Below are 72,089 nucleotides of genomic sequence, written 5' to 3'. Positions count from 1 at the left end.
GTGTGAGTGTGGGCATCAGGGTGTGTCGCATAATGTGTAATGGGCATTAGAATGTGTGTGATGTAATGGGCATCATGTGAGGCGTAGCAATGGGCATTACAGTGTTTGGGATACCGTGTAATGGGCATTATGGTGTTTAATATAATGTGTAATGGGCATTACGGTGTTTGGTATAACGTGTAATGGGCATTATGGTGTTTAGTATAATGTGTAATGGGCATTACGGTGTTTGGTGTAATGGGCATTATGGTGTTTGGTATAACATGTAATGGGCATTATGGCATGTGGTATACTATGTAATGGGTGTGTGATATGTAATCGGCATTACGGTGTCCGTGTTGTCCCTAATTTAGAAAAAAATTGAGTCCTGGCATAACAAGTAATAAGCATAATGTGTAATGGGCATTACGGTGTTTGGTGTAATGGGCATTATGGTGTGTGGCATAACATGTAATGGGCATTATGGCATGTGGTATACTATGTAATGGGTGTGTGATATGTAATCGGCATTACGGTGTCCGTGTTGTCCCTAATTTAGAAAAAAATTGAGTCCTGGCATAACAAGTAATAAGCATAATGTGTAATGGGCATCACGTTGTGTGGCATAACATGTAATGGGCATTATGGCATGTGGTATACTATGGCATTTTGTATACTATGTAATGGGTGTGTGACGTGTAATCGGCACTATGTTGAAATATTATCCCCACTTTACAAAAAAATTTTTGAGTCCTGGCATAACATGTAATGGGCATTGCGGTGTATGGTGTAACATGTAATGGGCATCACGGTGTGTGGCATAACATGTAATGGGCATTACTGCGTGTGATGTAACATGTAACTGGCATTATGGTATGCAAAATCAATTGAAGCAAAGCTTAAAAAAATCTCAACATAAGGCGGGTCAAAGGGGCGGGGCAGTGGGTGTGTCAAGGGGCGGGTCACTGTCCGGGAATCTCTCAACAAAAAGGTGGTAACCCTATCTCTCCCTGATTAGTCTAGCAATCTCCCTCATGGCACCTAGCCCACATTATACTGTTACATTTTTTAGGGAAAAAGGAATGAGAGACAGATACATTTACATTGAATCATCAGCACCATTTCCCAGCACTTTACCAAGTATAGTAGCTCTTACTAACTGCTTTGGGGCTCATCTACATTTAAATACAAGCCATTTTAAAAGATTCCTCTCAGATGTAGCAGTGCACACCCATGCTTCTAGGTGCCATGTTCACAATCTCTTTTCACAATCCCTCCATATATGGAACTAGACACACCCTTCAATGGAGTGCCGTGCAAAATTCTACTACCAACTATAATCTCCCTGACACTAGTTTTAAAAAGTAGGCAAGTATGCATTAGGTGCTGCTTACGGTTTGAAGGGCTAATTCTGACTAGATCGCTTAGAAATTACTAAAGAGGAAAAATTCTCAGTAATGCGCACAATACAGCAGCCAGATAGGGAGAACCCTAAAGCTGTGTACACACGGGGGCGATAGGGGCTGAAATCGCTGGAAATATGGTCGCTGGCGACCATATTACCAGTGATTGGGAGTGTGCCCCGGCGATAAATCGCCGGGTGCGCGCTCCCGTCTTCAGCCCCTTTCTAATCGCTGGTCGCAGGAGCTTGCCAGCTGATTACCTCTGCAGCACCGCCAGCAGAGGTTCCTTTTCATCATCTCTGGTCGCTGATGCAAAGGAGACACTGAGCAATATATCTCCCCCCCCCCCCCCCCCCCCCGTGTGTACGGGGCTTTTTAGGCTTTTACAAAAACAAAAGTGTGCAATGATCAGAAATACCAACTTCCTAGAATATACAATTTCATCAAATCTGATTTAAATCTCTTCACCATAGAAGATAATTTAGTACAGAAAATATATAGTGTAATCCATTTTAATAAACTAACAATAATGCATAAAAACATAAATCCAATAAAATGACATATAGAAATAACACACTGATCGCTCCATGTGTATACCCCCCCCCCCCCCCCCCAGCAACGGTGATGTGTGGTCCTGTGCGTCGCCATCACCTGACTAGATTTTCACTGCATGCAGTCAAATAGTTATATCGCCAAGAACACCGGTCTGCACAGATCGCTCAGCACACATCGCTGGTGCATAGTATGTGTGCTGAGCGATCTGTGCTTAAGCACATCACTCAACACGGGGCTCCCATTGCCCCGTGTGTACGGGCTATACTGTGGCAAATTTCACCACATGCCAGGTAAACAGCTACACATTTCCTATGAATCACCTGTATATCATCACACATCCTTTGGCGCAGAGCTCATAAAGCAAACAACATGCTGGAAAGTGGAGGCCATTTTCTTGCAGCACACATCCGCCTTCCTACTTCTCCCCAGTGTTTCCTCCCCTGGTGGGCAGAAGATTATAAAGCTGGCCATACACTAGTGGGATCTGGTCACTTTTCACCCAATTCCGATGGATCGGCCTGAGTAATTGGGTGAAAATTGGCCAATTCGCATATGTAAGACATCCGGTCCAATGCAAGGCCCTGTGCACATTGGATCGGTTGTGTTAAGGTGCTCATAAACGGTGCGATGAACTCTGTGCTTTTAGTACTATATATGATGCAATCTATTACTAAAAGCATGGGCTTAACAGACTTTATGTGCGGTGCGATGGTATGTGCACGGGAGCGCGCATCACATTGCACTGCTCTGTCGCACCGTGTATAGGCACCTTTACACGTCTGATCTCCAAACAGGACAGCATCCCAAGCTGTGGTGAATGGGAAAGCATACTGTATATTGTATAAAAAGGACCGCATATGCTATGTAATCTGTGATCCAGCAATAGGGCACCGCATCTTTTTCTGGATGTTGCTAGAACGTGATCACTAGAGATAGGATTATATGCATTTGCATATTTGCATAAGTATTTGCATATTTTGCACATTCTTACTGGTTATTGCATATTTTACCTAAAATCTAGTGATGGTGCATATTTTTCCAAAAGGGGCACTTCACGTATTAGGCCCCACCCCCTTTCCTCCCGTGAATCACAGCAATGCTTTGCCCTGGTGCTGCTGGCCAGGTAGTGTTAGAGTGTACAGGCTGGGACAATATGTGCGCAGTGTGTGGGACCATAGATGTACTCTACGTCTGACACAAAAATCAGTTGGGGCGGATGCCGTCACAAAGCTCCTGAACCTTTGCCTGCTCCTGGCCTGGGACTTTGCGCCAAGAGAGAGACTTCTACAGCAGAGGAGGTGGACTAAAGGATTGTGACATCACACTGCGCAGAGGAAACGCCGGGCCACAGTGAGTATGCGGCACAGGGAGGAAGCCTTCCACTGCGCCGCCTTCACATGCTATGCTGATCCATCGGCGCTGGAGATGAGGGTCCATGTAGTTGATGCCAGAAGAGCATAGGACGCTGCTGAGTGCTAACATAGCACCCAAATTCAAATACGGCCCAGTTACCTGAGTGAATGTGGAATGGTCCTTTTCCACTTACTGTATAATAATATTTTGAGTGATCAAAGAAGACACAATCTTACTACCGAAAATTCGGAACAGTACCTGATTGTTTACGTTTTCAAGAGTAACAAAATGTAAAATAATTGTTAATGATCAATGTTATTCTACTGCTTACTAATTGTATGCTAATTTTTAAAGAAATAAGTTAAAAATTAATTTTTTTAATTATTTAATGTAGCATATTTTAACACTTCATGCATATTTTAAGTATTTTTCATGCATATTTCAATCTTCATATAATCCTGTCTCTAGTGATAATTATCGGGGGACAGTTATTTTAATTACAATCCCCATATACTTTATCAAGCCAGCAGACATATAAGAGGTCCTGTTGATGAAGTCGCAGAGGCATGATGTCACAATGTAAGCTCTTTGGCTTGAGGCTCATTTCTTCACTGGAACTGGATGAAGGAAGAAGTTCTAAGTGAAGATGGGCTGCTGTATAGGCAAATGCTGTGACAGTGACTTACCTGCGAGTACCCGGGTTTCATTGGACTATGAGGAGGCAGAATTTGTTGCGGATGTCCACATGAGCCGACCGGTGTTTAGCCGCAGAAGAAACCGACGCCTCAAGGCTTGTAGATTTACACCAACCCTCTTCCCCATTGATGAAGAGGAGGAGCCTGAGGAGGCCGCTGAGGAGCTCGGTGGCAGTGGAGATGGAGGCAGAATTTGCCCAGGGAGCTGTGACATGGCATCTGGCACTGGGCATGCAGAATAGGAGTCTGAGTCTTTAGACATGGACCCTAATGACTTTTATATGTGCTATTCGTCATTGTGGCCTTTATTGTCATCAGGCTGCAGATCTACTGCTGGTCGGTAGTGAGGACGACGGCACATTCATGTATATATGTATATTTGTATATTTGTAAATATTGTACATATTAGATAGATATCTATCTATCTATCTATCTATCTATCTATCTATCGATATCACTCTCCGTGTATCTATGTATAACCAATGTACAATAAAACCCTGTATAATAACAGAACATGCGTGTGTGTGTGATGTGTGACACAACCCTATCTCTCACACTGCTGTTGCACACCTACACACATATCACAGGTTTTGCTCATTTGCATACGCCAACAATGCTGTTGGTTCAGTTGATGCGTTTTACAGCTGCAAAATGTGACGCAGCTGCTCAGGCTCAGCCGCATAGTGTAATATAGTTATTGGTACCGATAACCACGACGCCATAAGATGCTGCTTACACACTGTTATGTAATGTTGTGTAACATAAGGTGTAATATATCCCGTTCTGTACATTACTGTGGATATAAGAAGTCCCCACGGAGGTCTGTGACCTATGTAATAACCAAGGCTACTGACCTGTACATGGTCTCATCTCCCCGGTCACTTCTAATATCCGTATAAATTATAGAAGGGTGAGCACTACCCCAAATAGTGGTGCAGATACATGAAGCCTGGTGATGGGATAAAGTGGCACCAGACAAACAGCTCCCAACTGTCAAGTTACAGGCTGGGTTAGGAAAATTACCATTATGAGCTGATTGGCTGGTGCGTTATCACCTCACCAGGCTTAATAAATCTGCCCCTTATCCTTATATCACATTTGACCAGTGGAAGCAGCCCTTCCTCGACAACACTGTGGTTGCCATGGGCAACTTCTCCACTTTATCTACAGTATAACGCATTGATGGCTAACCTTGACACTCCAGCTGTTGTTAAACTACACCTCCCAGCATGCCCTGCATCAGTTTTAGCATGGCCAAATTGTAAAGCTTTAGCAGGGCATGCTGGGATGTGTAGTTCAACAGCTGGGGTGTCAAGGTTAGCCATCACTGTTATAATGACTACAGGGTGTGTAGTTCACAGAGGGAACCACGCCGCACACCCTGCATCCCTGTAGTATACCTAAAGACTTGCTCATGCGCAGTACAAAAACCACCAGGAAACCTGCACATGCTCAGTAGGATTTGGCTGAGTCAGTGCGCTCAGCTGTGCCACCAAAGAGAGAGAGGAGGCAGACTGCATGGATCCTGCACATGGGACACCTACTCTCTGAGCTCTGTAGCTGCTGCCTGATCAGTATTACATGGTGTCGTTTATCCCAGCTCAGCTAATGTGTAAGAAATTAATGCTGGGCAAATATGCATCCACTCATACGCACTACAGGTGGTGCTGCTGTGGGCACAGCTGTCCTGGGCCCGGCCTCTGACACCCCACACTGCCTCCACTGAGCTGCCCCGCTGAAGCCCACTTCTCCCAGAGCACTCAGCGCAGGCTCCTCCTTCACCTCCAGATGCTGGAGGCTATTTGAAATGAGGCACAATCTGGTGAGCCATTACAATCTAACATGCAAGTCAATGCCAATGACTTATACAACAAATATAGATGTATACAGTGGCGCCGGAACGGGGGGGGGGGCGAGGGGGCAGCTTGCCCCCCCCAAAATTCATGAGGCGCCAAAGCAGACGCCAGTGCGGAAGCCAGGGGAAGGAGACGTGACGTCTCCTTCCCCTGACTAGTGACCGTCCCATCGCGGCTCACGTGGGCGGGGGCTGACGATGCGGCCAGCGCGCGCCAAGCCCGTCCGCCCTCCCTCCCGCCCGGCGCTGCCCGGCCGTCCTCTCTGCTGCCCGGCCGCCCTCCCTCCCGCCCGGCGCTGCCCGGCTGCCCTCCCTCCCGCCCGGCGCTGCCCAGCCGCCCTCCCGCCCGCAGAATCAAGGAGCCGCCCGACCACCCACCAAAGAGGTGAGCAAAATTAAGGAGCTGCCCAGCCTTCATTGGCCCTGTATTATTAGCATTGTCCCTGTATTCATTACAGGGACAATGCTGGCAATACAGGGACAATGCTGGCCTGTATTGCCAGCATTGTCCCTGTATTGCCAGCATTGACCCTGTATTGCCAGCATTGTCCCTGTATTGCCAGCATTGACCCTGTATTGCCAGCATTGACCCTGTATTGCCAGCATTGTCCCTGTATTGGCAGCATTGTGCCCGTATTGCCAGCATTGTGCCTGTATTGCCAGCAGTGTCCCCGTATTGCCAGTAGTGTCCCCGTATTGCCAGCAGTGTCCCCGTATTGCCAACATTGTGCCCGTATTGCCCGTATTGCCAGCAGTGTGCCCGTATTGCCAGCATTGTCCCTGTATTGGCAGCATTGTGCCCGTATTGGCAGCATTGTGCCCGTATTGCCAGCAGTGTCCCCGTATTGCCAGCAGTGTCCCCGTATTGCCAGCATTGTGCCCGTATTGCCAGCATTGTGCCCGTATTGCCCGTATTGCCAGCAGTGTGCCCGTATTGCCAGCATTGTGCCCGTAGTGCCAGCATTGTGCCCGTATTGCCAGCATTGTGCCTGTATTGCCCGTATTGCCAGCAGTGTCCCCGTATTGCCAGCATTGTCCCTGTATTGGCAGCATTGTCCCCGTATTGGCAGCATTGACCCTGTATTGCCAGCATTGACCCTGTATTGCCAGCATTGTCCCTGTATTGCCAGCATTGTCCCCGTATTGCCAGCAGTGTCCCCGTATTGCCAGCAGTGTGCCCGTATTGCCAGCAGTGTGCCCTTATTGCCAGCAGTGTGCCCTTATTGCCAGCAGTGTGCCCTTATTGCCAGCATTGTGCTCTTATTGCCAGCAGTGTCCCCGTATTGCCAGCAGTGTCCCCGTATTGCCAGCAGTGTCCCCGTATTGCCAGCAGTGTCCCCGTATTGCCAGCAGTGTCCCCGTATTGCCAGCAGTGTGCCCTTATTGCCAGCATTGTGCCTGTATTGCCAGCAGTGTCCCAGTATTGCCAGCAGTGTCCCCGTATTGCCAGCATTGTGCCCGTATTGCCCTGTGTATAATGCCCATGCATATATGCCGCTGCCCTGTGTATAATGCCCACGTGTATATGCCGCTGCCAGTGTGTATAGTGCCTGGGGGTAACATATAGCAATTTAGGGGGCGCCAAAATGAGATTATATCTTGCCCCCCCCCAACCTAAAAACGTTCCAGCGCCCCTGGATGTATATAGTACATACTTAGTCACTGTATATATCATAGTTGCCTACCCTCATTCATTCTGCAGGAGACTCCCATTTCAGTGTGTAATCTCCTACCAATGACCTTGTAGCCCCAACCATCCCCCCCGTTGTTTGCCACTGCCGACATCGATGCTGGCCCCCCCCCCCCCCCCCCCCCCAGGTCCTCACCACGGCCGGTATAATGCTGGGTACATATCAACTGATCTGATCGCATCGGGACTCGCATCAGACGGCATGAAAGAGAGAAGAGGAGAGGACAGTACCGATACCTGTCACCAGGTGCCGGGCAGGGGCACAGATGGCAGGGTGCTGCGACACCCGGGGCTGCGGCACAGCAACAGCTTCCCCCTGCCGCCCCCCATGCATACATCAGAGGCCACACCCCCCGCCCTCCTCTATACGGCGGACTTCCGGGTCACTGCGCATCAGCCCTGCAGCCCCAGGAGAAGCCCCTCTGGCCGCCGGAGCCATGTGAGTATAAGGCACAAAGACTATATAGTACAGATCTGCACTATATAGTGTTGCCTGCCCTCACTATGTCGCTGCCGATTTGCGCTCACACGGGAGCGCGCTTTGGCAGCGCATCGGGCTCGCAAGCCCTAAAAAGTACACAATCGGCATGCAATATGGCTTCCGATGTTCACTATATCGGCAACATCGGAAGCCATATCGCACCGTATGTACACACCATTAGACGTCAACATGTGGGGAAAAAAACGGGAATACCTCATGTTGACCTTTTTTTACTGTCAACCTTCCCAGTGTCGACCTAATGATTGTGTCGACCTTCCAATCCTGTCGACCTTCAGTGGTTGACCTAATGCAAGTCGATCTTTATGCAGTCGACCCTTTGAGCCATACCCCTCAAGTGAAAGTGTGGAAGAGGCTTAGAAGTTGCATTATGTATATAATATAAGTGTAATATATTTATCGTCCTACATGGATACGTTCAACATCATTGTGTATCGGCTTCTGTTAATTCTATCCATGGGGGGGCAGATTGGTAAGTGACTATGGACCTGAGTAATGGTGGTGATCCAGTCACTGGTCAGCGTTGGGTGATAATTAGAGACAGGATTAAATGCATTTGCATATTTTCCCAAAGGGGGGCATGTCACATATTAGGCCCGCCCATTTTCCCACCCGCGAATCATGGCACTGCTTTGCCCTGCTGCTGCTGGCCAGGTAGTGGTAGAGTGTGCAGGCCAGGTGAATATGTGCGCAGTGTGGGGAACCTTGAATGTACGCTACGTCTGACACTGCTCTAGGCTGCCAATCTATTTTAACCCCTTCCCGACGGGGCGTTTTTTGTTAACTTTTTTTTTTTTTTTTCTCCTCGCGTTCAAATAAGCGTAACTTTTTTAATTTTCCAGCTATATAGACACGAGGGCTTTTTTTTTGCGGGACAAGTTGTACTTTTTAATGGTACCATTTACTATACCGTATAATATTCTGGGGAAATAATTCAATGTGGGGTAAAAAGAAAAAAAAACGCAATTCCACAATTTTGCGCTGGTTACGGTTTTTTTGGAGTTCATAGTTCGTTTAAAATGATGGGTTATCTTTATTCTATGGGTCGTTACGATTCCGGTGATACCAAACTTATATAGTTTTCGTTACGTTTTACCACTAAAAAAAAAAATAGAAAATTTTACAGTTTTTCTAATTTGCGTCGCCATGTTCTGCGGCTTATAACTTTTTTATTTTTCCACCTACGGACCTGGGTGAGGGCTCATTTTTTGCGGGCTGAAGTGTACTTTTTAATTAATACCATTATGGGATATGTGCGACTTTCTGATCTCTTTTAGTTAAATTTTTTTGGGTAGGCGATGCGACCAAAAAAGGGGTGTCTGTAGATAGGGGTGTCCCTGCTCCCCTTCACCAACGCGTTTCGCTATAAGCTTTATCAAGGTGATACCTGTGATGTTCACTAGTAGGGTTTATATACCCTCAATAGGATCATCTTCATCCTGAAACCGGACCAACCTCCAGAACTGTCTCCTTCCTTGTATCAAGCGGCAATACCATCAGGCCCACCAGGTTGAGCACCACTCCCCATCAGGAGCTCCCTGGTTAGGAGATCAACATCACTCCCATCAAGGAAATCAAGTGGCAACAACATCAAGCCCACCGGGTAGAGCACCCCCCAATATCGGGAGCTCCCTGGTTTGGAGACCAACAGTTCTTCCTTATCCTCATTGCAATTGGCATTCTATAAGATAATTACCTGGAGGTATTATAGGAACGGACACAGGACATTACCACCATTGGACTGTGGGTGAATATCCCTGCTCTTATTACTATACTTGTGTTACCCCCCAATCTTTTTATTGCATTTTATTGTATATTTTTTTATATTTACATATACCCATTTTCAAAATAAATGTTTTAAGTACACCTGTTGCACACCTCTTTTAGCTAGCGCGGTCTTAAATCCCCTTTTCTTCCACGTAACTCTTTTGGGCTAGACTTCCCAATTCCAGAGACCGCAGCTCCAGCAAAACAACTCTACTCAGGCGCCCTTTGGGTCACTTTTTGTGACGAACAACCTTTACTCTGATCCCAAAGCCTGACTTACATACAGATGCCTCCTGCAGTATTATCATATTGGTTGAATTGTCATAATGGTTGTACAGTATTGCACAGCCACTTCCCTGGGGCTGTGCAACTATGGATCTCTAGCACCATGCATGATAGAAGGACCCTAATAACAAAATGATGAAGTCTATATCCCTGTACAGTTATGTAGGGTACACACCAGGACCACCCGCTCACGATGCATATCGTGAGCGGGTCGTCAGTGTCTCGTCCGACCCGCTCACGGTGACGCGGGGGGGGGCACGACCCGCTCACGATGTGCACCGTGAGCGGGTCCGATCCGATGGTGACCCGCACCCGGCTGTATGGTCGTCATTGAGATCCTACCTGCAGCAGGTAGGATCTCAATAACGACCGACCCGCGGGACCGCGCATCGGATCGGTATCGGTCCACACCAGGTCAGAAAAGGGCCCAATCAGCACACAATCTACATCCAATTGATCGGAATTGGATCTACTGTAGATTGTGGGGATCGGGCCCTAGTCGTCCTGGTGTGTACCCAGCATAAGAGTATGCAGTATGTGTGCTGTGTGCTTTTATTTAATATAAGAATTCTTTATAGCTCGTTCTGTTCTTGTATAATTTCTCTTATTTATAGAACCTTAGCTGAGGTTCCCGACTTTGCTCAGGTTTGGTTGAGCAATTAACATTACTTGAACTTTATCCATCTTTTGTTTTAAGCTGGACTGCTCACCATGCCCATGGTGGGACCGGCTTACACCCGTCTGTGGTGGGATCCCAGATCTGACCACAGTTTGTTTTCTTAAACCCCATGTCCTTTATCCCTTTATGTTATGCAACTCTGCCATATCTTGCACCCCTGTGCAGACTAATCCCAAAATCCTGGCAATTTTGGGGCCAAATCCCGAGATACGGCCGATCCCAATTCCAGGATTGGCCATTTTAGATACTGCAACAATGTGAGAAGCACACGACCGCTTTGGACTAATGTGTAACTTCCTTCTTGCACACACCTTGTCACCATGCCATGTTGTTGAAAGATGACAGCTGTCTTTTCATATGTCTGATAACGAAAAACCACGCTGTTCATTTCATGCGATTTGTAAGAGCTATTTTATATGTTTCGAAATCAGAAAATACCAAGGTGAAATACTGCTCGGTCTATGTAATAGAGTGCAAGTTTGCTGAATGTGTGGGAGGTGGCTGTATTTATAAATCAGCAATCATTTCAGAGGCAGAACTACAATTGGTGCAGCAGGTGCATTGCACTGGGGCCCCTGAAGACTAAGGGGCTCACTGCTGCCACCCACTACTATGCGGCATATTGTGAACTTGGGTTGGAGTGGAGGAAGGGGGCTGAAATTCTATTTTTGCACCTGAATAAACCACTCACAAGTTCCGCCACTGAATCATTTACATAGCAAGACCCACCTGGTTATACCTTGTAAATAAATGCCATTTTTAAAAATACAGCTATTATTGTCCAACATTCCACACTTAAGGCAAAGTCAGGCCCTATTACATGGGTCTTCAAACTGTGGCCCTCCAGATGTTGTGAAACTACAAATCCCAGCATGCCTTGCCACAGTTTTAACACTCCCTTATAGCAAAACTGTGGCAAGGCATGCTGGGATTTGTAGTTTCACAACATCTGGGGAGCCACAGTTTGAAGACCCATGCCTATTATATATACTCCTGGGTGCAAATAATAACCATTGCATACATTTTCCCAGCTATATGCAAAATGAACAATCCCCCAATAAATGTATTAATCCAAAAGAAATGAACACCTGTGTTTCTTTTAGGTAGGATGATCGCTCAGTCAAGGATTCCATTAAAAATAACTTATACAGTATAGAATCCAAATATGTATATCTCCCTGAATAAATGTTGTGCACTACGTCTTATACTTAAATCTTTGAATATTTTTTTTTGACAAATTCCATGATTACAATAAATGCTTGTTGCAGCACTGACAGATAATCTATGAATCCGATGTGCAAGCGACCATGCATCAGATCGGTATCGTAAGTAAATGACATACCATTTGACACTTTTCATGAGATTTAATCGTCCCGATTCATCCAAATTAAGGGCCTTATTTTGGTTAATTCTTTCTGACAAAATCCTTCTGAGATGGACAAAACCATGTGCACTGCAGGGGGGGCAGATGTAACATGTGCAGAGAGAATTAGATTTGGGTGAGTAATTTTGTTTCTGTGCAGGGAAAATACTGACTGCTTTATTTTTACACTGCAATATAGATCTCACTTTGAAGTAAAACCCCTCCCAAATCTAATTATCTCTGCACAAGTAACACCTGCCCCACCTGCAGTGCACATAGTTTTGCCCATCTAAGAAGGATTTTGTCAGAAAGAATGAACCAAAATAAGGCCCTAAGTGATGAAGGCCCAAATCGCACTATTGTATGGGGGTCAGAAATGATCCATGGAATAACACCAGTGTTTAACGGCTTATGTGAATCTTCATATTAAAAGAAGAGAGAAGCATTTTGTCTGCTGGTGAAGTCTCTAGATGTCTATGCACTTTAAATGATGTAGTTGTATTCATCCAATGTTGGGACTTGTTTGGTGGAAAAAAATACCATAGGATAAAAAAAATGAGTATACAGAGAGACTTGGGGGAGTGTGTGGTACCTGCTGTTCATTTGCAGACAGCAGAGTATATAATTTCTGCTTTATTTTAGGAATGAGCCCCCCATACGTCACAATCCGAGGCTGGATCCCAAGCCTGGCTTGTGTTTTCGCGACAGACTCTGATTCCAGAATGAGGCAAAACGTCATCTTCTGACTGTCGGATTCTGGCAGGTTTTGGATCTTATATAAGTCCCCACCAAACTGCTCCATCTTCACTCCAGCATAGGAGAGTGTGGGAGACAGACATCTGTCTGTCTGTGGGTGGGTGGGTGGTGGCGTTGGGTGGGTCCTTGCTGTGTGTGCTGTCTTACTCCAGGGTGCCCTGTCTGCTTTGTTCTATTAGTCCAGGGGTGCCTGGTCTGCCCTACAACTGGGTGCTGTCACTCTCTGCCCTATAACTGGTTGCTGCCACTTTCTGAGTGTGAAATGGAGGATAAAGATATGGAGGGAAAATTAGTGAAAGATCAAGAACCACTTCCTAGTGATGAAGCTGCTGCCACTAGACATGACATTGACAATGTAATTCTATCAATGTTGTCTGCTAAGGCCGATGCCCAATGTCATAGAGGGCATGTAAGAAGTTAAATTAATAACCAAAAATAGATTTTTAATTACGGTATCTAATGAGAAACATAAAATTGGCAATATGCTATTCACAACACACAGTGGCAAGGAAAAGCTTAAGGCCTTGACCTATGTTCATAACTAGTGGTTTAGCTTCTCAGGCAGATGGAAGCCCTGAGATATCACAAAACGGTACTTGTGTAGTTTCACGGCAGCAGCCTATGCTACGTTTGAAGCTAAGTTATTAGCTTAGCCCAACGGCTGCCTTACTTGTGTAGTTTCCCGGCGGCACCCTAAGCTACGTTGTCTGCGTAGCCCAACGGCTGCCTAGCGTAGTGTCTCCGCGGCAGCCCTGCCTAGTCACCGTACTGTCCATGAGAGCTGCGTCCACGGCAAGCCTACTGAGCGCCTCTCATACAGCGCCAGCATAATCCCCTCTCTGCCGGCGGAGAGGGGGGTCATGCGGGTGCCGGCGAGTGTGTCGGCAGTTCCGATGTCTAGGCCGGACCTTCCCAACTCAGTGCTATTGCCCTGCAGTGCGCCATGATTTACACCTGACCCTGAAAGTGTTAGTGATGGAACAATCAGTGGATTGCCACAGGCGAGCTTTACTTTATAGGTACAAGACAGAGTAAAACTTGATGCTGAATATCAGGATTACATCGCAAACTTATCAAACAGAAATGATTAATAAATTTTTTTAACCTCACATGTGTTATGTCTTTTACATTGTCCAAATAGTCTGGCTATGGATTGTGATTCCTCTCTGAATAATGATGTTCTCAGTCAATGACATCTATTATGTATGCTGTGGCTGAGGTAAGTTGTAGAACTGCTGGAGAGTGGGCGGCTGCATAAGGCTTCAAAAGAGAAGGGATGTTGCCATCTTTAATCCGCACCGTCAGTAAAGGTGGCCCCATACACGGTACAATTATTGTATACAATTTGGACTAGATCTCATCGCATACGTTTTACAATGCAATGAGATGCAATTTAGTCCAAAAACTATGTGCAGCACATAGTGAAAATGAAGGAATGCAGGGACATTACAATGTATAACTAGTCTGTAGCGCTTCCTAACAATGGCCTATTCAAAAACAAAACACCACTTTTTCTTTTTTTTAATCAACAGTTTTTTTTTAAGGTTTAATTTCGTTTCCATGGAAAGGGTAAGGATACAGAAAAAGAAAAGGGTAGGGGCAGGGAAGGGAATGGATGTTAGCTGTTACCAACCAACATTGTACAATAAGATATACATAGACCCAATAACCATCTCAAATATTCGAACAATTTACATGGAGACATAATAAGCTTGCCGTCAGTATGTACAGATTCTCTATACCAACTCAGTCATCTGATACAAGTAATACATTGGTGCCCTCTCCAGTATTAGAATAATCCTGCCAACTATAACCACTTTCGGAAATCGAAAAAGCCTGATGAGTTTTATGAATATTTTGAACCAACACTGGAGACGTTGGGTTTTTCCAGTTTTGAGCTATCGCGGCTCTCGCAGCTATTAAAATGTGTCCCAATACATAGCAATCAGGGGTAAGGTCTTTGGGGGAAACGTGGAAAAGAGTACCACCCTATTGAGTACCATAGAACAGTGGTTCTCAACCTTGGTCCACAAGGCACACCAACAGTCCAAGTTTTAGCACCATTCAGGCATATGCACAGGTGACTTATAATGCTGACTATGGTACAAATTTTTACCATCTGTGAATAAGCAGGGATAGCCATAAAACCTATTGGTATGCCTTGAGGATGGAGAGAGCCCTGAATACTTCCAATAAACAGACAGCCCTTCTCTTCTAGAAACCTTATTCTCAAAGCCCATACACACTAGAAGATTCTCTTTCTAATCTGGCTGGTTGGAATGAAAATTTGGAAATTTTGGGGAGCAAATGACAATTGACCATTTGCTCCTAATCATGGAAAACAGACAAAAATTGGTCCTACAGACAAATTGGTTAAATCAATTTATGCAGATGACTGCTTTTGTCCATTTTCCAGCAATCGGGAGCAAACGGTTGATTGAAATTTGTTCCCAGATATTCCTCGATTTTCATTTCAACCAGCCAGATTGGAAAGATAATCTTCTAGTGTGTATCACACTATCCTTATTAACATGAGACCTGGAGGCCACTTATGTTGAATAGAAGGCCTGGAAGAACAGCAATTTAAAGAATAGCTCTTAAGAATATACTTTTTGCTACTTATCTTACAATAATTATTTCAAGTTGGTGCCCAGGAAAGTTGAATCATACCATATTCTGTATATACACAATCATATTTTTTCACCCAGTGACTTCAAGATTTCAGTTGCCTCCTTGTGGACCTAGAATAACAATGCCATAGATAATTTGCAGTTTGACATGATAATTGTTCTGTTGCAAAAATAACTGAATGATCACTTCCCAAGACACCAGCCGCATCGCTGAGATTAGGTGGCATTATTAGAAAGATCAATAACACAATAAATAGCGCCTTGTGCCATCACCCTTTATATGGGGCTAATGTGAGGCCGCAAGGAGAGGTACAGAAAACCCCATAACCAGCTCCCTCATATTCCTACTCTGTAGTAATTATAGTACAAAAATACAGATGCAGCCAAGTCATTCGGCACGGGCGTGTGTGATGCGTTTGTGCCACCCATTTACGGGAATGGACGTGCGAGCGTGTTAGACTCTCGCGCGTCCCAGTCTCGGCGAACAGCACGCAGAGATGGGTCCCTCCATGAGCGCAGAAGTAACAATTACATTAAACACAATATAACGAGCCACTCATTAGGAATATGGGGTGCACTAGAGCATAAGAAAATACTGGCATTACCTCCTTTTCTTCCTCTGTGTGGACGGGATAATCTCTTGCTTTGTGCAGCCAGGTTAAGGCCAAATCCTTGTTCTTCAGTTTTAAGAAACTCTTCCCCAAGTACAGAAGGTTTTTACTGTAGAAATTTGGATCAACTGTCATATAAGGAAATATAAGGAAACCAATGGCCTTAGGTCAGGTTCTTTTGTGTCCACAATACGTCTTACTATGCAAAGGAGAAGACATTGGAACACTTCAGTCTGTAGTGCTGCAGCAGTGGTATTATGACAGAAAGGAGGGTCTGTCAAAAGAGTAACATCTTGTTTTGGATATAGGGTGGCTACATGGTCTACAAGATTTACATTATTGCCAGCTACAGAAGTGTCTGATTAGAAGGTTTCAGCAGAAAACATATTGAGAAATCTTTGCATGCAATAAGCATTTCCTTTCTTGTTTTGTACTGGCTTGTACATACATTCAGTGACGTGGCGCACTACTGGTACCAGGGACACCTTAGGTGGTTACTCTTTTGTTCATTGTGATTTGCTATATTTACAGGAAAACCAGATAGTCAGCATTGCTGTAGTGCACATACAGGTGTGTGGGGCTAATGTTTCTAGTATCCAATCTTGAGGATCTGCTATTAGTACATTTTCATGATCTTTTACTTGGAACACAAGTGTGTTAATTCCAAAGTTACATTTTAAAGCGCTACAGTACAGCCGGTGCCAATTACTGTACTTTGCTTATGATTCGCTTAGAAGATCTGGAACGCATGCAGCGCTAGTGATACACATCTGCATCTGACACCGCAATCTTCCATAACCAGTTTGCATAGGAGCCTCACACATCAGTACTCATGGATGAAGGACCCTGATCCTTCCATAACTCCGGCTGTGGCTTCTCACTTGCCTTAATACACAGTATTCTGCCTTTTCTAACACACACGCACACACACACACACACAGGTCACTGCCCATATCAAGACTAGAACACACTGTGTGTTGCTGTGAGCATTCTGCTGATATGACTGGTCAGGCAATAAAGATTGATAACAAAGCATACTCTGACCCGATCAATCTCCACCAAAGAAATTAGAACTACGCATTGTGTTCATGAATCCACATATTCACACTGTATGGAAGATCTGGACAGGAAAGTATTAATATCCCTTCCCACATAGAAGTGCTGCCTGACTTCTCCTAAGTGTAGTACAGCTGAAGAGAGCTGGGAACACTAAGTGATATATTTGAACCCTTGAAGCAATCTCATGCGATACATGGACCTTCCACCTTCAGTATAGGCGAGCCTTAATACTGCTGCAGGTAATTGGATTACTAACTACCAGTGCTGGCTTGCACAAGGCTCACCTGAGTGATGTAACCACCCATTTACAGCCAGATCAGTGATACAGAATATTACTCCTGCCTGAATATGGACATCTGACCAAGGTCTGGAGTGATTAAACACATGGCGCACATACAGTCATTTGAGAAGTTTTAGGTGAAAGAATGGGGCAGATACAAGTCTTAATGGGAAGCCTTATTGCCCAAATCTTATTCATTTTCTGTGTGTCTGTGTGTAGTGGCCAGGAGAAGGACATTATTATACATTTGTAAATTACCTTCTTCGGCTTGTTCAAAGTATATTAAAGCCTGAAAGCAAAAGAAAAGAATGAAGGTGTTACTATCAAGTATCTAAAGCTCATCCTGGTACACTGCCAACACTGGGAAATATCCCCTGAGAAAGGTCTGTTCTAAGATTCCACCATCAGAAATCACATCACACTGCTGCTGTAGGGTCTCATATACTACATAGACCAGTGCAGGCAGCCTCTATTATGGCTCAGAAGTACCATGATCCCATGAAGAGTTGGTCTATGGCAGCAGCCCGAGTCCTGGCCCAGCTCTGCCTCCAGCAGTCACTGGATGCTCAGAGGACAGAGGAGCAAATGTATTAAGCCTGGTGATGTGATTAAGTGACCGGTGATAACACAGCAGCCAGAAAGCTCCTAACCTTTATTTTTCAAACCCATCCTACAACTTCAACATTAGGAACGGATTGGCTGGTGCATTATCTCCTTCCACTTTAATACTTCGCCAGGCATCATACATCTGCTCGAGAATCCTTAAAGGACAAACCACTGTATCACATGGCTCTGCCTCAACTGTCTCTAAACATACTTTTCTGTGTAAAAACCTACAAGCTACAGATGTAGCCGGCTACCGCGTCCCGTGGCAACGGAGCTTGGCGGGGTCCCCGCTGCTTCCCCTGCCGTCGGGCCCCTCTAATTCTAATCTAATTCTCTCTGCTCAAGTTACATCTGCTCCACCTGCATTGCACATGGTTTTGTCCATTTAAGAAAGATTTTATCAGAAAGAGTGAACTAGAATAAGGCCCTTAGTCACAACGGGATGCGACCAAGAACATGAGGAGACTGGTGATTAGTTTGAAATGAAACTTGTATATTGTGTGTGACAGAGCTTTATATGGCACAGAATAGACAAAATTAGGTACTCTTTACCTAGAAGGGCGCCCGCGATTGGAATCGCGGGCGTCGGGGGTAAAAAATCGCGGTCATCGCGGGTACATACAAATCGGCTGCCCGCGATGACCGCGATTTTCCCATAGGGAACAATGTTAAAAAGGATGATTGACCGCGATTTTAATGTAAAATGCCTCAATGCCCGCGATTTTACCATAGGAATCAATGTGAAATGGGCTACAGAGCCCAAATAGGCACAATTAACCCTTAAATGTCCCCCCAAATTTTTAACGCCACCCCACGATCCACGCCAACCCGAAGCGTGGCGAGCGCAGCGAGCCCGCGAGGGGCGGCGGTACACGTCTTCCGACCTTTTCATGCCCTACTATCCACGTCGGCGTGGAGTTGAGAATAGAATAGTGTGGCGAGCGCAGCGAGCCACCGAGCCCGAAGCGTGGCGAGCCCCGCGAGGGGCCGCGGATACCTTCACAGGTAAACGCGTCCCTTCACGGACTTCACAGGTGTCCGCGTCGCCACGGACACCTGTGAAGCCCGCGAGGGGACGCGTATAACTGTGAAGGTATCCGCGTCCCCTCGCCACGCTTCGGGCTCGGTGGCTCGCTGCGCTCGCCACACTATTCTATTCTCAACTCCACGCCGACGTGGATAGTAGGGCATGAAAAGGTCGGAGGACGCGTACCGCCGCCCCTCGCGGGCTCGCTGCGCTCGCCACGCTTCGGGTTGGCGTGGATCGTGGGGTGGCGTTAAAAATTTGGGGGGACATTTAAGGGTTAATTGTGCCTATTTGGGCTCTGTAGCCCATTTAACATTGATTCCTATGGCCAAATCGCGGCCATTGAAGCATTGAATGTAAAATCGCGATCAGCACAAAATTTAACATTGAACCCTATGGGAAATCGCGGTGATCGCGGGCATCGCGTCGCGGCCGTTAATGTACTGCCCGCGATCACCACGATGGGCGCCCTTCTAGGTAAAGAGTACCCAAAATTAATTATGAAACTTCTCATATGTCCTAGTTGCACATAAAGGCCCATACACATTGAGCGACAATGAAGGCAGCTCAGTTTCATCGTTTGAGCTGCTTTCAGTTCAAAAGCCGCCCAGTGTGTACGGGGCAGCCATGAGCGCTGATGCGCGCTCTTGTATCATCGCTGGCGGATGCCACCGCTAATCTGCTAGTATTACCAGCAGATGAGCAACAGGGAGGATGGCTTTCCATAGCGTCCTGCTATAGAAACTCGTCCACAGCTGGGAAAATAGTTTAGAAGGGCGAAAATCTAGTGATTAGTTTGGGCCAACGATTTTTTCCCATCATCATTGTCCATACATGCTGGGCAAAATCGTCCAGTGTGTATGGACCTTAAGACGATTTCTAGCACAAAATGATGCTTGACAATAGAGGATTCTCACATGACCTGGACTGATAAGAGGTGCTATTTGGTGACACTGCAGCAGAAATGTGTGAGGATGCACCTGAAGCATTATTGTACTTCTTTACATTTGTTAGTGTTTGCCCCACTGAGGGGACTTCATTTAGGCGCATCGGCTGATTTACTTTTTTTGATGAATGTATGAACTTTACCTCCTCAAATGATGATGATGGCGGAGTTGCGAAGAGCGCTGCGGCAATTTTAGCCTGGTACCACGGCAGGTCTGCAAATGTGTAACACCTGGAAAGCACAAACAGGTAATCTGACATTACAGGCTATAAGAACCTGAGAAAACTAAATGTGTCAATAAAATAAAAGTTTACACTGTCGAGTGCAGATCAGTCCAATGATATACATGTACACTAAGGTAGACACACACAGAGGCCACTTTATTGGTTACACATCCACCAGCTGAATTTGGCAAGGTGCCAATGTCTATGATTACATCACACAGTTCCTAGAGGTTTCCCAGCTGCACATTCAGGGGTGTATTCTGAAGTGGGAGCAAAGCAAAACAAGCAAGCAACTTTGTTTCTACAACAAACCATGTTGCAATACAAGGGCAGCAATGACATTTATTGTTTTGCATGCAGTGTAAACAATGGTGGCTTCTGTGTGTAGCCCATAAATGCTCAATAGATTTCATTTTACACTGCAAATTAGAACGGAATTTGGACACATCCCTCAACCTAACACAACCATCTCTCTGAACACCTGCAGTGCAGCATGGTAAAACCAAGCAAACGTTTCTAGGTTTTTGTTGCTTTACTCCCATCTCAGAATCACCGATGCTGCAAATCTCATATTCCACCATGTACCAAGGACTCTGCTCTACTGCACGGAGACACAGGAGCCATAGGAACATTCTGTGCTATAGGTTCCGTTTATGGAGCAATCCAAAGATGATGTGTGCTTTGTGACATGCTGCGCTATCCTTACGAAGATCTATCAACTTGAGCCATAAAACAGATGCACATGGTCAGCAAGAACACTTGGGAAAGAGGTAGCCTTTAAATAATGCTCACATGGTATCAAGGGACCTAGGGCCTTATACAAGTTCACTCTTTCTGAAAAAATCCTTCTTAAATGGACAAAACCATGTGCACTGCAGGTGGGGCAGATGCTACTTGTGCAGAGATAATTAGATTTGGGTGGGGTTTTACTTCAAAGTGAGATCTATATTACAGTGTAAAAATAAAGTAGCCAGTATTTACCCTGCACAGAAACAAAATAACTCACCAAAATCTAATTCTCTCTGCACATTTTACATCTACCCCCTGCAGTGCACATGGTTTTGTTCAACTAAGAAGGATTTTGTCAGAAAGAGTGAACTAGAATAAGGCCCCTAATGTGTGCCAAGAATATATTCTCCTCCAGCAGCCAGAATTGCCATAAGCAACAGCAATCTATGGAGTCCTGTTTGTGTACCAGACATCTGCATGGCACAGAGAGAATGAAGTGTCTTCGTGCCAGCAAACATTTTACTATACAACTGTGCAGTTTTGGGCAGACAGAGCCCATTTTAGCTTCTGTGTCCTGCTCTTTGGGTAGAACCCAGTTCAGAAATGCTCTTCTGTTTAAAATTATTGTAACGCATCATTATGGTCTTCCCGTCAGCCATTCTACACCCCTCAAACTTACCGCAGCTCAATGGATGTTTTTCGTACCGTACTCTGTAAACTCTAGAGACTTTCCTTAGTGAACACTTCAGAGAGATTACCAGTTTCTGAGATACTAAAACCATCAATATCCAGTACCAACTCTCATTTCATGGTGGAGACCACTGAGGTCATATTTTTTCTCTATTCTGTGGTTTGGAGTCAACAACAACTGAACCTCTTGACCAACTCTGCATTCTTTTATGCGTGGATTAACTTCCCCATTAATGGCTAATATTTGTGCATTATCATGCAGGTTGTACCCTAATAAAGTGGACACAGAGCATATATATATTATGTATATTTTATATTATGTATATTTGCCCTCCCTGGAATCTAAGGTGAACAGAAAAGTCTGTTACTTCTATTATTGAAGATGAAAGATTCGGTTTTACATACCAAAGGCCAAGGAGGTGAATGGAGGTGGCATCTTTGGGATTCAGGTCAATCGCTCTCTGTAATTAAAGTTCCTATAGTTACATACATAATACAACCCTGCAATATGCATCTTCATTTCAGTGTTTGCCTAAAGACAATCTGATATTTGGTTTGTATATCACCCATCTAGTCATATACAATGAAGTGTTAGTTAGCAGCAGTCTACACCTTTCACACGTCAGACCATTATAGGAAAAGCATATCTAAGGGATCTTTTATAATACACATTTTCATTAGTGTTCAATATTTTATTTTCAGTTATAAAATTGTGTATTTATTCCTAACATACAGTAGATGTCACAAACACTTTTCATAGACAATAGGGGTTATTCTGGTTGGTTTGCAAAAGCCAATTCCTTCTTTAATGGACAAAACCATGTGCACTGTAGGTGTAATATGTGCAGAGAGAGTTACATTTGGGTGAGTTACTTTGTTTCTGTGCAGAGTAAATACTGGCTGATTTACACTGCGATTTAGATTTCAGTTTGAACACACCCCACCCAAATGTGACTCTCTCTGCACATGTTACATCTGCCCCACCTGCAGTGCACATGGTTTTGTCCATTAAAGAAGGAATTTGCTTTTGCAAACCAACCAGAATAACCCCCAATAGCTGCAATAGTTTATTCTTTGTCAGTTATCGCACCTGGAAGTGATCTCTTATGCTGTAGGAGTTTCCGATCTTCACTTTCATGCCCTCATAGTCTCCCACATCACTGAGGCATATGGCATACCACTGTAATAAAGAGGGAAACGCATTATATAGATAGAGATATATATATATATATATAGATAGAGATATATATATATATATATATATATATATATATAGATAGAGATATATATATATATATATATAGATAGAGATATATATATATATATATATATATATATATATATATATATATAGATAGATAGAGATATATATATATATATATATATATATATATAGATAGAGATATATATATATATAGATAGAGATATATATATATATATATATATATATATATATATATATATATATATATATATATATATATATATATATATATATATATATATATATATATAGTGGTTCCTTTATACTACAATGCGTTTTTCGCTTGAGTATAACCCTGTCTGACACAGCACAGTCTGCTTTATAGGATAATCTGTCCGAATGCTTTTTATTCATATATTGTTGTTTCACTTATTTCACAGTGTGTAGGTTGCCACCCAATTCAATTGCCAGTCTGCGAGAAGTCTGGCCGTCTTTGCGATCTGCTGACGGCCAGAGTAACATTCGGGTTGACGGGCACAGATACGCCCACTTCCCCATGGCAACCACAGACGCCGGTGAGAACACGCCCCCCCATGATGCCGGGCCGTCAGCGCTGATGCGCAGCAATGACGTCACCAGACTCCGGGACCGTGCGTGGTTGGTGAGAGGTGCACTAGTTTGTGAGTATGTCTATATATGTTCTGTTTGTAATACACTGCTTTATGTCTTGATAAAAGTGATAAGATCACTGAAACGTTGACCACACACCTTGTGTCGCCCATTCATTATTGGAAGCAGAGTGCCACCCGCCTTTTGGACATATACATTTCTTCTTTGGAAAGGCACCTGCACCGCTGCTACATTGCTGGAGTGCCGGTCTTTTGGATCTATATTTGGCAGTCTGTGCTCACCCACGGATATTGTTCGTCAAGGCACCCGTATCATTCATTCATACTTATCAGACTTTTCTTGTGCATCTTGTGCAAATTTCTACTCCCGCTACAGTGACAGTTGGAATAACTGCACTGCCGGGACATGTCGGCAACAGATGAACAAATTGGATTTACAAATGTTGTACTACCGCTGGGTGAAACACTGACCCATACCGACACAGAGGCTGAGTCCATCCTATTCCACGATAATCTAACCTCCACAGCAGGAGAAGACACAGTTCAACAACTTTTGGCCCAACTCACCAGGCTCAAAAAACGAGAGGTAGATTACTACCTACATGGAGTATCACTCTCCGATTACTTCAGAGAAAAAAAGATACCAAGGGGTTTCCGCATTAGAAATACCCCCACGATTGGACGTTACAATACTGATTTTTGCCGCAAGTGGGCGGCAGTATTAAATCGGTGTTCTTTCAACCTGATCCTTCTGGTCATAGAGGAAGCCCGCAGAGAGTTGACCCTCACAACAGAAAATATAACAGCATTTGAGAAGACAAACCTACCTAAAATTAAAGCTGACACGACCCAGGATTGGTTATCCAATTTGGCGATACAAATTGAGAAATACAAAACTGACTTGATTACCTTTAAAAAATCTAAATTTGAGAGAGTCAACAGAGACTATAAAGAACAAAAAGTCTACAGCTGGGCCTACAACAGAGGCCCTCAGCGTGAGAGAAATCAAAGATTCCGCAAACAGAGAAAGTTCCCTCTTGAAACCGACCAATCCAGCGGTGCCGCATCTTCTAGTGAAGCAGAATGTGCCCCTCAAAAAAATCAACGTCGTCCCCCTTTAGGGGTTGCTACCAGGGCCACTCTAGATCTGCGGAACGAGCCTGCACCAGGCGCGGAGGTCAGTGGGCAAGGCAGGCGAGGAAGGAAATACAATCAGAGGACATAGTATTTAATCTTTCCTCCAGAATATTGACGCCTGCAGAAACCAAGGTATTGAGCCTAGGTTTATCCTTTGTGCCAACCCATAAGACCAATGATTTCCAAGATAAAGTCGACTTGTTCAAATTTAACCGCAGAATCAAGCTGAAAGAATTCTACAACAACACAGAAAATGCACTTCCTACAAGCCAACCAGCTATAAAGAAAAAATCCACCTTTAATCCGAATTCTCAAAGTATGACCATCAAATGCTTTACAGACCATATGGACAGAACCATCGACACACTTAGTCGACAACCATATAATCTACACAGCAATCTCAGCTCCGCAGAACGTCAAGCACTCAAAGACTTAAGCGGATATAATGACATAACCATACGCCCGGCAGATAAAGGCGGCGGTATAGTCGTTCAGGACCTCGGAGCATATATTGCTGAGATTAATTCCCAACTTGCAGACACCTCGGTATATGCTAAATTGGATCAAGACCCTACCATCCAATTTAAAAAAGAACTGGATGACATTCTTGAGACAGCAGTACAGCAGCAACTCATCTCTGCGAACATTAAAGAAGCACTAGTCAAAGAATGGCCCCGCATTCCAGCTCTTTATACGATACCAAAGCTGCATAAAAACGCCACCAATCCTCCTGGGTGACCGATTATAGCAGCCAGAGACTCCATCTACTACGATGTTTCAAAATACCTCGATCATTACCTACAACCCCTAATTCAGGAGCATCCGAGATTTCTGAAAGATACCACCACGTTCCTTCTGAAGTTAAATGCCTGGTCCCCACTCCCATCGAAATGTTTGCTATGCACCATCGATGTTGCCAGTCTGTACACCAGCATTCCTCAAATGGCTGGTGTACAGGCAGTTAAAAGATTTCTTATCAACAATCTGAAATATACTGGGCCGGACCTGGACTTATTTATACAGCTCTTGGAGCTTACTCTATCAAGGAACTATTTCCTTTTCAATGGTGCACTGTACATCCAACGCACAGGGTGTGCGATGGGATCCTGCGTAGCGCCTAGTTTTGCGAACATTTTTATGTTTGAAACAGAAGAGGATTTCTTCTTCACCGATACTACGATTTCATCTAAAATCTTGGGGTATACCAGATATATAGATGATATTTTTCTTCTGTGGTCTGGCACACAATCAGCATTTGAAACAGCCATTAAGCACATCAACGATCTCAATTCCACGATCAAATTAACTTTTGAATGCAGTTACGAAACTGTACATTATCTGGATGTGCAGATAACTCAAACTGAGTTGGGTGAGCTCCACACAAGTATGTACTACAAAAAAACTGACAGAAACACCATACTACAAGGAGAAAGTCATCACCCCTTGCCTTTAAAAAATGCTTTGCCTTTTTCCCAGTTTTTGAGAATTATTCGCATCTGCAGTGATCGCAGTGACACTGAGACGCAAATAGATGCCATGCTACTGAAATTCCTCAAACGAGGCTATCATCATAAGACACTGATGAAAGCCAAACACAAAGCCCTTGCCATCTCCAGACAAGAGGCACTCACACCAAAGAAAGAAGAGGATAAATCCAACAGAATTGTATGGCCCCAAGACTACAGCACAACCAGTAAAATTCTGATGAAAACGGCAAAAGCCGCTTGGCCAATTGTATCGGCCGATCCTTCGCTGAAAAGCCTGAACAACTCAACCATCCTACCCTCATATCGCAGAGGCAAAAACCTCAAAGATGCCCTGGTTCATAATGATGTTACAGGAATGGACATTGTCAGACCAAGTCATTTTCTGACTAGAAAACCGGGGAATTACCGCTGCACTGGCTGTACCACTTGCAGCACCATGGAGATTGGTGATACTTTCAGACATCCCGCATCAGGAAAAATCTTCAAAATTAAATACCCCCTCACATGTTCTAGCCGATATGTTGTTTACCAAATCCGATGCCCGTGTGGTTTACTCTACATCGGTAAAACCACCAGACAATTAAAAGAACGCCTAGCACTGCATCGATCGCATATACGTGCGGCATTAGAAGGAAAATCCATTGATCAACCAGTGGCCAGACATTACAAAGACTTCCACCATTCCATTACCAACATCAAATGTAAAATGATTGACTGGGTACCCCCCAGTCGTAGGGGAGGTGACAGAGGAAGAATTTTGTTACAGCGTGAAGCCCTTTGGATTCACAAACTACAAACTATCCATCCTGCTGGACTCAATGAAATGCTCTCATTTTCTCCGTTTCTTTAGACTGTTAGCCTGTTCTCCCTGCCATTAGTTCATTGAACTGTGCACACACCCTAGTAATTGACTGATAGATTGTTTCCCATTCCATCAATATTAAAATGTTACCCCTTATTAGACATAATTATCCAATTGTTCATTGTAATTGATTAGTTCCATTGTCGTTTAATTGATGGACTCTCTCTTTGTGCACGGATGAAGTCTGGTTCCTTTATACTACAATGCGTTTTTCGCTTGAGTATAACCCTGTCTGACACAGCACAGTCTGCTTTATAGGATAATCTGTCCGAATGCTTTTTATTCATATATTGTTGTTTCACTTATTTCACAGTGTGTAGGTTGCCACCCAATTCAATTGCCAGTCTGCGAGAAGTCTGGCCGTCTTTGCGATCTGCTGACGGCCAGAGTAACATTCGGGTTGACGGGCACAGATACGCCTACTTCCCCATGGCAACCACAGACGCCGGTGAGAACACGCCCCCCCATGATGCCGGGCCGTCAGCGCTGATGCGCAGCAATGACGTCACCAGACTCCGGGACCGTGCGTGGTTGGTGAGAGGTGCACTAGTTTGTGAGTATGTCTATATATGTTCTGTTTGTAATACACTGCTTTATGTCTTGATAAAAGTGATAAGATCACTGAAACGTTGACCACACACCTTGTGTCGCCCATTCATTATTGGAAGCAGAGTGCCACCCGCCTTTTGGACATATACATTTCTTCTTTGGAAAGGCACCTGCACCGCTGCTACATTGCTGGAGTGCCGGTCTTTTGGATCTATATATATATATATAGATATATATATATATAGATATATATATATATAGATATATATATATATAGATATATATATATATAGATATATATATATAGATATATATATATATATATATCTATATATATATCTATATATATATCTATATATATATCTATATATATATCTATATATCTATCTATCTATCTATCTATCTATCTATCTATCTATCTATCTATCTATCTATCTATCTATATATATATATATATATATATATATATATATATATATATATATATATATATAGAGATATATATATATATAGAGATATATATATATAGATATATATATATATATATATATACACTGTAGATAAGATAAACCTAAGCAGTCTTCCAGAAAAAAAGGCCCATTAGATCTGCAGGATTCACAACAGTGTCTTTTGTCGCCAAGTTTGGCAATGTCAGAGATCTAACCCTGAATTTATTCTGCCAATTACAACTCCTAGAGATCACAAGTTAGGTCAAATGGCCTGATCACTTTTGGCATCACCGTGGCCTATTAACTGACGACCCTATACCTCTCTGGCCCCGTTCCCTCGATCCGTCGGCACTGCCAGCCATCAGTCGGTGAATCAGGGAAATTTAACATATTCAAAGACGCCCAATTTGCCGATTGTTTTCAGTAAGGATCGGGGTTTTAGGATTTAAAAACATTTTTAATATTCCAGGTTCCCGGGCGGGGCCATATTCGATGGAGAACTGTGGTAAGAAGAGTACTGCTATCTGTATTATGCATCAGGCATTATGGTTATATAGAGCTGTGATATCATAACCAGCATTAATAGCCATGTAAAATTGTTTACGCGATACAATGGATTCATATACGAGGAAAGTGACAAACAGCTGACGATAGTTGTGGCTGCCATGGCAAGTTCTACTCTATCAAATAGAGAAATGATGAGAACTGCAGGAACACAGATTAGTATGTGCCCAAATGAACTAGATTCCACCTGTAATCTCCAGCAACAAGGCTTGTCCATGGGGTCGAGGTCTCCAAGAAATTATATCTTAACATTCTGTTGAATTTAATCCCGTGGGCAGCAAGTCTCCGTGCACCGGCCTGCTCAATGGCCTCCCTCGCAGGTGAGAGTCAGAGCATTTCTATCTGAACCAACCTGTCTCCACCACCAAATACTAATGACGTTTAGTGTCAAGGTCTTGATTTGGAATATGCACCTGTATCTGCGCTGTGAGAGGGGCCATGCGCATCGCTGAAGCCCTGAATCCTGGGGCTTGTGCGCAAGACTTTTCTCACTGGGAGGAGAGAACAAGCCCAACACTCCCCCTGCACAGCAATGATCTACACACAGTTTGTTCAGCAGTAGTCTGCAACATAAGGTTGTAACATTTGGGCCGTAGGTAACCACTGGGCTACATTTAACCCTTTCAAGTCCAACGTCTAGTCAGGCTCAACAGCCCTAGCGCTGGTAGCAGATCCAATGGTGAGCCATTAAATTAAGAACATTAAAATAATTCAACATTCAATGTAGACCATTTTTAGATAAAAAAAATAATAAATTACAAATGATTTAAACCAGACTGTTTGAAAAAAAAATTTGGACTGCAAAAGGTTAACACTACTTCAACACCCGAAGAGGTGAAACACACAGAAAGACCAACTTATGCAGTGTAATCCACTTTTACAGTATCTATTAGTCAGAAATGTGAGAAGTTTTATTTTCAGCAACTGCATATTTATATAGTATATATTATTTTTCGGTACTTATGAGTTATCCGGGCGTCCGATTTTTAAATCGGGTCGGATCGGGACATCGCATCGCATCGCATCGCATGCGACCATCGGATGCGATGCGATGACCCGATTTTTCCATAGGAATCAATGTTAAAATGGACTGAGTCCATTTTAACATGGAATTCAATGGGAAAATCGGGTCCTTTTCATACCCCTACTATCCAAGTGGGCATGGAGTTGGATATAAACCTGTGGCGAGCGTAGCGAGCCACCGAGCCCGAAGCGTGGCGAGCGTAGCGAGCCCCGCGAGGGGACACGGAATACCGTCCCCTCGCGGGGCTCGCCACGCTTCGGGCTCGGTGGCTCGCTACGCTCGCCACAGATTTATATCCAACTCCATGCCCACTTGGATAGTAGGGGTATGAAAAGGACCCCTTTTTCCCATTGAATTCCATGTTAAAATGGACTCAGTCCATTTTAACATTGATTCCTATGGAAAAATCGGGTCATCGCATCCGATGGTCGGATGCGATGCGATGCGATATCGCATCCCATCGCATCTGATTGTATGCCTTAACTTAAGGCATACAATCAAAAAATCGGGAGCCCGGATAACTCACAAGTACCTATTTTTCTATACTGTATAATGTTAAGGGGGCATACACATGTAGAGATGTGTGCTAAGCAATTTTGCTAAGCTATTTAGTGTAGGCGATTTCCCTGTGTCCAGGTCTCCCATGGGGAGCACATACACATGCAGAGATTTGTGCTAAGCAATTTTGCTTAAGCAAAAAAAGGCCGGGTAATGGTTCAGTATGAGAGATTGCGATCAGTATCTCTCATTCTGTACACAGAGAGATTTGCAGTCACCTGCTAAGCAATTTGACTAGATTTTTACTGCCTGCACTGACTTAGTTAGCAGGAGATAATTAATCTCTCAGGGCATACACAAGGAGAGAACTGTGCTTACTTTCTAATACCCACTTTCACACTGCCTAAACGTTTTAAAAAACAGTATTTTGAAATGGTATTTAAAAAACAGTATTTTGAAATGGTATTTAAAACGGGTCTGAGCCTTCACATCGCAGTAGATTACCGTTTTAAATACCATTCACATCAGTCAACCCGTTTAATCCCCTGAACACGTTTCAAGGCAGCCAGCCTATCACAGGTCTGTAGTCTGTTGTTTTTACTAAATACCGTTTCAGAGCCATTCTCACTGCATAAAAAACAGCTCTGAAACGTGAAGGACTCTGCTTTTTAAACGTTTTGAAATAGCAGTTATCTTTAACCGGTAAATGAACTCTGGTGCTTTCCCACTGCAGCCTTAAACATTTTAAAATGGAAAAAAACGGCAATATACCGTTTAACAAGTGCGGTGTGAAAGGGGTATAAGCAATATAGTCAGATTGCTTAGAAAATAGCACAAAATCGCTGCATGTGTATGCACCTTAGTGCAGTGGTTCCCAAACTGTGCGCCTAGGCTCCCTGGGGTGCCTCGGAGCACTTGCAGGGGTGCCTCAGGTTGTTGGTCCAGAACCAATTCAAATTATTTATGGTCAATGTAATTGGTAAAATCAGTGCTTGTGGCTTTCAATCATAAAATATGTGGATAAACAGAAGTAAATCATTTTTTTCACCATATAACTGGACCTAAGGATGACATTTAAGCACAACTTTAATAATTTTTTTTATTTTTGGCAACAAACTTTTAGCCTAGGGCTGCCCTGAAAAATATTCTGATACACTAGGGTGCCGTGATTAAAAAATTTTTGGGAACCACTGCCTTAGTGTTACTGTCACCCTCTAGTGGTAGACTGAGTGCTTTTTTTCTGAATGATGTCTACAGTATTTCTACATTCTGGAGAGTGTTGTATTTATTTTAAGTAGCATAATATGTGCCTTGAACTACAGAATAGCAAATTAGGATCTAAAGATTTTGTGTGAATCAAATAACCAGCCATCATTATTCCCAGGAGGAGGAAACACAATTACTATAGGAGCCCAACTGTCCATGCAAGCTTAGAGGTTGGTGGTATGTACAACCATGGGAACATGATTCAACAAAGGCTATATGAGAGGCCGTGCCCAGTGCAGAAGGACAAGCAATACTGGCTGTCTGTAAACACCCTGTTTGCTGTATCATTGTCACCGGAATATGCTGCGCTACATAAAGAAACTGTTAATAAATAAATAAAATAAATAGATGCATTGGGAGTAGGCTATAGAGGCAGATCTATAACCAATGTAAGGGAGAGTGCAAATACTTCTACTTAATACAGAAGATTATTAACAATGATATACACATTACCTTATGCGTGAATTCTGTACAGTGATTGCTAAAACTTCCATTACTCTTCCAATAAACAATATTTAACCAAACTAATCAGAAACACAAAAAGCTACTTGTACAATAGGCAACACGCCCACGTTCCTATAGCCAATGCACCCACATTCCTATAGTCAACTTGCCCAAGTTCCTGTAGACAACTTGCCAATATTACTTTTATACGGACCTTATGAGCTGCTGAACAGGACCCGTTTATTTCCAGTGCTTTTCTTGCTAACTCTAGAGCTTCATAAATCAATTGCTTCTTCTCACCGGCACCGGTTGTGCTGAGCTGAGCGAGATCTCTAGAGGCCCGGGACAGCCGCCAGAGAAGTTCAGCGTCATCACTGAAAATTAAAAACAAAAATCCCTTTAAAATTTAACACCAAACCAAAAGATAATTTTTTGATTGTGTCCATCTTCATAGAATCAGTTAAGCACCATAGCTCGTGGGTAATGGTGGTCATGATGTATCCCTTCAAATTTCAGAACATTTGTAACAAATGTTCCTCCTTTACCTGGGATATGGATCATTCGGTCACCAGCATTATGGTCGACATGCATTTAAGTCGACAGAGTCATAAGGTAGACATGGTGTTTTTTTTAACCGGAATGTCAACACTCGCTATGCTCATCATGCTACGCTCGGCACACAATTTTGTTCTCCCAGCACGCCCTAGTGGATAGTAGAGCATGAAATACTGCCTGTCGGCACAAGTTAGCTAAAAAAAAAAAAGTAAAAAAAACCATGTTGAACTAATGAACCTGTCGACCTTAAGTCATGTTGACCTAAATGCATGTCGACCCAATGACCGTATCCCTTTACCTGCCCCTATCATGAAATGAGTCATGACTGGAATGTAAGTCTGAAGTTTCTCAAGGGTTAAGGGGTGTACACCCAGAGCAATCCTTCTAAGCGATTTTGACTACATAGTCAAAATTGAATAGAAGGTTTTGTAAAGATCGCTGTCAAGGTTAGACAAATCATCCTATAATATTGCTTAGCAAAAAAGAGTTGCCAGGCAAGAATATTGTGACTAGATTGCTGGCTGTCTACTCAAAATCGCTGGTATTCACTGCTGAGGGAGATATTCACTAGGCGATCTGCAATGAATACCAACCAAGTATGTTAATTCTAGTATAGTCAAAATTGCCCATAGACAAAATTGTTTAGTCAAAATTGCTGGTGCATTAGTCAAATCGCTTAGTCAAAATCTCTGTTGTATTTAGTCAAATCGCTTAGTCAAAATTGATTAGTTAAAGTCGCTCACTAGCAAAAATCGCTCCATGTGTACACCCCCTTTAGAACAGTCCCGTCAATCTACTGGGTTCACTCCATAGCATTAGCTATGACAAGAAATTACCAGCCAGCAACATCCCACTGCAAACGTGGCACTGCCATAAGTGGCTGTGGTGCAAGCCATGAGAAAGCATGCAACATTTACACTGGCAAGGGCAAATAAACCATTTAATCTCTTGGACAAGTATATCGTCACATGACACTTGGTAGGACTCTTTCCTGACTAAGGCAGCCTTATGCCCCTTTCAGATCGCACTTTGTAAACGGTATATTGCCGTTTTTTAACCGTTTTAAAACGGTAATCTGTGCGGTCTGAAAGGTGCAGATCCAATTAACCGGTTTGAAAATACCGTTTTTTCAAACCGGTTAAAATGCAGGGTCCTACCCGTTTCAGACCCGGTATTTTGGGATCAAAATCGGGTCTGAAACGGTATTTAGGACCCAGCCAATGAGCTGGGTCCTAAATTCAGAGCAGCAAATATTTAATGAGCACTCATTAAATATTCGCAGCACTGGAGCCGCCCCCCGCGGCGCGTGTGTCGACACCCGCCGTGCAGCCGGTACCTTCGTTGTGGATCCCGGCAATGAAGTATGGTCGGGGAAGCACTTATGAAAAAAAAGTGTCTTTCAGAAAATGGCTGCCCCCATACGAAAGACAGTTTTTTAAAACTGGTTTTCCTATGGGGCAGCCATTTTCTGAAAGACGCTTTTTTTCATAAGTGCTTCCCCGACCAACTGCAGTGCCGGATCACGCAACGAAGGTACCGGCTGCACGGGGGGGGGGGGGTGTTAGCCCTGGGGTGGGGGGGTTTTGGGGGTGTTAACCCCCGGGGGAGGGGGGGCGGGTTCGGCGCGCGCTGAAGACTGGCTTTGACCCTGTTTTTGGAAAGTTTCCAAAAACGGGTCTGCCAGTGTAAAAAAAAACGCACTTAAACGGTAATATACCGTTTAAGAGATGCGGTGTGAAAGGGGTTTTACCTGGCAGACCCGTTTTTGGAAACGTTTCCAAATACAGGGTCAAAGCCAGTTTTGCTGTCTGAAAGCAGCATTATTGAGCCCTCTGGTGAACCAGGCTGCCACCAGAGAATTAATACACAGTGTAGCCTGCAGATCGAAGAGACAGGGCAGGCAGCTGACGTCAGCCGCCCGCCCCCATCGCACCTTGTTCTGCCCGCAATGCCATGGGAACGCCCAGTGTTTTTATGGGGATGCCCATGAAATGCTGGGCGTTCCCATGTCCATGCACCGCCACTGCTCACATCCTGCCCTCAACCCCCCCTCCTCACTACGAACAGCCCATGTTGCTGACATCAGGCTGATGACTTTTCTAATCTCAGTCAGTGATTCAAGGAGTCATAAAAATCTGTTGAATTGTCTGTTATTTTAGACTCCTCCCGTCATTTTGTTCCTCCACAATGCTGCCATGGATGTGCTGTCTGCTGACCACACATGTGATGTCCTTCTGCAGTTAGTTGCTGGAGTCCCGTAATCATTTTTATTGTCTAATGGGGTCCCAGAGAAAAATAGTTTGAGGACCCCTGCCATAGACAGTTCTTTATTTCACGGATTCTTAAATCCTGGAAATCACACCCATACTTTCACTCATTTTTCTTTGCGACAGTTGGCAGCAGACTAGTAATAGTAATCTCGCATATACTGTACATGATCTCCCCTGTACCTGTCCTTGTATGGACTCAGGAATTCATATAACTTCTCAGTCTCTCCGCTGCCATGCAGATAGTCTGCTTGTTCCTTCACATCTTCAACTTCAAAAGAAAGAAACAGTTTACTGTTAGTAAGGTTCTTATGGTATTATTTTCCTACAACATGGGACTTGGCATCATTTCATAACTTACCCTTTTCTATAACCCTGCATTTAAGGAAAAAAGGAAAAATGTACAACCTGTTTGAACAGAATATACTACTTATGTATGATATAACATAATGTATATGTATAACATAGGATGGATTTAGGGGGGTATTCTGGATGATTTGCAAACCCCACCTTGCGAATGGTGGCATGCTGTCCCACCAGTTGCAGGGCATGTACGATCGCACGCATGTGAATGGAGGTCTCACATCAACATCCATTCGCCAAGTGTTACCTAATAGTCTGATTGTGCAGCACAGCACATTCTGCACTTTAAAAATGATCTTTGTAAAATGTACATGTAGAGCCCTTACTGGAGGTGCATATCCATTTAGCCACAGGGGTTACTGCGTGCTGTGTAGGGAAAGCAACTTGGGTTTAATACTTGGAGCTATTCAATTATTCTACATTGTTCCCACACAGTAATCTATAGGGGTGAATTTACTAAGATGGGAGTTCTATGTCAGATGGGATGTTGCTATGGGCAACCAATATGAATCTACTTCTAGCAATGGAGAGTGATCGAGTACCAGCCAATCAGCTCCTAAGAGGCTGTGCTACTGAAAAAAATGAGCTGATTGGCTGGTACATTATCTCTCCATTTTATCTCTCTGGCCCTGTGTACTAGAATCTATGGGTTTCCCAGCTCGTTAAACTCTACAGCAGGGATGGGGCCCTCCAGCTGTTGTTGAACTATACATCCCATACTGCCCTGCTACAGTTTTGCTATTTGGCCATGCTAAAACTGTTGCAAGGCATTCTGGGATGCGTAGTTTAACAACAGCTGGAGGGCCAAAGGTTCCCCATCCCTGCTCTACAGCCAGCATTTAACATTGGTTTTACTTTGCAGCTCCTAAGGCTGAGAGGAAGCATCTGCATTACACTCTGGGACGCAGGTCCTAATTAAATAGGGCCGGGTGGTTAATCAGCTGTAGATAAACCCTGCACCTAATTGGATGTGCCTCTTTGGTGCTCTCTTAGGAAAGTGCTATATAAATAACATTATAATAATAGGTAACGGTAATGAGCATATTAGTAGTAGTTAGGGTAAGGTTATTTTATGGCTAAATGCTGCCCATCACGTTCTTCATTACAGCTACAAAACAGAAGACTATTACAATTACAAGTTAATGCATATACAATGGAATTCTAGGACAATTTTACTTTATGTTATGGTATTTGTAAATACCCTGAGGAAAATATGTACCTTTTATACTGGCATATACTACAGCATGTTTACACTTCCATCTGTATGACTGGGCGGCCAGCAAAGAGAGGGATGAGAAGACAAGACCCCGTCCTAGCAAGCCCGCTTTCCCTGGACCCTGTGGTGGAAAGAAACAGTAGTTAGTGCAGTTTATTAACCGGAACAAATCTGTTGTACATCTACCATCACAACATAGTGTACATGACTCATACATGCGTGATACATATGTACTGCATGCAGGACTTGTGTAATATGTAATAAAAGTATTATGGAGCGACAGCAGAGAAAACAGGGCTCTGTTACCTTATAAATTAAATAACATTTAATAATAATAATAATAATGCTGCAGCTACAGAATCCATTCTGCATTAGTGCAGTGCACCAATGGATTTGTACATAAACCATCGCATTTACATATAAATCCAATACAGTCCCTGTATCTGTAGTAATGATGGTGACTATAAAAGAGTTCAGGGACTGATGCTATGTGCACACATAATAATAAGAGAGTGGTGCAGACACTGTGGTGCTGGCAGCGGGACAGACACTGTGGTGCTGGCAGCGGGACAGACACTGTGGTGCTTGTAGTGGGGGTTATGGTGCTGGCAGCGAGGCAGACACTGCGGTGCTTGTAGTGGGGGTTATGGTGCTGGCAGTGGGACAGACACTGTGGTGCTGGCAGTAGGGAATGATGCTGACAATGGGGCAGACACTGTGGTGCTTGTAGTCGGGGTTATGGTGCTGGCAGTGGGGCATGATGCTGACAATGGGGCAGACGCTGTGGTGCTTGTAGTGGGGGTTATGGTGCTGCGGGGCAGATACTGTGGCTGGCAGTGGAGTATGGTGCTGGCAATAGGGCAGATACTGTGGTGTTGGCAGTGTGGTATTGTGCTGGGGGATAGGGTCGCTAGGTCAACAGTATGAAGGTTAACATGCTTTAGGTCGACAGGGCTTAGATCGAAACATGATATAGGTCAACAGGCCTAAGATCGACAGGGTCGGAAAGTCGACACAAGCATTAGGTCAACAATGGGGAGGTCGACTTTGAAAAGGTCGACATTAGTTTTTCACATTTATTTTTTAAAGACAGTATTTTTTACCCTACCATCCACTAGGGCAGTGGTCAAAGAACATGGTCTTCATTACCCCACACAGTGCATGTTTTGCGGGTAACCCAGCAGGTGCACAGGTGTACTAATTACTCACAGACACATTTTATAAGGTCCGCAGGTGGAGTTAATTATTTCACTTGTGATTCTGTGAGGAGACCTGCAAAACATGCACTGTGTGGGGAAATGAGGACCGAGTTCCCTGACCACTGCACTAGGGCGTGGAGGGAAAATAGAAAAGTGTGCCAAGCACAGTATGGCAAGCAATACACGAATACGGTGTCCATGCCGACTTACATCAACATTTGGCACAAAGAAATAAAAAACTCATGTCGACCTTTTGACTGTCACCCCCTTCCCATTGTCGACCAAATGCTTTTGTTGACATTCAGACCCTGTCGACCTATTTTATGCGTTGACCTTCATACTGTCGAGCTTATGACCCATACATACCTGCTGGTGCTGGCAGTGGGGTATGGTGCTGGGAGTAGGGCAGACACTGGGGCAGGCTTCTGTTTTTGAGGTGACTTGCTTCTATTACCCGCAGGGGGAGTGTGAAAGCACAGCACAGAGTACACCCACCACTCACCCCCACTTACACGAGCGGGCTCAGCAGCCCGGGCATAGCTCCTGCTTTGTATCCGGGTGACCGGTGTGGGGCGGCAGCCGTGTAGCCGGCCTATGCTCCGCGCCAGGACAGACATAGTTATGGTCCCTGCCCGCATAAGTATCACACACTAATCAATGTAACATGTCAGAGCCTCCCGCACCGGGCGCTGCTTAGACTGTCTAAGGAGCGCCGGGAACTCTACGGTTCCTCTCTATGGTTGTCTGTAAGCGCCGCTTCCGCCAGGCTCTTGTGCTGGCAGGCACAGGTTACACGAAAACAGTGCACACGTGTTGTACAGAGCTGGGCTGGAGGAGACTCATACACACAGGTACCGGGGAAGGTGCTGACAATAGTGATTATATAGCATCTTATCACTTATGTGGGGGTTAGCGTCGCTGGGACTTATAGTTCTACAGCTGGCACCATACCTTGGTTACATATAAGTCACGTAGGACTCGTGGGCGCTTTGAGAGCATCAGCAGTAAGGATGAGATGTATCATGATGTTTTGAGTACAGAACATGGGACCCCCCTGGGCTGCTATCTGTGGGGGATGGTATACCATTATTATGTTGTCATGCAGCTTAATTGTTGCAGTTATGGCAACCCAGGGTGTCCCATGTTCTGAACTGGAACAGTATTATTATTTCTTAAGAGTTACAAAGTGGAGAAGTTGCCCGTAGCAACCATTCAGCCAATGGGGGGGGGTTGTCGATAATGACCCACGGAAGCGTGCATCATTTACAATATAGTGGGTATACTGGGACTTCTAGGCTCCCCCAGTGATACCAGGCCTGGGCTGACTAGTTGGGGGGATATTGGCACGACCACAGGGCCCGATATAAAATTGTCCATCAGCTGTGGCAGTACCTGACTAGTGAAGCCAGTGCTGGTTCTAAAGATATGGGGAACCCCCTACGTTTTTTGTCTGTGTTTTTGGAACCAGGCCCAGTGCTGGTTCTTTAAACACAGCTGACCCCTACACAATTTTTGGTACTTATATGTTAGTTGGGCGCGCACTATAGTTAGTACACTCATACCCCCACTATCCATGTTGGCATGGAGTTGATTTTATATAGTGTGGCGAGCCCGAAGCGTGGCTAGCGGACGCAGAAAACTAAGCAAATAGCTTAGTGGGCGCCCAACTAACATATAAGTACCCAATTTTTTTCTGCTCTTTATTTTTTTTTTTTAACTAGCACCAGCTCAAAGAGCATGTGGTTATTCTTAGGAGGGAGCACCACACATTGTGTTTTTTAGTTTTTATTATTATTCTTTCTTACACATAGAAGCACTGCATGAGTCTCACTGATCCTAATTTTTCAGCTAAAAGGTAGTCTATTTGCCATTTATATTTTGAGCTGAATTATCTACAAAAGTTTGCTGATACGAATGATGGTAAATTTCTGTGTTGTGCTGGTGCCTATGGAAAGTCCTGGCGAGTTTGGCCAACGGTCTATTGCAGTGGTACCCAATCTTATTTTGAATCATGGCACCCTAAAGTATCATAATTATTTCACGGCACCCTTAGTCCGAAAAATGTAGAAAAACCTATGAAATTAAGTAGATTGTGTTCATCTGTCATTCTTAGGGTCAGTTTTGTAGTGAGTGACCAGATTGGCTTTAATGATTGGCAGCAGCCACTATCAATGGTTTGGTGTATTGCATTGACAATAAACAATTTGAATTGATCCTGGACCACCAATCCGTGGTACAATCTGCATGTGTCCTACAGTAAATTTCAAAATTGTGATTCCTGGCTGAGATTGGTTAATTCGTAGCCAACAGATTTTAGTAATTTTTAAGGTGGTACTATTCACTGGTGGCCAGTAAGAGGGCAGTGGTTTCTTAATGTCAACAAGTCGGCATGTTCAGAATGTAGGCATGTTTAGTATCAATTAAATGAGTATTGACTTGTGATCTGCTGATATTCTGAGCAAACTATCAGTAGAGAGTTAGACACTAGTGCGAGGATTAGGCATATTCATTACCGCAACTGCTGCTGTATCTGCCAAAAGTCATCATAGGGTGACTGCTAGACCATCAGACCAACTTTCCTCCAACCATCCAACTAGTTGCTTGGATGGAATAAAAATATGGTACTGGATTGGAGCAAAGGACAATCAAAAATGTACTCACAAACCCAGGAAAAGGGACAAAAACATTGTCAAATTGTTTAAATCAACTACAGTACCGTGTCTGAGCAACAGTTTTTGTCCTTTTCCAGATTTTGGGAGCAAATTTCTGAAGTAAATATTAAATTTGCTCCCATCCAGTACCATGTTTTTATTCCATCCAAGCAACTAGTTGGATGGTTGTAGGAAAGTTGGTCTGATGTGTGGCCAGCATTTAGTCACCGCTAGATCATCAGTGGTGACATCATGACCAGGCTTACAGTCTCGTATTGACAAAATATACCCCCATTTAGAAGGGCAGGGCTTAAAAATGCGAAGCCTGTACATTGCCTTGGGCACTTACTTCAGCATTGGCTCTGCCAAGGATAGGCATTTAGCATTGTGTAGAACACTGTTAGTGACTGGGGCAGCTGGATCCAGCCTTGCATCAACTGTGCTATTAAGAGTGCTAAAACTGGGGCACGGCCTGCTGGGACTTGCAGTTTTACTGGTTGCCAATGTCTGCTCTAGTTGGATGTTAATAGTTGTAAATTGTGAATTACAGTAACAGGTGCATTATTATACATACAGAATAATCTTTTCTAAAAGCAATGGCAAAAAACAAAGGAAAAGGACAGAAGCAAAAGAATGTGTTCCACGTGGCCAACACCAGAAGCGTAAAAGCCAAACACAAAGCAAAAGCAGTGACCTCTACTCTGAAGAAGGTAGGATGGCGGTGGTCATAGTGGGAATACTCCACAGAAATGCACTGGTGTTTTATACACATTTACTATACTGTACATCTTGTTTCTTCTCCAGATCAATGTTTCTGCCAATGATAAAGTGAGCAAAGTAAACAAGGCTTTTACAGACCTGCACAAAGAGGTTACACAGAGGAAAAAGGCATCTCCCTCCCAATCACAGAGGAAAGAGGTATGCATTCTATGCAAGCATCCAGTTATGGTGATATGTACTGGGAAGCCATCATACCTATGATCACATCCAGATTACCTGGCTTGACAGTATTCTATAGTGTTCATTCTAGCACCCGCTATCTTTGAAAACCCATGCAGTTCCTCTTCCCTGAAGGGGGAGGGGGGGGGGGGTCGCTGTCTGCTTGTAGTGCTTCTAGCACAGTGTTGTCTGTATATCAGAACTGATATGTAAACCAGACCTGTGCTAGAAACACCACAGCAGACAGCGACACCCCAGGCATGGAAGAGGAACTGCATGGGTTTTCAAAGATGGCGGGTGTTAGAATGAACACTAGGTCCTATTAATCAGCTTTGTTAATTGCACAAATGTGCACTTATGCTCCTTCAGCAGAACTGTGCTAGTACAGATACCCCTTTGCTCTATGTATGAGACCCCCACCCCCTCCTTATACGAGCTAAGCTAGAAGGGACAGATTTACATTTTAAGATGCAGATGTGACACAATGCACCCATCATTTTACACCTTATGGCACAATTCCTGTGCAGTGTACTTTTTCCTATATTTTGCCGATAGTGTACCAGCTATTGGGGATTAGGTTATTTTTTCTTTATATCAATTTTTTTTGCAAAGTCTCATATTCAGGGGGTTATTTAATTCCTACAATACTGCAGTTTATGTAATCACATGGGACCATTCACTTAGCACCGATAACCCAGCGGTCCTCACAGATTATGCTTCGGATGCCAAGGCTTCCCAAGCATAATCCTCAATAACACATGGATCTGGGAAGTTATCCCAGATCTCATGTTCTTGCTGGAAAACTGGAATTGTTCACCCCAAAACCATAGGCTCTATTTGGACAGCCCAATATTGATCATTACTCATAACACTTTTTTTCCCCCGGGCAAATAGTCAAAATTAGCCATTAGCCTGAACCTCGCTTGTGTAATCACCCCCAATGCTATCTTACTAATTGGACCTAGGTGAAATACATTCTGCAGATGACATAGTTAGATAGACTGTGCAGGCAAGTCAATTTGGACTATTTGATAGACACCTTGGACAGCTGGGTTATCGGTGCTAAGTGGATGGTCCCATGTGAATAGAATAGCTGCAGTAATGTAGTCAGTGTGCCTTGGGGAACTGAGATGTTGCCATAGAACATTGTTGTATAGGGGTCCGACAGTCGGGATCCTGAGTCATTATCCCGACTGGCCGGACCCAGACAACATGGCCAGTGCAACAAAGTCCCTTGTGGGCTCGCTACTCGAGCCACCTATTCTATTCTCCCTCTATGGGGGTTGTGGACCCCAACGAGGGAAAATGGCCAACGGACGTCTGGAACCCGGCTGTCTGTATTGACAGTCTGTACCCTGAATGCCTGTCGAGATCCCGTCCGGCACCCGTTGTATAGTAGGTACTGGGCACAGATTTAAGTTAATATTGCTTTTTTTTTTTTTTTTTCATGGTTATTCTTTGAGCTCCCACCAATTTTATGATCTCATTTCCTTCCTTCTAGATTTCCAAGCCACCATCAGAAGTCCCTGCAGATGTGGACAATGCTGCAGATTTGTTCTCCCAGCTGTAATCCTACCACTTGGTCTGATTTAAGTCATTAATCACACCATTTAATGTCTGTACACATTTATTAAAAAAATACAGGAATACAAACCAAAAAAAAAAAAAAAAAAATGAGGGGAGGGGGTGAACATGCTGAAAATTAGAAAGCCACACATTATACACATGGTAACCAGTTACTACAAGGCACTTTACTATTGCCCAACAAAATGTAACTTGGCAGTGATTTACAAAACAAAGAAACAAAAAACAGTTAATCATTTGCTTGGAAGATGAAATAAAATGTATCGGTCTGTAAAATAAAATGTTTACCGCAAGCTGTGTGGCGATAACACTACTGTTGCTATCTGACATGTCATGTTTTCAGAATTGCACTCATGTACAGTAAGCCAGAAAGTGTTCACAAATAAATTCAACTGGTATCTAAATCATTTGGCTGCACAGGGCTAAAATCCTCTTACATTCCCTCCTTTTTTGTTTCTAGTCTGCCTCACTCAGACCCGCAATCCTAGTTCTACAAAGGCAACGGACTACTGTAATGTACAGCTTAAGTGTAATGGTGACTACACATGGTGCTATTCTGTAATTGCAGAAAAAGTTTTTACCCTGGTGTTACTGTGACAACATATGTATTTTACAGCAGCTTGTATTTGCACACTGTCCCATAGGAGATGAGATCAGACCATGTGATGCAGAAGAGTTGCTGGTGTGTCCATGCGGATCCAATGGGAACTGCACCTTTCATCCACAATTGAATTGAGCTCTTAAGCTGTGTACACACGTGGGCGATAGGGGCTGAAATCACTGGCAATATGGTCGCAGGCAACCATATTGCCAGTGATGCGAGTGTGCCCCGGCGATAAAAATCGCAGAGTGCGTGCTTTTGTTTTCAGACCCGTTCTAATCGCAAGCTCCTGCAACCAGTGCGGCACCGCCAGCAGAGGTTCTCTTTCATCAGCGACCATCTCTGGTCGCTGATGAAAAGGAGAAACTGAGCAATATATCTCCCCCATCATGTAGTGTTTACATGATGACTATCAATTTTGCCAGGTATGCCTAAACATTCATCTACTGAAGAGGTAAGAGAGGGTAACAGAAGTTATCCTTATCTTATCCCTTCTGTTATTGTGTAAAAAAGAGGGGGGGGGAGGTTATGATGTCATTACACAGGAAACATCATGGGACTTAAGTCACATAGAGGTTAGGAATTAAAGGAAAACCGTACATTGCGAGAACCATTCACTTCCACTTCAAACAATTGTATACTTTAAGGGGAAAATTGATAATTTGTTCTCAAAGCCTAACTTCAGAGTGTCAATGTTCTATTTAGAGGAATTGGCACACAGGGCTAATATGTTTGATTACATAACCAGGCTGTAGCAGTGGGGTGTTTGTTGTACCTACCACATACGTAGCCACTAGCTGTCAGGCTACCCTATTGTAGGAGGTGGGGAACACATGCAGGGGCTGATTTTGTGTTAGTAAGGATCTTGGCAAAATTATTCCACACTGCAGCTGGGGAGCTGTAAAATGTACACACATGCAGCACATCAGAGATGTGTGCTAAACAATCCATGCAGGCCAGTGTGATCAATGGCATTGACTAGATAAGTGCATACAGTCAAGATCTAGGTAGGCAGGACTACACATCACTGTCTATTCAGACAATTAGAAATTTAATTAAAATTGCCCCTTAAGTTTGTTCTTAAAGCACAATCATTGGTGAAAAACTTGGTGTGGAGAATCACGTTCCAAAAGTGGATGTCAGCCAGGACCTTCCTCCTCCACACATCGGCTGTCTAATGAGGTTATTGGGAAGTGCTGCGCCAAACACACCTCAACTCACAAGCCAGGTGGCGAGTAGGAACAAAGTTAATTCTACTAAAATCTATTTTCTAGCAGCAGTCTTGTGCCAGATTTACCATAAGCAGTATCCACTTCCCACCACAACCTCATAAGAGTTATGATCATCAATTTGTTTTTTTTGTTTTTTATGGATTTTTGTTTATCACTTCTCACAAGTTGAGTTGTGATACATACACATTTTTATGAGCGCTGTATATTAGCATATATTAACTGCACCTCACAACACCCATCCATGACTACTATTCTCTTATCGTAAGAAAAAAAAAAAAAAAAAAAAAAGAGAACCTGTAGACTGATTTTGGGCATAATTTAACTACCCTAGGGATCAATTAGACAGCAGTAAATTACTACAGCTAGTTTATTTCACCTTAGATTACAGAAGCATCTCCAAGCTCAATTTAGTGTTCAAATAAAAACTACCCAGCTTCATGCAAATTAACCAATATTTACCCTGCATGCAAATTAAAAAACATTTGCCCCTTTACATTGCAGCATGGTCTGCTCAGGTGCAAAATAATTTTGCCCCACAATTAAGAATATTAGTTTTTTTCTATGAAGGAACTGGCACCCTCTTATCAATGGGTACAGGTCATACTTTCCTACCTGACCATCTCCATGAGGGAGAAAATGCTGTTTCTGGACTTCCCTGGTAATGTATGATTGCTATCACCTGTGGTGAGCTAGGTAAAAGGTGTTTCACCACAGGTGATGGCAATCATACATTACCAGAGAAGTCCAGAAACAGAGCATTTTCTCCTGCATGGAGAGGGTCAGGTAGGCAAGTATGGTACAGGTGCTTTACATAGCAATTTTCCAGCACAAGAAAAGTGTAAATTAAATCTACGCTTTAAGCAGATCAGAATTTAGACTGTACAAAATGCATCCCAATATATAATGATCATAGTATTTGCAGCTAACAGACTTGCCTAATTTATATGCAGTTTGGCCAGACATGTACCTGAGTACAAAAGCATAAGTATACATACCAACATTTACAATCCTGACTGGCCTCATTGCACAGGAGACCAGAACTTATTGATGGCAAGTTGCTTGTGTATTTGGTAACCCTTTATGATTACAGTGCTGCCTGGTATCAGAGTAGTTACACACTGACAAGTTATGGGATTCCATTGACTGTTGTGGGGGTAAAGTGACCAATAAAACCATTACCTAAAAAGGATACACCACCTAAAAGCAAGACAGTGCTGTACAAAACAGATTCTATGGTAAGTGCTTGTACCATGCTGGGAGATCATCCTGCATCTAAGAAAGGAGAATTCAATTCTCTGCAACAGCCTTGTGCTGGCACCTCAGAGTTACTTGGGAAAGTAATAAGCTTTTCTAAAGGACATGACACAGATTTTAAACTCCAAATCCTTTGAAAATTTTTAGTCATGGCAAGTGTGGGTAAAAAAAAAAAAAAAAGGACCCACATCTTTTAAAATATGTACATGGATCTGCTCGAGGCAGCACAAAAGGTCTTTTATTACTTATAAAATAACTAAAGGTTTAGGTCCCTCTGCTGACAAGCTGTACATCCATTTAGCCCTTGTTAAATTTGAACACACACAAAAAAATACTGTAAGTCTGCCTTCTGACCCAGTGTATAGGGTGAGACGGGAGATGCCTGGGACAGTTACACGGCCCTGGAACCCAAGATATGAGGACTGCAATAGATTAATGCCATGAACCAGCAAATTAAAAAAAAAAGGTGCTCTATGAAAAATAGATTTAGAATTAACCATTGTTAAATAAAGTCTTTGATCTAGAAATCACATCAGTAATAAAAAAAAGTTGAATAGCCTCTACTTATAAAATCTATTGTTCACTGTACATGAAAAAAATTATATAAATCCACATGTAATGAGAAAAAAAAAACCATTGATGCTACTGTCTGTAAGGCAGATAGAGGTAGACAGAAAATCCAGTATAGGAGTTACATCTAATAATTTAGTATCTGCACATCAAAGAGATCGCAGACTCCTTCACTGTCATCCAAGTTGAAATTGTATTCATCTCCAGGTGTTGGAGACAGCCGCAACAATGGGAACACTGAAACAAAGCAAAGTTACAGAGGGACAAATTAGAACAGAGACTAAATGCAGCCTCTGACATACAGTAGCCGGTAGGAAGAGGAACTGTGTGTACAGGCCAATATCTATGAAGGCACCAGTTCATACCAGAAGCAAGACTAATGGAGACACCCCCCTCCCCTTGAGTGCTGGACACCTTATTACTGATGCAGACTTTAATATTGAACCAACACAGGTCAGGCTTTCTATATACCCAAATACTATCAAGCCAACAAATCATTAATGTACATATAGCAGCTAATTGGACATGGACAATTATTAAATTACAGCTTGCAAACCATTATTGGAGAAGATTGTTAGATCTACCTTCTAATGCCTTAAGGTGGGTATTCAATGTGCGCCAAGTCTGACAGTTGGAAATACAGATGGAAACACCTCTCATGCATTTCCAGCGCTCTGCAGTTCCCCTCCGCTGACAAAGACACGCCATCTGTCTGAGACACTCACTCGCGATGCCGGTTTTTGGGGGGGAACCCTGCCCGTCTCAGCTTCAGGGAGATGGGCAGAGTTAGGGGGGGGGGGGGTAATCAAATACACGGCCATTTGACAATCCAAGGCTGTATAGACTGTTGAAATATTGTCTGTTTCAAACGTCAATTCAACAATGGGAATTCAAGACAGAATACCCACCATTGCACCCCCCCCCCCTAAATAGCATGTCCATGTGGAAAGCAGCGAGCAAGGCGATCTGAGATAATGGGCCAGATGAATCAAGCTTCAAAAGTGATAAAATAGAGAGTGATAAACAGCCAGCCAATCAGCTCCTACCTGTTATTTTTCAAACCCAGCCCGTGACATGGCAGGTAGGAGCTGATTAGCTGGCTGTTTATCACTCTCCATTTTATCACTTTTGAAGCTTGATACATCTGGCCCAATGAGTGTTGCTCCACTGTCTCCAGTACTCCCCCCCCCCCAATGGAAGAAACATACAGTACATGTGACTTCCTAACCAGGTTAGTTAACTTTTGTACACCCAATACAATACATACCATCAGAAGACATCAATTCGTCAATTATGTCGCCACTTATTTGACCTATAATTAAAAAAAAAAAAGTTACTCTATCAAAGAGAAGGAAAAAGACAAATATACTGAAAAAATAAACAAACACCTGGAGCCAGGGAGCATAGCACAGCTCCTCATTGTTCTAACAATGCTCTAACCATGCACAGTACAGGTGTGTAGCACATCCAGAAAATGAAAAAAAAAAAACTGTTTGTGTTAAAATAACCAGATTGGTAGGTCTATTACAATAATTTATTAATACATACTAAATAAATGATATGCCAGCAACATAAAATGACGATGTGGTAGTTAAAAGTTTATCAAATACAGATTAAAAATGTTCAGAATCCTCACCAACCATACAGCGATAGTGACCTGAAGAGTCCCGAATTTGGAGGTCCATTAAGAGCAGCATAAGTCCCCAAAGCAATAATCCAGAGGGAGAACCAATAAGATGCAGGTTTTGCAAGGAGTGGCCCAAGGTGGCACAAATAACCAACTCCTACTGCAGGTATTGGTAAAGCGGGATAGTGTCCACAACCTCCTGGTACCAATTGTGGATTAGATGTTTGTATCTAAATTCATCCATCGTTGTTTTAGGTTGCTGGCATATCATTTATTTAGTATGCATGAATAAATTATTGTGATCGGCCTACCAATCTGGTTATTTTAAAACAAACAGCGCTGCTCAGTTTCTTATTTTCTTGTTGTATTATACAGGACTGACTATCCTGTCAGAGCAGCAGCTAGGTAAAGACAACGGTCAGGTGCCCTCTGTCCAATCTCCCCTAGTGAGATTCTGCCCACACCATATCTTTCGTGTGCAGCAGATCGGCTGCATACTGTCCGCTATTGAGTTTTTCATCATTCGCGGGTGACAACAGTGTGACCTTCCCAAAACAGAGGCGTGTTGCCTGTTTTAGGGGAGTGACAAAGCGCGAGAGAGGGGAGACTGAAAGATTCCAGTGCTTCCCCTTTAATGATGAAACATGGACGTTACAGGTGAAAGTTGGTGGCTTTACTAGCGTCATAGTATTAAGTGCATCATACAGTATCTGTCATGAACACTCCCACGCCACATGTGACTGATAGCCAAATCCTTTTCATTTATGGAGCAGAGAGGCAAGTACAGCCCCAGGAAAGGAACCATCCATTCTACAATATGGTAGCAAGCAATTCCTACCTTCTGGATCATCCATTTTCATCATCTCAAATGAACTGGGTTTAAGGATATTATTGACATCTAGCGGAAGGAGAGTTGGGAAGTCACTTGAGCTGGCAGTAGACCGCGTTACATCGGACTGAAGAGTAGGATATAAAAGGGACTCTGGAAGTTCAGAGAAAGCGCTCATAGGTGTGCTCTCCGATGCATCACCACCTACAAGTGCAAGGAAAAAAGTATTACAGTGGTCACAGATAGCGCTCACCTTCCCTGAGAACGGACAGAAGACGACTATATTCACTTCTGGGTTTTTTCTAATTGAATGTATACCATAACATTAGCTCAGTTTTGGACAAATCATTTATACTGTATTAAAAGTATTAATTTAATATATTCCTTGTACCGAAACTAGCAGGCCCTGAAAGGATGGGGTGTGATCTTTGTTTTTTTGTTTCCCCTTGAATGGCAGAGAGACATTAATGCTATAGATAAAGGAATTAAATAAATTTGGGTTTACCAATTCTAGATATACAGTACAGTTCCATATACAAACTTATGTAACACCATTACAGGAACATAGTTTACTGTATCTCCTAAAACGGTGTTCCTCAACCCCAGTCACTAACACTATACTATACTATCAGGTATTACCAACTATCACATTTCAAAGGTGACCTGTAAAAAATGTTGTTGGTCCTGTTGTGGGTCCTTAGAAAAAAGTTGAGGCTAATCGATCAATTCTATAGATAAGTGTTTGGTGTATCCCATGCTTTAATAAAAAGAAAGATGGTACTTGTTTCTTAGTACGGCCACAATCGCGGGCATCGTGTACCTTAAAGTTAAGGTACACGATGCCCGCGATGTCCTTTGAAATCAGGTCCATTTTGCCGGCAAAGGCAAAATCGCGGGCATCGCGTCGGTCGCGGCCATTAACATAGCCCCCGACGCGATGCCCGCGATTTTGCCATAGGCTTCAATGTTAAAATATTTTTTAACATTGAAATCGGGAGCATCGCGTCGGTCTTGTGCCATTATAATGGCACAAGATGAGATGGACTTCATTAAGTCCATCTCACATAGGAAACAATGTGAAATGGGCCAATATGACCCATTTCACATTGTATATGGCCCCGTCGTCACCCCACGATTGACGCGAACCCGAAGCGTGGCGAGCGCAGCGAGCGTCCTCCGACCTTTTCATTCCCCTACTATCCACGTAGGCGTGGAGTTGAGAATATAAAGTGTGGCGAGCGCAGCGAGCCACCGTGCCCGAAGCGTGGCGAGCCCCGCGAGGGGACGCGTATACCTGTGAAGTAATACGCGTCCCCTCGCGGGGCTCGCCACGCTTCGGGCTCGGTGGCTCGCTGCGCTCGCCACACTTTATATTCTCAACTCCACGCCTACGTGGATAGTAGGGGAATGAAAAGGTCGGAGGACACGCACCGCCGCCCCTCGCGGGCTCACCACGCTTCAGGTTCGCGTCAATCGTGGGGTGGCGTTGAGGGTGTCAAATTGGGGGTGTAGGGAAGATTTCACATTGAATCCAATGTAAAATCGGGCCCCTATTCACATTTGATTCAATTAAAAAATCGCGTCGGTCGCATCGTATGAGATTTGGTCGCATGCGACGCGACCTACGCGATTTTTCCGACACGACCACCCCGATGGAAATCGGGGTGGTCGTGCTAGGAAACAAGTACCAGAAAGATTAATGTCTCCTTTTTAGTGCCCCCCACTGCAATAGATACTTAGCAGTAGTTGTGAGTAATCTGCCAATGTACAGTAGTGTAACTGTATTGTAGTGTATACAGAGTTGTAGCAAGATGAGCTATCTGAAGTATCAAAGCGCTTCTAGATCCCAGGTTCGCAAAGTTGGTCCCCAGGACCTCACACAGTGCATGTTTTACAGGTCTCCTCACAGAATCAAGTGAAATAATTAGCTCCACCTGTGGATATTTTAAAATGTGTCAGTCAGTAATGAGTGCACCTGTTGGGTGACCTGGAAAGCATGAACTGTGTGGGGTCCCGAGGACTGAGGGGTAGATTTTTTTAAGCTGGATGAAGTGATAAATTGTCTGGTTTTTATCACTGGCTAATCAGCTCCTACCTGTCATTTTTCAAACCAAGCCTGCAACTTCACTGTTAAGAGCTGATTGGCCAGTGATAAAAACCCGACACTATCACTTCACTGAGCTTAATAAATCTGCCCCTGAGTTTGAGAACCACTGTTCTAGAGCATGGTACAAAGAGCATCAATGTTCTTTAAGGACTATGACCAGAAAATGGTCTACAATGAATGATGTTAATGTTCTTAATTTAAAGTAGCTCACCATTGGATCTGCTACTAGCGCTAGGGCTGTTGAGCCTGACTAGACGTGGGACTTGAAAGGGATAATATAGGCTTCAAAATTTATTCTCTCCTGTTTATAGATTTCATGTTTTCTATCTACACCACAATGTTAGAGTCAATCAAGAAAAATGTTAAGTTGCGCGTTTTCATAACCCTGAAAATAATTGAAAGAAATAAAATGAACTAAGAATATTCTATCTTATGTTATGTAAATCGGAAAGTAAACTGGGTACACAGACAGCTTGCAACGATTTTTCTTGAACTCCCAGACACAATATAGTACATACACACTGTGCAATCTTGCAAAATATATAGTCAGTGGCCACAACCTGGAGTGTACAGTCGTTAATATGTACAAAAACTTCCTGCATATTGAAAAGATCAGTAGAAGCATCAAACGGCCAGGGGAATGCACATCGGCATAGCGTACCTTCCCGGGTGGCAGGATCGCATGAGATACAGCGCATGCGGTACTTCTGCATGGGATACCTGTTCCCTGCTGCCAGGAGGGGGTCCGACCCAGAGATCTTACATGCAGCACCCATAATCTCAGACTCTGATCAGATGCGCACGGCGCTGAGCATCGGATTTCACACACAGACGCGCTATTTGGGCAGATTTCTCAGCCCAATCAGCATAGGGGCCTCTACAGTAATTAATCTGATATCCTGAAAGGTTGTAGGGAACACTTACCCTGAATGTTTCACATCTTTTTATAGGATACATTACTCACTTGTGTTAAAGTCTGCAGGGATTTTACTCTGTAAGTCTTCTGTCTGCTGAGGCTGACTTTGTGCAGACTGTTTACTGGAAACGCTGGATGTGTCAGGTGGAGTATGGGTCTGTACGATGTCATCCGGTGGAGGAACGGGAAAAGCAACCGGTTTTGAAGAATTTGATTCCTTATTAATCAAAAGCACGTTAATGGGCCCCGAATTGCTCTTTAAACTAATTTGGTATTTCTTTTGTCCATTTTGGCCCTAAAAATAGAACACAAAGCAATTGAGAGAACATTGGTCTTCTGCTCAAGTCCATGACACAAAGTACTTAGCTGCAGGTGCAAAACTACTGACAATGCAGTGCAGTGAACCAGGCCCAAGTTAGTTCAAGCTAGTTAAAGGACGTTGCACGATGATCGGATCTGTTGTGGATTCGCACTACTGCTCCCCCAGCCCAGTGACAGCCATCACAGCTGCCGATGCAGCTGAATTCTGAGCTGTCTGATTGCGCAGCTTGTGCCGAGGCCTGCACAGGATGCAGGAAGGAGAACAGTCAGCCACGCCCACCACAGCTAACCTCATCCCTTCCGGCTCATGCAATGGCTACCAGAAGGGGACCAGCAAAGATAAAGGAAGTGATGTGGGATATGAGGAAGGTCAGGGACAGTTAGTCGCAAGTAGTCGAAGGTCATGTGCGATTAGGGGGGGGGGGGGTATGGGTGTGTGTGTGTAATGGGAGTAAAGAAATGTGGGACGAACTGGGGGACCAGGGTGTGTATTGGAGTACAGTATTATAGGGTGGAATAGGATGTGTGGCCAGAGTAGAGGGTTATGGGATTTACGTTGGGGAACATGAACTGAACGGAAGGATTTTTTTTGGGTAGCAGTATTAAGGGTGTATGTAGGAGATAAGGGGGAGTAGGGTGCATGTGGGATGCGGGTATAGGGATAGCTGTTAAGGGGTGTATGTGGGATGTGCAGCGGCAACAAAGGGGGCGGAGAAGTGCAGGGGATGGAGAGGTTCAATGGTGACCGAGGTGATGGGGACGCAGAGGTGGAGGGAGTGAATGATGCAGGGGTGGAGGGAGTGAGATGCAGGGGTGATGGGGGTGGAGAGAGTGAGATGCAGGGGTGATGGGGATGAAGAGATTCCCACTCACCACCATGGCTCTGTGTGGTGTGCGCTCAGCTCCTTGACCAGAGGGGCTTAAACTAGCACAGACGAACATATGAAATATGGCTCCTGCCCACCACCGGCCTATCAGAGCTCACGGACCGACAACCGTAGTTAGCTGCAAGGCCGCAAGCTCCAACTGGCTCTCTAGCCTGCGCCATATTTCAAATGCCTATCAGCTATGGTATGAGCCACTCCGCAGCATACTAGCTAAGCGCACACACAGGTCTGTGGCGAGGGCTCCTCCCTCTTATAAGGCACTAATATGGGAAGTCTGAAAAGGGCATTATGGTGTGTGCATGGCATAATGCGTAATGGGCACTACAGTGTGACAATGTGTAATTGGTATTACAGTGTATGACAATTTGTAAAGGACATTAGGGTGTGCGTAATCCTTGCGCAGTGTGTCTAAGGTGCTCTTTCAGATTGCTATCCCCAGTCGGACCCTCATCCGGGGTACGTCCCTTTCACACTAAACCTGTGTCGGCCATTATACACAGGGCGACCCAGATTTAACCCTTCATATAACCGAGGTTGATCGACCCTGGTTATTTAGTTTGGTACTTTCAAATCAATCCAGCAATAACCTGGGTTTTGAAAGGGTATGAGGGGCCTACAGCTTGCTAGTCCTGCCTCAGCTTTGCTGTGTTTGTACATCAGTGTGCAGGCAATGGTCGAAGCCTGTGCCAAATGGTCTACGTCTGAGTGCAAGTTATCTCAAGTATACTGGTGCAGCTCAACTGACACACACACACACACACGTATTGCAACTGGATAGAAGTAGTCCTCAAACCACTTCTACTAGAAAGTGACGACCCAAAAAAAATAATAATAATTTATTTTCGATGGCAGAATCCATTCACTTACTGTTTCTGGTATTGGGACTTCCAGCTGTGTACCTGAAGGAGCTTGTACGGCAAGAAGAGTGTCCCCTAGACATTATAGAGCAAAATATATATAAGAACATGAAAATTGAAAAAAAAAAAAAAAAAGCAAAAAACGTAAATACTGTATATGGACTAGAAAAAAATAGTTTTTATTTACATTTAAGGATTAAAGCATCAAGCAGTAAAATGAGTGGACAAGTGGAAAATTGCATATAGTTAACAGAATGCCCATCAGTTCAAAGAATATACTGAAACCTTTGATTGGCAACCCTTATGAAAAATGTGCAAAATATCTTCTAAAAATGTTAGTGTCGCTCACATTTGTTTTATAAACTCAAATAAAAAAAAAAAAATATATATATATTTTTTTTTATTTCCTATACAAGGTAAACATTACAGGTCATTATGATTAATGTTTGCTTGGCAAATTTCACACCTATTTTGACAAATTCACTTGGCACTCAAAGGGTTAATAAATGTATCCTCAAAGTGGACTGGTTGCTATGGCCAGCTTCCGCACACTGCTCCAGGTTCATAAAGATGGTCCTCAAGGCCTTAAACCGTTCATATTTTCACAGTCTCACCAAACCATACATGGAATAATTATCTCCATCTGTGGATCTTTAAAATGTATCCGTAAATTATGAATACACCTGTGTTCCTGCTGGATGACTTGGGAAGCATTAACTGTTTGGGGTCCTGAAGACAGTTTGAGAAGCACTGTCAGAGCTTAGACTACATAATCACCCTCCCTGCTATTAAACAAATATACTGGGGTCCATGCCAGGGTCTGCTACTGTTTAGAACAGTGGTTCTCAAGCTCAGTCTCCAGGACCCCCATCCCCCAACAGTTCACAATTTCCAGGTCTCCACACAGAATCACAAGTGAAGTAATTAGCCCCACCTGTGGATCTTTTAAAACATGTCAGTAAATAATGAGTGCACCTGCCAGTTCTGGAAAACGTGAACTGTTGGGGGGGGGGGGGGGGGGTTCTTCTAGTCAAGAAGAGCAATACAGGGCTATCTAAAGCACATTCTCAGAGAGGGACAAATAAAAACGAGCAAAGGAAATATAGGAAATTACACTACTGTAAGCTTTTATAGTACTTAGGAATAGTCTTATAATTTTGGAACACTTCAAAATCTATCCACTGCAGTGGTAAACCAGACATTGGATCTAGTATACAGTTTGCAATGAAAGCACCATTTCTCATAACAGATAAGAGCTTATATTAAAAACAGTTCTACAAATGGAAACCACAACATGATACATACCGTTAAAAGTGCTACAAAGGTCTTCATGCGTTACAAAGGATAATGTATGTCTGTTCAGGAAAGCATTGTACATCATTGCATCAGTCATGCTTGTGTCATGGCATCTGTCTACTGACCGCGTTTAACCCAAAATGCGCACACAATATTTATATTTATTGGTACTTGTGAGTTATCTGGGCGCCCGATTTCTAAATCGGGTCGGATCGGGCACATCGCATCGCATGCGACCATCGGATGCGATGCGATGACCCGATTTTTCCATAGGAATCAATGTTAAAATGGACTGAGTCCATTTTAACATGGAATTCAATGGGAAAAAGGGGTCCTTTTCATACCCCTACTATCCAAGTGGGCATGGAGTTGGATATAAACCTGTGGCGAGCGTAGCGAGCCACCGAGCCCGAAGCGTGGCGAGGGGACACAGAATACCGTCCCCTCGCGGGGCTCGCTTCGCTCGCCACGCTTCGGGCTCGGTGGCTCGCTACAGGTTTATATCCAACTCCATGCCCACTTGGATAGTAGGGGTATGAAAAGGACCCCTTTTTCCCATTGAATTCCATGTTAAAATGGACTCCGTCAATTTTAACATTGATTCCTATGGAAAAATCGGGTCATCGCATCCGATGGTCGCATGCGATGCGATATCGCATCGCATCTGATTGTATGCCTTAACTTAAGGCATACAATCAAAAAAATCGGGCGCCCAGATAACTCATAAGTACCGATTTATTTATATTGGAGCTATTAGTGCGTGGCAACTAAGAGGGAAACTGGGGAAAGTTAGGAAGCAAAGAAGTCTACTCCTTGTCCAGTGTCCCACATCCTACAGAATGGACCTTTTGTGTGATCCCCTTCTGCAGAAAGAGGAGTGTGTGCTCAATAATTTAAACTTATCACAATAGTTTCCACTAAATGAAAAGGATATAATCTATTTGCTGAATCGTCCATAACATTGTTAATGCTTTGCTGCAGCCACACTTTCTGTTGGTCCAGCTCCTTTTCTCTGAGCTCAAGGTCCCCAATTTCTGCTTTGAGGTTTCTCAGTCTGTCCAGAATTTCCTTTGTGTTGCACCCGGCACCAACACCCCTTTAAGACAAGCAATTTAAAAGTTTATTTAAAGATTTGGTGAGAAAATATGACAGTTTTACCATAGCTGGTCAGTGAAACTGATCACCTGGCTGGCCTAATGTTGCACATTAAAGCCCATAAAACTAGCACTAAGAACTTAAAGTACATGGTAAATAAATATATGTAAGTTAAGTCGATTTCTTGTTTTTGCTCATTTACTGTATGCATTGTTAGGTGCTGTGGAACCCTTGATACGCCATAAAATATTTACATGCTCAGAACTGGTTGGACCATTAATATCACAAATACATAGGAAATGCACGATCATGTAGAAGACATTCAGGTAAAGTAAAAATTGTTTGAAATCAGCAAATCTATAGAGCTATCTCTTTAGATATATATAATAGGCTAACTACCGTATTTTCCGGTGTATAAGACGACTTTTTAGCCCATAAAAATTTGCCTTCTTGTGGGGGGTCGTCTTATACGCCGGGTGCACGGCGTGATGTTGCCTTATATGCCGGGTGCGGCATATATTCATTAAAGGGTACCTCTCCTCGGCCCCCCCCCTTCTTATGCATATGGTACCGTACCTTAATAATAAAAGATAGCAGTACGGTATTTGTCGGCAGCGTTTTCTTCAGCCTAACGGCCTGTCAGATTGCGCCATTGATGTTGGCGGCAGGCTCGGGTGTTTTCGGCAGGGCTCGGGGGGGACTCGTGTGCCTGAGCGCTCCCGAGTCCCCCCGAGCCCCGCCGAAAATACCCGAGCCTGCCGCCGACGTCACTGCAGTGACGTCGGCGGGGCTCGGGTATTTTCAGCTATTTTCGGCGGGGCTCGGGAGCGCTCGAGCATACGAGTCCCCCTGAGCCCCGCCGAAAACACCCGAGCCTGCCGCCGACATCAAATGCGCAATCTGACAGGCCGTTAGGCTGAAAAAAAATGCTGCAAATACCTTACTGCTATCTTTTTTTATTAAGGTACGGTACCGTATGCATAAGAAGGGGTGGGGGAGAGGTACCCTTTAATGAATACCGGTATATGCTGGTATTTATGCCTGGGGGGAGGACAGCGGCATCACTGCAGGGAAGCTGCAGATGAGGGGGTATTAAAACTTTATGTGGTGGGTTTTGCTGGGGCAGGACAAACCTGCCCTGATAGGTTTGTCCTGCCCCAGCAAAACCCACCACTCAAGGGACCAGACAGCTGCTAGTGACGGAGGTGTGCGGAAGAGGGGGTAGTCTTATATGGCGAGTATATAACAAACTCTACATTTTGAGTGGAAATGTTGGGGGGTCGTCTTATACGCCCAGTCGTCTTATACGCCGGCAAATACGGTACTCCTCACTTCTGAGGTGAAGTACCACCAGTGACCACTAGAGGACACTGACAAAATTACTTTGCTATAGGTAATAACAGAAAGTGAAAGCAACCTGTGCAGAGACATTGATCAGTTTCAAACTGGTTGTGTCCAGATACACTTCTGTTTTTTGACCAGGTTGTCATGTTAGGTGAGGGCGGAAGTTGTTAGATGCCTTCACAGAAGTTTTAATTTAAATCTTTAAATTTATGTAGGTGTAAGTAATTTTTTTAGGTAGTTTCACGGCGCCCCTGCCCGCATCGCATGCAATTTGATCGCGTGTGATGGGATGCAAAGAGATTTAGCACACCCCCACTATCCGCGTCACCCCAAAGCGTGGCGAACCCTGTGAGGGGACGTGGTAGGTGTCGTCCCGACCTGTTCATACCCCCACTATCCACGTCGGCGTGGAGTTGATTTTATAAAGTGTGGTGAGCGTAGCGAGCTGCCGTCAAGATGCATGCTCTTCATGCTTTGGGCTCGCCACACTTTATAAAATTCAATCAGTACCTCCCCCCCCATTTCAAATGTATTGAACCCTGGCAGGCTCACTTCGTTCGCCACAGATTGATAGTCCTACTCCAGGTATATGTGGACCCAGTGCATGATGGTAAAAAAAAAAAACAGAAGTGGTTCTAGCCTCAACACAGTTAGGAACTTTCTAGGTATGGCGAGATGGAGCTATGAAAACAGATTGGAGGGGTATGGTCATAGGGTCGACACAACTAAGGTCACCATGCACTGGGTGGGTTGACCACTGAAGGTAGACACCTCCTAATGTCGACATGGGTTTTCACATTTTTTGCCCTGTAGGACGACACCGTCAACATGGACACTATCGGAGCACTGCATCCCCTCGCATGGCTTGCTGCACTCGGTGGTGAGGTGGAGAGTTTGTGGGCTAAACTGTTACAGCTCAAAGTGAAAGTACATTGCAGAAGATGACATTTTGATGGGCTTTTAACTAGTATAGAAGGATTTTAGACTAGAGATGGTCTTTGGTGTGTGGAATCCTTCATCCACAAAGATTTACACAGAGCCATCTCAAGCATTTACCGAGCATTAGACAGGACATTCTTAGTTAGTTAAATTTGTGAGAATTAAAGTTGGTCTATTGCCTCATTCACAATCAGCCAGTGTCAAAGGAATGTTTCTTTGGTCTGTTCCCCTGAGTGTACTAGACAAACCTGGCCTCTTTATTGGATGCCGTCAGCTACTCTTTAAAGAGTTATTTATTTTAATCTCCATGATTTTACCATACTTCACAAAATAAGGTTTAAAGATGTGAAGGCATGGAGCAGATCTAGCAATGCAGCTAGAACAGGGCTATAGAGCTGGTCAAGGGCTTCAAAACTTGGCAACGCAACAAGGTACTACAGCAATATGTTCACCAAGCAACCACCATAGACACAAACCTCCGACAGATACTACGGGGGAAATATATTAAGATGTATATTCTACATCACATGTGATGTTGCTATGGGCAACCAATCTGAATCTACTTATTGATTTAGCACCCTCTAGAAGATAATAGACCGGTTGTGATTTTTTGCCCATAGCAACATCACACATTCCCCCCCTACGAGTTAACACATGGATGCACACCCCACCCATATCTGCTGAAAAAGTAACTTCTTGCAAAGTGTCTCATATGTGACTTCACTCATTCATTAGATCTCTCCTATTCACTAGTGCACCAACAGACCATACATCATTAAAAACGCAATATAATAGGACTTGCAGGGGCACCCTGGTCTATTGCAGTGAGAAGAAAAAGGACACCTGCTAAATAGAACATCCAAGAAGTTGCAGACAAATTGTCGCTTTGGAGTCTCAAGGACACTGCAGAAATCTCACCGCTATCTGTAGCTTGAAGGCTATTACAACTGGGCCAATAGGAGCTTACTTAGACAATAAATGGGAAGGAAAGGTTTAAAGGATATACTGCAATTTTACTCACACAAAGAAAATGGCCTACGGTGCATATAAGCCTATGGTGCAGAAAGCTAGAAGGATATAAAAGGAATCACCAAGCCAGCAATCTAAGCTACGTAATAATGTTAGGCCTCAAGTTACTAACAGTCACCCTTCCTGGAACCATCACCAATCACTCTAGAAAGCCCTTGACTAGCCATTATTGTAGAGTTCTCAGCATAGCCAGAACGTATTATGCCCACAGTCTTATGGTTTTATGGGCACTACTCTTCAAGTCCATGGGAGGCAAATCCTCTGAATGGCTCTAAATGGCCATACCTAAAATATGCCCCGACAGACATTTACCCTCCAGAACCGAAATATTCTTACTTCCATTGGATGCTGTTCTTTGACTTCTTCTCGATCAAACCAATTCCTTCCAATACATTGGTTATGTCATATATCCTTCGCTTTTGTCTCACAGCCAGTGTATCTGCAGCCTTTAAATGGAAAAAAAATATATATCACTATGAAATTATTATATTACACATACCAACAAAAGGATATTTGAATGAGAAAAGCATTTTGGGGTTGAATTCAATAATTAAAGTAGTTTCTTTAAAATGGTTCTAATTCTAGATAATGGATACCCTTAATTAATAGGGAACACAAAGAAATGGTTACGAACGTGATCGGGGGTGTTTTTGACCCACAAATTTACAAAAAAAAAAACTGACAAGTTTTCAGGATTTGTATTTTCCTATGGTGAAGGAATTCGTATTTGGCTGCCGAGTTTACAGAGTGCCCCCTCCAAAGCATACCCAGCAGCAGTCTTTTTGAGCCAATCATGGTTTTCAAAAATACAGGGAAATGGCTAGGGGGTCTTGTATTTTTAAATCCAGCACCGGGCTCTTGGACTGGTCCTGGTTCCAAAAACAGACGATAAGAGGCACCCGTATTTTTAAAGCCAACTCTGGGCTCTACTAGTCAGTAAAGTAATGCCTTCGCTGGGGGTCACTTTTATACCTCCCCCCCCCCCCCCCCTTAACACACACACTTACTCATTTAGGAATTCTACGGGATAAGGGGAACTATTTACGTCTCAACATAAGTGAGAATTTATGTGTTGGCCCAGAGGGCCCTTTAATGCTGGTACTGGGGGTATTCGAAAGTACATGCATGTGGGGAGGCTTGTGGGGACTTTTAGTACCACTGCGCATATGTATGTATGTATGTATGTCTATCTATCTCCAGGAAGAAATCACTCGTCTTTTTTTTTTTTTTTTAATAAACATCCATTTAGGTCAGGCGATAGCGACATGCAGGATCGTGAAGGCAGAGCAATCAATGCTGCATTTTTCGCTTAGAAATGGGGCTTAAATCTCCTGTGTGTACACACTCAGGAGGAGTTCATTCAATTCAGCAGGCCTGAGGAGAACCAGAATGGATCTTACGGAGTTATTAAAATCAGCGTGCTGCCAAGTCAGACTAGTGGACTTCCGCTCGCAACCCACCTGGTGTGTGAGCAGATATATAACAAAACTAGGTTGGCAATGCTGTTTTGTGCCCTAACAGCATCATGGCGGGCTCTATATTGGGAGGTTCTCGATACCAAAGTCAAAGTACTGGCATTCTCAGACATAATATGGCTGATTCTTATAGCTCCCTACCTACACATTTCAGAGAGCGCTGGATTAAAAAAAAAAACTCATGTCGACCTTTTGCTAACACACCACAGGATCAAAAAGATGGAATACTCCATTTACCTCTGACTCCCCAACTACTTCAATCCTGAAAAACCGAGAACAGATTAGTGATGTGGCCTTTTCCTTAGAAATCATGTAATATTGTTCTCATGTTGACTTTTAATTATTATTATTATTATTATATATCAGCGAAGAATCAGTAGACTGTAAATAAGATCAGTCTATGACCATAAAGTGGGGGAGCAAAGCATGTGCATGCAGGTGAGGATATACAAGCAGCCCCCCCACCCACCACCACATATACAGCAGCAAAACAGCCAGAAGGTTTGCAAGCTAAATACCATCTAGAATGACAGTTACTTTACTTGAAATAGTGAAGTGAACACAACAAGGTAAAAGATATCCAGAAATCCATCAAATCTATAAGAAACTTTTAGACCAAAAAGCTGAATCTTTATAAATGCGACCATTATTTATTAGTGACCACATTATAAAAAGTTGCAACGAGCGAAACGAACAGACATCAGGAAGTCGCTATGCCACAAATAACCATCCACTACAGTGAGGCATCGCAGGCCGTACCTCACCATTTCAACCGGTAGGATTACATAGGATACATCGTATGTTGTCCCTTTGCATACGATGTACTGTATGCGATCCATTTCCCGGCTGCGGTATCCGATGGATCTCCGGCTCCGATCCAATGTGTACGGGGATCGGAGGTTATAGACACATGCGATTTGGTCTATTGTGGCCTTTACTCTTCATGTACCGATACCGGCTTCATATACAGCTGCATGCCAGTGTAGCTCTCAATCCAATCACATAAAACACTTCTAGAACCACTCTAGAAACCTTTTTGTGACCCCTTAACATTTTACAAGTGTAACTTGCTCACATTAAAGTGTCAGTAGTTAATAACCTATACTGTCAATCTTAACTAAGAAACCGGAAAAGCAGTGGCAGCAGCCGGTGTGAATGAGAACTAGATAGATCCAAACTACCAATACACATACCTATACAACACAAACCAACACAGATATGTTCTTATGCAATATTTAAGGTATCAGGTTTCCTTAAACGATTAAAATACATCTAGCCATCCCCTGGTATAATGGAAGGGCGAGGTAAAAGCAGCACATTCCTGTACAGGACACGGAACATTGTATAACAGAAGATAAATATTGTCCCAGCGCCATTTACTTCCTGAAGAGGTGTCTGCGGTTGCTTCAGACATTACAGCGACTACCTCTGCAGGGCTTTTAAACTCAAGTGACATTTATTTTGCCTAGCCAAATGGGCAAAGACTGCTATAGAAGTAGTAGTACATAAAAACAAAGAAACAGCAAAAATTCACACCCTGCAAATCAAGAACATGCTAGTAGTCACAGACAGGAAACAAAGGGAAGATGGCCTGAAAATTGGGATTTACTTTTGTGTTTCCATCTGTTGGAAAAATATGTCACTAAAAAAAATAATAATATGTAAAGCCCCATACATATTAGTCATATGCATAAACACTTACCGATGTCGGCGGGGTAGGGAGGGATGGCGGAAGGAGCCATACTGCAGCATAGTTGCTGTTAACAAGGCCCCCCCTCGTCTGTACACGCAGGACGAGGGGGTCATTAGAGATGCACAATTTCTAGTGTGTAAATGCACTGAGGTAGTAAAAGATATCTTACTATCCCATCTAGTGTGTATGGGGCTTTAAAACAGAAAATGACTAACAAATAAAATGCATTAGCCACACTAGGGAATCAATGCGGAGGTCTATGGGAGAGCAGCACAGTGTGAGCAGGCTGGCCTCTTCCACCAGCTAATACTAATAAGCTGGGTCGGACAGGGAGCATTCAGACCACGAATGCCGCCTCACTGCTGGGACGGACCAGTGTTCTAATCACAGGTGCGACCCAGCATTTGTTGTCTGAAAGGGGTATAATTGGATGCTAGGAATAAAGCAGACACAGCCAATCACACTCCTGGCAGTTTGAGATATGGAGGTAGTGGTTATCCCTCTCCAACAGCCAAACAGGATCTGGATGGTAAATTGATAGCGGTTAGGTTCAGATGTCAACACAAAAAAACTCATGTAGCCCTTTTCATGTGTCAACCTTTCCCAGTGTCAATTCCATGAGCCACATCAAACCAAACATTAGGAGGAACCTTTCTGGAGATACCGTCCAGATATACAGATCATCATGTTTTTTGCACTGGAGGCAGGTACAGGTTGTTAGGTTGACAGTGTCTAGGACGAGTCAAAGGGTCAACCACTATTCGACATATCTGTCGACATTGAAAAGGTTGACATTGGGTTTTAATATTTTATGCCAATGTCAACATGGACACCGTATAAGTGATCCGTGTCTCCCTGTATTGCTCGCCATACTTCGGGCACACTATTATATTGCCCCTCCACTGGGATGGACAAGTCCTTTCTTCGGGGAAAACAAAAAAAAAACCTGAAAACATAGGTCGACCATTTTCATGTTGACCCAATGACCACATCGCAATGGCCAAATGCAGTGGTTCCCAAACTTTATTGAATCATGGCGCCCCAGAGATCCAGAAATTGTTTTGTGGCACCCCTAGGCCAAAAGTTTTTTATTCAATAATGTAGAAAATCTTATTAAAATGTATTAAACCTGTATTTATAGGACATCCTTAGGGTTAGTTATGTGGTGAGAGACATAATTTTTTCTGTTTGGTCACATTTTGTATGACAAGCAATAGTTTTGCCAATTATACTGACTACACTGAATTTTATTTACTCCTGGTCCATCAAACCAAGGCACCCCTGCAAGTGTCCCAAGGCATCCCAGGGTGCCACGGCACACAATTTGGGAACCACTGGCCTAATGTATTCACATAGGGCACATGTTCTTCAACTCAGTCTTCAGGACCCCATACAGCGCATGTTTTGCAGGTCTCCTCACAGAATCACTAGTGAAATAATTAGCTCCACCTGTGCTTCTTTTAAAACATGTCAATGAGTAATGAATGCACCTGCTGGGTGACCTGGAAAATGTGAACTGTGTGTGTGGTGTCCTGAGGACCAAGTTTTAGAACCCCTGGCATAGGGAGTATGAAGATAGAAAGTGCAATAGTCTATAACCATACAGCTCTATACAATAGTATCTGAAATCTGCAACGACTGTCATCTGATATAATGTAGAAAGCACAATTCCGCAGCGACGGCACATAGCAAGCAGTCCAGGTACGCAGATGCTATGGGTTCAAATACTAATATAGATAAGTTACCATTTTTAAAGTCATTCATAGCTGTCCTGTCTGTAGAATCCCACAATCTTAAAGGAACAGCAACCGTCCAGGAGAGAAGGCTGTACAGTGGGGACAGGGCAAGACTAGTTGGAAGTGACCCGTGTCCAGTTAACTAGTAAATTTAGGCAGCGGGCCCAATACTTTGCATGGGTTTAGTGGCTAGCCGCTATAGATATCTAAACTCAATACATTTCAGCATGACAAGTGTCATAACTAGCGAGCACCTAAATTTAGACATGCCTCTAATGTGCACCCATTGCATGCGCCAAAGGTGCGTAATGGGCAAGTTTAGAATGAGATATAATAATAATACATTACCCCAGCTACACTATGGTGTAGAGATTACCCCCCCCTAATTCCCAACCATGACCATGTGAGTGGAGTTTGCATGTTCTCCCCGTAAACCTGCGTAGATATTAGTTCAGAAAACACATTCCCCATCACTGTCATACTGCACCATGGTCCTCCATCTCAACCCCCGCATTACCGGCCCCCGCCTGAAAGCCAGCGCCCGGTAACCGCACTAGCAGCACCCCGCATAACACCGGGACACATGGTGACATCCCCCAGGCCCCGAACACTCACCACTTTCAGGTCCAGCACGCCATCCTTCGCCTCCTGCAGCAGAGACACGAATTTGCTAGTGAGGAGCCCCAGGCTCTTCTCGTGCCTGCTCGGCACCCCCACCGGCTCCGCCATGGCCCCCGGACCTCAGTCACGGGGCGGGCCTCTGCAGCCCGCCCCTTGTATCGGCTGTAAAGGTAGAGGGGAACGAGGAGCACGCGGGGCACCACGAGAGCGGAGACGGCGGCTGCAGCACGGGAAGTGACGTTCGGCCGCACCGTTGCCGTGAGAGACACAAACTTGAGGCGAAAAAGAATGGTGTCAAAAGACGACACATTTAAGGGACCGACTACGTCACGCGAGGCTGGCGCGGCCATATTGGATGATGGCAGCACGGGGAGAAACGCAATGTCCGCTGCCTCCGCAGTTTCCTAGTAGACGGGATTTTATTCTTGTCATTAAATTCTATACATGCGATTGTAGATAACACACATCCAATGGTCGTTTGTTACACATTTACACGTTTTCCCATTTTAAAGATGGCGATCAACAGTCAAAGCCGAGGTACCCTATGGTGCTGACGTCACTCTGGCCTGAGGATCTGAGCCTATCAGCGCGGGAGGGTGATAGGGGAAGATGCCAGGGATTGGCTGGAGCTGAGAACAACATAAGAGCACATGGCTGTGAGACACGATGCTAGAACATGGAGGGGAACTAGCCTATACATCGTGGTGGTGGCCAGGAGATAGCTCATTTGCCAGGGTGTCCCAACTTGGGAGATGTATCAAAGCTTGGTAAAGATTGGAGAAGTGAATAAGGTACCAATAGCAACCATTCAGGATCTACCTATAATTTTATAGATTGTACTTGACAAATACCAGGTAGAAGCACATTGGTTGCTATGGACAACTACTCAACCATTTAGAACAGGGCTGGGCAACACCAGCCCTCCAGATGTTAATGAACTACACATCCCAGGATGCTTTGCATTAGTTTTGCTATGTGGCCATGCTGAAACTGATGCAAGGCATGCTGGGATGTGTAGTTCATCAACATCTGGAGGGCCGATGTTGCCCAGCCCTGCTTTAGAAGCATTGATGCATATCCCCCTAGTTCCTCAAGTCACCGAATGGTTCAGGTTTTAAGGAAAGCCGTAATTAGGGTGACCAACTCATCCCTTTAATCCGGGACACATTAATTACACAGGTTCTGTGGCTGGGTTTCACCTGGTTTTAAACTGCCACACCTCAAGACTCAATTTCACCTGGTTTTAAACTGCCACAGAACCTGTGTAATTAATATGTGTCCCGGATTAAAGGGATGAGTTGGTCACCCTAGCCGCAATTGAGCATAGTTCATGTTACTCTTTTTAGATAATCAAAACCATGGCCATTTTACAGCATTAGCACACATTGTGCCTAACATGGCTTAAAAAAAAAATATTAAAACATTTTTACACAATGTGATTCACAGCACAAATGCCTACTTGTCTACTGTTTTTTCATCCTCTCCAGAAATATGCAGGAGGGTTACCAATCCTTCAATGCGGCCTTGGAAGGGCCACTCTATTTTTTCTATTTACTCTCGGCTGTTCTGGGAAGGTAAGCAAGTAGTGTTTCAAGTCCAAATTTGCTCCATATTTAATTTAAATCTTTTCTTATAAAATAGCTCATTTTATCATCATCATTATGCAGTATAGTACAGTGTCCTCTATTGCCTGAGTACACATTTAATGGCTTGTGCATTTAAGTGCAGCTCAAGGAGCAAACTGGCATGGCTCTTCCCCAGGGCTCTGCAGCATGGAGGCACAGCCACAGTCACCCTACTGACGTCTTCTAACAAGCTTGCATTGCTTCTATTTACTTTCAGCCAACAGCTTTAGGACCCAACTTCTCCCGTGTTAGAGGTTGCACCTTTTGTGCATGCGTGGATCACTGCTGCATCTATCCTTTACTGTGCTGCTAAAGATCAGGCATGCAAAGAGATGTTTTGCAGGCTGTCAAGAAGAAGGAAATTTCAAAGTGCCCAGGTACAGGGTGGGCTCAGAATGCTGGAGATCATCAGGAGGCTGGAGTGACATGGGATGCTAGGGTGGCATGGGGCATAATGGCAGGAGGCTGGAGTGACAGAGCTGTAGTGACACAGGATGCTAGGGTGACATAGGGCATAATGACAGGAGGCTGGAGTGAAGTGGCGAAGGAGGCTGGAGTGAAGTGGCGAAGGAGGCTGAAGTGACATAGCTGTAGTGATGGGGCTGGAGTAACATCGGAAGCTGGAGTGAAATGGTGCAGAAGGAAGGAGTGACGCAAGATCCTGGAGTAGAGGGGCAGGAGGCTGGAGTGACAGATCAGGATGCTGCAGTCAAAGGGGGCTGGAGAGACACAGGGGGTCTAAGCATCAGCATAATGTTACACTGTGTATACATGTATTCACATATACTTCACACATAACTTTTCTGGCCTCACCTGATTGGTCGAATATGACTGGTAGCTGGGCAGGAGGCTGGAGTGACACACGCATGAGACTGCAGTGACAGAGAACAGGAGACAGGAGTGGCAGGAGGGTGGAGTGACCCAGGGGGCTGGTTATAAGAAACTGTAAATAAATAATGTCCGTTGTATGATGATAATACAGTATGTTACCTACAGGTGCATCCTCATACATAAAGCCTCAGTACCCCACGCAGTGGGAGATGCCTGTCAGAAGTGAGACGATTGGCAACAAATACATTTTAGTTTAAATGTGATGCAATTATGATGCACCACAAGACTGTGCTGATTAATTTGATATGTGGCACTTGTATGTCTGTATAGGACTGAGTTATAAAGATACATAGCAGCACTTTTGTATACAGATTTAGAGACACACACATCAAAGGTTTTGGTATACAACTACACCTATAGTAGCTTACATACCCAGGACCCGTTTTCACACTTTTGTCAAATGAGTTACTCTTTGATGAGCCTGTCTACTTACTACAAGCCAGTCAGGAGAAGTTTCATGTCTGTGACTAGCTGAGCAGTGTAAATTGTCTAAAAAATTGAAGTGGTAAAACTGTATATATTTTTATCTGGTTTTACCATGAAGTTTTCATTTAACTGCTTGAAATGTATCAGTATCAGTTACAGCCTCCAGTAAATCTGTAGCTTGTTACTGAAAACTACATAGATTTTAGAAATGTACCAAAAAGCATAGATTAGTACATTTAATTTTATCCAAAAATATTCATCAATGTAAATCAATTATTTCAATTGGATGGTGTAAAAAAACAGGCAGTTGGGATCATGACATTCAGAAGACCGACAGTGGGATCCAATGACCAGAATCCTGACACATTCCGGTAGTAAGTACAGGGTTAGAAACTAGTGATAGGGTTAGGCTGAAGAGGGTGGGGGAGTATAGGGTTAGGCTGAAGGGGGTGGGAGAGGTGAGGGTTGGGGTGGAGGGTTAGGCTGCAGGCCGAGGAGATGGGGCATAGGGTTAGGCTGCAGGAAGGGAGGTAAGGGTGCCGGATTGTTAGGATTAGTGGATTTACCGGACTTTTTGTCGGGTTTCTGCTATTGGTCTTCTTACTGTCAGGATTCCGATTGCTGTTATTTCATAACCAACTTATTTCAAAAGTGTAAGATGCAATTTTTTGTCTTTTTTTGCATTTGGTCTTCAAGTCCCTAAGAGGGACAAATTTGTTAATACAATTACAATGACTGGGTTTTCAGTGGCAGAAGACATACACAAACTGCAATAAAGATGCACACCAATGCCCTGAGTTTTGAAATGAACATGTGTACACACGAGCACACATAGGAAGGACAATTAAGCACATACAGTATGCATACAGTACTTCTATTATTGTACCACCTTCTTCTGTTGCTTTTTAACATGATTCTGGGACTGATTCAAAGCATCTTGTATGCAATGTCTGTGCAGTACCATACAACTAATATGGTAATGCTGCAGGAGCCTCCTGCCTGCAATGCAGAGCCGAGTGCTGCATGATAAGACGCAGCATTGGAATACAGTTGTAAACATCAGTCATCTGAGAAAGCCTAAGCTTTCTCATACTGGCTGCCAGAACTCCTCAGCAGGACCCTGGCCTCGACATGCCTATAAAAACGTATAATGTAAAATCAGGCACTGTATAGGGCCCAGGATGTTGTAGGGCCCACAGCTCTCCTGCACCCAATCACACTGCACCACAGTGAACAAACCAAAAACTATCTGATGCAGTGCTGACTGTTCTTCTGAGATATTTGTGGAAGGAGACATAAATGCCCACATTGTCATTGTGGTGTGAAAGTGCCATTTGGAAAAACTGGGGTCCAGCCACCCGACCCAGGTTAAAAGAAGGGTCCGTTTACACTATAGGGAGGAGGCATTGTCAGCTCCAAGTGCTGCATCTTACCCTGCTCCGATGACACGGCACCGCTCCGCCCCACCCCACCCCTGTGTGACGTCAACGACCTGGCTTATTGCAGAGGGGAGCTTCACCTCGCAAATGGCAGGTCACTCCCGGGACGGACCCGTGTCCAAATCCTGGGTTCGACCTGGCATTTGCGATGTGAAAGGGGTATTACACCCACAGCCCCCAGATAAGGTATGCAGGTACTAAGGTACTCCAGGTACACTTGATGAATGTGCTGGGGAGTTGCTGGCAGCAGTCTTAAAGAAACAGTACTATGGCAAAGGTCAGAGCTTGGTAGATTGCAGTCTATAGAGCTTTGTACACAGAGCAGGTGAGAACAGAAGATTGATCCACTTTACAGCCTTTCTGGAGCAGAGGTTTTTGCAAATATCTTGTGTATGGTGCAAGGGATGAGATATGGCAAATTAACCCTCTTTGATTGCAGGAGCTTAATAGTTGTGCAAATGATGAGAGGTAGCAGATCCACTTTACTTGATTATTGAAGCTGGAGAGTGCTAGGGTTGTATTCATGGTGCAACTGATGAAGGATTTCAGATCCATTCAGGAATGCAGGAGCAACGAGTTTCCAACAGGCAGAGAGTATCCACAGAAGAATACAAGAGCAAGACTAGGACCTGATAGTATGCTTTGAGCATGAATAAACAAACTATCACCGGCAGGGATGTGAGGGCAGGAAATACATTTAAAGACAGGTTCTCCTATGACACGGTTCTGGCTGCAGACTGGTTAATAATTAGTGATTGGAAGCAGGTGTCCTGCTGCAGCTGTGCATAGAGTGTGGAGCTTATCATCCCAGGATGCTTTTTTTTAGCGCAATATTTAACTAAAATTCAACTAATTGACTTCAGATCATTTGGCGACAATAACTAAAGTGATTCAAATTCCTGGACTACAGCCCTTACAGTTTTAGTGGGTATTTGTTATTATTATTTATTTATTTATTACCAGTTATTTATATAGTGCATACATATTCCACAGAACTTTACAGAGAATAGTTGAACATTCACATCAGTCCCTGCCCCTGCAGAGCTTACAATCGATATTCCCTACCACATGTACACACACATTCATTCTAGGGTTAATTTTTTGTTAGGAGCCAATTAACCTACCAGTATATTTTTGGAGTGAGGGAGGAAACTGTAGTACCTGGAGGAAACCCACCCAAGCACATGGAGAATATACAAACAGCACAGTTAGGGCCATCGTGGAAATCAAATCCATGACCTCAGCGCTTTTAGGCAGTAATGCTAACTATTACACTGTCTGTCCGTACTGCCCTCATTTGGTTGATATTATTATTATTTTATTTATAAGGCGTCACAAGTGTTTTGCAGCGCCGTACAAAGGAACAGTACAGGGAGACAAAACTTAACATTACAGTAAATAAATAACAGAAATAGATTACAATTAAAATGAATGCCTATCATCCACTCACTGGTCATCTCACAGCTCGACTACTGCAATGTTCTCATCACTGGCCTTGCTCAATCCCAACTGGCTCCTCTCTAATATGTCCTCAACTATGCAGCCAGGCTTATGTTCCTCTCCTGCCGCTCTACTTCTGCCACTACCCTTCAACAAAATCTGCACTGGCTCCCATTCTTCTACAGATTCCTCTTCAATTACCTCACACTCACATGCAGGGCCATCTCTAATTCCATTGCTCCATATATTTCCAACCTCATCTCTATTCATACTCCCTCCCGCCCTCTACGGTCGGCCGGCAAATGTCGTCTCTCCTCCACCCTGATCACTGCTTTCCACGCTAGAGTACAGGACTTTGCCCATGCTGCACCCCTTCAGTGGAATGCACTCCCTTGCTCTATTACACTCTCTCCGACCTTGCAAAGCTTCAAACGGGCACTGAAAGCTCACCTATTCATCAAAGCATACCCTTCCGCTGCATAAACTACTCCTGAGGCTGGTTCTCTGACCCCCGGCCTGTTTACATCCTGCCACCACCCACTTGCTTGCACCTCTTGTAATCCAAGGAGATATAGAATTACTCCGGACTTGGGCGCTCCTCTTATGGACAAAGAGAAAAAAGGGGGGGGAACAATACTCTCCTTCTGTATGGTAATGTCCCGCCGCTATTCTAACTTGAAGCCGGGGATACGATGTCTCCTCAGTTATTTGCATCGTATCTCCGGAAATGACGTCAGATGCCGTCAGACGCGGGATTTGAGGAAATACGATGTGAATAACTGAGGAGACATTGTATCCCCGGCTTCAAGTTACAATAGCGGCGGGACATTACTGATAACATCTTGTAAAGTAAAAGGAGGTTTTATTAAAGAAGAACATTAAGAATCACTTCCGGGTGCTGTAAACCGGAAGTAGAAGGTAGAACAGGGTATATAAAGCGATCATTGTATACACTAGACTGAGCCCTGATAAAGAGACCTTGTGTCTTGAAACATGTCGACTCAGATCTAGTGTCCTACCTACTTAGGAATCCCATCAAGAAGGAGGTGAGTGTCTATGTGATTGTTATGCTCAGCAGGAGGGAATCACAGATCCAAACAAGTCCTTTAGGAATACTTCCAGCAAAGAGGGAAAAGGACAGGTGGATGGAGTCTCCAGGTGGATAGGTGGAATGGAATCCCAGGAGCTGCATCTCTGGACGTCTTCTGGGTAGCCACCCAGAACCCCAGACCCAAGTCCACAGAGCACACCAGCGAGCCTTCGTGCCTATA

The 72,089-nt window shown here is 43.9% G+C and overlaps 3 protein-coding genes across 5 annotated transcripts; 1 reads left to right on the top strand and 2 right to left on the bottom strand.

The window, feature by feature from the left end:
* Nucleotides 1-13,907: 13,907 nt before the first annotated feature.
* LOC146080276 (regulator of microtubule dynamics protein 1-like) lies at nucleotides 13,908-38,124 on the bottom strand. The gene is made up of 10 exons (XM_083187355.1): nucleotides 37,907-38,124; nucleotides 36,199-36,316; nucleotides 34,800-34,887; nucleotides 32,009-32,168; nucleotides 22,772-22,861; nucleotides 22,087-22,142; nucleotides 20,182-20,269; nucleotides 17,718-17,748; nucleotides 16,115-16,248; nucleotides 13,908-15,620 (listed from the first exon to the last, which is right to left on the bottom strand). Exons 1-10 carry the CDS (start codon nucleotides 38,030-38,032, stop codon nucleotides 15,570-15,572), a joined length of 942 nt encoding a protein of 313 aa, XP_083043481.1. The 5' UTR covers nucleotides 38,033-38,124; the 3' UTR covers nucleotides 13,908-15,569.
* Nucleotides 38,088-42,861, top strand: RBIS (ribosomal biogenesis factor). 2 transcript variants are annotated; one of them, XM_083187356.1, is made up of 4 exons: nucleotides 38,088-38,245; nucleotides 40,622-40,755; nucleotides 40,850-40,963; nucleotides 42,486-42,861. In XM_083187356.1, exons 2-4 carry the CDS (start codon nucleotides 40,642-40,644, stop codon nucleotides 42,552-42,554), a joined length of 297 nt encoding a protein of 98 aa, XP_083043482.1. In that variant the 5' UTR covers nucleotides 38,088-38,245; nucleotides 40,622-40,641; the 3' UTR covers nucleotides 42,555-42,861. The 2 variants fall into 2 exon arrangements, with proteins under 2 accessions (XP_083043482.1, XP_083043483.1); XM_083187357.1 differs by having other exon boundaries at nucleotides 38,099-38,257.
* Nucleotides 42,862-44,468: 1,607 nt separating this feature from the next.
* Nucleotides 44,469-65,289, bottom strand: E2F5 (E2F transcription factor 5). 2 transcript variants are annotated; one of them, XM_083187353.1, is made up of 9 exons: nucleotides 64,992-65,289; nucleotides 59,809-59,918; nucleotides 56,000-56,161; nucleotides 55,075-55,118; nucleotides 53,780-53,844; nucleotides 51,753-51,999; nucleotides 48,691-48,885; nucleotides 47,493-47,537; nucleotides 44,469-46,462 (listed from the first exon to the last, which is right to left on the bottom strand). In XM_083187353.1, the coding sequence occupies exons 1-9, from the start codon at nucleotides 65,103-65,105 to the stop codon at nucleotides 46,353-46,355; spliced, it is 1,092 nt and encodes a 363-aa protein (XP_083043479.1). In that variant the 5' UTR covers nucleotides 65,106-65,289; the 3' UTR covers nucleotides 44,469-46,352. The 2 variants fall into 2 exon arrangements, with proteins under 2 accessions (XP_083043479.1, XP_083043480.1); XM_083187354.1 differs by lacking the exons at nucleotides 56,000-56,161; nucleotides 59,809-59,918; nucleotides 64,992-65,289 and having other exon boundaries at nucleotides 55,075-55,177.
* Between the last annotated feature and the right edge of the window lie 6,800 nt (nucleotides 65,290-72,089).

Source organism: Crinia signifera, chromosome 5 (genome assembly GCF_055691185.1).
Source record: "Crinia signifera chromosome 5, ASM5569118v1, whole genome shotgun sequence".
Classification (NCBI taxonomy): Eukaryota; Metazoa; Chordata; class Amphibia; order Anura; family Myobatrachidae; genus Crinia; species Crinia signifera.
The sequence above is the reverse complement of the archived record's forward strand: the minus strand, read 5'-3'. Positions and strand labels throughout refer to the sequence as shown.

What these genes read in the sequence shown, in the direction of transcription:
- LOC146080276 (XM_083187355.1), bottom strand. Translation starts at nt 38,032, where the DNA reads ATGCGGGCAGGGACCATAACTATGTCTGTCCTGGCGCGGAGCATAGGC. An exon ending in CCTGTTCAGCAGCTCATAAG is followed by an intron (nt 22,862 to 32,008) that starts GTCCGTATAAAA and finishes TCTTTATTACAG; the next exon opens with TGGTATGCCATATGCCTCAG. An exon ending in ATTCACCTCCTTGGCCTTTG is followed by an intron (nt 20,270 to 22,086) that starts GTATGTAAAACC and finishes TGTGCTTTCCAG; the next exon opens with GTGTTACACATTTGCAGACC.
- RBIS (XM_083187356.1), top strand. Translation starts at nt 40,642, where the DNA reads ATGGCAAAAAACAAAGGAAAAGGACAGAAGCAAAAGAATGTGTTCCAC. An exon ending in TGACCTCTACTCTGAAGAAG is followed by an intron (nt 40,756 to 40,849) that starts GTAGGATGGCGG and finishes TTTCTTCTCCAG; the next exon opens with ATCAATGTTTCTGCCAATGA. An exon ending in CCCAATCACAGAGGAAAGAG is followed by an intron (nt 40,964 to 42,485) that starts GTATGCATTCTA and finishes CCTTCCTTCTAG; the next exon opens with ATTTCCAAGCCACCATCAGA.
- E2F5 (XM_083187353.1), bottom strand. Translation starts at nt 65,105, where the DNA reads ATGGCGGAGCCGGTGGGGGTGCCGAGCAGGCACGAGAAGAGCCTGGGG. An exon ending in GACGATTCAGCAAATAGATT is followed by an intron (nt 55,119 to 55,999) that starts ATATCCTTTTCA and finishes GAACAGACATAC; the next exon opens with ATTATCCTTTGTAACGCATG. An exon ending in GAAAATGGATGATCCAGAAG is followed by an intron (nt 47,538 to 48,690) that starts GTAGGAATTGCT and finishes TTTTAATTATAG; the next exon opens with GTCAAATAAGTGGCGACATA.